At 38.4% G+C, this 72,089-nt stretch overlaps 1 protein-coding gene across 1 annotated transcript; it reads right to left on the bottom strand.

Moving 5' to 3' along the window:
* Nucleotides 1-31,173: 31,173 nt before the first annotated feature.
* On the bottom strand, nt 31,174-70,900 carry LOC126764159 (survival of motor neuron-related-splicing factor 30). Its single transcript, XM_050481953.1, has 3 exons — nt 70,748-70,900; nt 70,177-70,592; nt 31,174-31,506 (listed from the first exon to the last, which is right to left on the bottom strand). Exons 1-3 carry the CDS (start codon nt 70,787-70,789, stop codon nt 31,236-31,238), a joined length of 729 nt encoding a protein of 242 aa, XP_050337910.1. The 5' UTR covers nt 70,790-70,900; the 3' UTR covers nt 31,174-31,235.
* Between the last annotated feature and the right edge of the window lie 1,189 nt (nt 70,901-72,089).

Here is a 72,089-nt window from a genome sequence, read left to right as displayed (position 1 = left end):
TTTTACGCAAAACTTTGTTTCCTTGCTCTTTTGTATTTAAGATGCAAACTACACTCACTATCCACCAAGTTATCCACTGTTAAATTGATTAAAAATTCATTTTTAAGACTTCTTAAACTTCACTTCTTCAATGCACCTGCACGCTGCGCAAAATTTTTGCAAAATATTTGTTTAAGTATCAGCTGAGTATCTGCAAAAAAACATCAGGGTTGCAATATTGCCGCAGTTATTTGCTTGCTCGAACATCCCCTATATGTATGTAAACAAAGAAAAGGTTTATTACTGTATATACCAGAGATAAAGAGATGTCCAACTCCTCTCTCACTGGAAGTGAGAGAACAATTTCTAAACGTCAAACCACCTAAATTTTGACAGTTGACTGGATTGGGGAAGTTTTGACGTTTAGCAATTGGAAACGAGCGATGGCCAGATTGAAATCTTACCAAAAAAATATGTAAGCGGAGGAATTTGTTGCCGCTGTTCAAGATCGCTAATTAAAATTTAAAACAATGAAAATCAAAGAAAATCCGAAATTTAAATATATTTCATCAAACGTTTTGTAATTTGATGCATAATACAATTAATTTTCAATTACAAATGATTAACAACATTTGATAATTGAGAACTAACAAGCTTAATTCACCTTATTAAGTGTTGAATGATCAAAAGTGAGTTGTTTTAATACATTAAATCATAAAAAAGGATTTAAGTAGTTTCGTCATATATTAAATGTCCAAAATATAATAATTTGCAATCGTAATAAATGTTGGGTGTTTTAATTTAAAATGCCCAAAAATTCTTATTTTGTTCGATCTGGCCATAATGGAAAATGTTATAAAAAACGCTTATTTTGAGGCGCTCTCACACTGGAATAAGTTGGGCATCCCATTATCCCTGGTATATACTGAGCTACTAAAAGCGGGAACGATCCCCGTACCTATAGCTGACTTTTGACAGAAAATATCAATCAATGTGTGAGATTCTGTGTATCAAAAATAAGTTGAATCGGGTCAACATTTCTCTGAGCTCTCATATACCCAGTATAAAGATTTTCGAACTTCCATGTAACCTTATACTGGATATATTGGCCAATATTTGAGTTATCTCAATGAAAATTACATAACGTGTTTTGCTTACAATAGTGTATCTTTCTGCCTAAAATAAATCATCGAAAACTTGTCCTAGCCCCCATATAACTATTACCAGGATTTTCGAACATCCGACTGACTTTGCTCTATATGATTGGTGATTGTATGTGAAATACTGTCATGCAACACCGGAACATTTTTTTAGTATGTGGCCACTTTCCAAAGTAAAGAGAACTTTAAAAAATGTATTTTATTCAAAACAGTCTCCTTCTGCTTCAATACAACTATTTGCACTGTCCAAAAGCATGTCGAACGAGTGTTTTTGCTCGTTGGCCGGTATGTCCGCCAGTAAGCCGGTGCAAGCCTTTTGAATAGCCTCTACGTCTGCATTTCGCTTTCCTCTCATGGGTAAACGCATTTTTCCGAAAAGGAAGAAGTCGCACGGTGCCATATCAAGTGAATACGGGGAATGGTCAAAATGTGATTTTTGGTAAAATAACCGGTCCTTCGAATGTTGGATTCTGCGCGATTTTTGGTCGTCAGTCAATTTGTGCGGAATAAACCGTGCACACACCTTTCGTAAGCCCAAATGTTCGGTCCTAATGCGATAAATCGATGTTTTGGAGATGTTCAATTCCATTTCCATGAATTTCAATGATGATTTCGGCTGATTTTTGATGAATTCACGCAAAGTTTCGATGGAATTTCCGGTGATCACGGATTTTGATTGGCCCACATGTTGGCCCAAAATTGAATAAAAGGATTCAAGCTTGTTAGCACTCATTAATTAAATAAATTTATTTAATTTTCATTGTTTAATATTTTTTATAAGTGGTCTTGAACGATGCAATAAATCCCTCCGTTTAAAATTTTTTTGATAAAATTTCAATCTGGCCATCGCTCGTTTCCAATTGCTAAACGTCGAAACCTCCTGAACTCGATGAACTGTCACTATGCAAAACGTTTCATGAAATATATTTAAATTTGGCATTTTCTTTGATTTTCATTGTTTTAAATTTTTATTAGCGATGGCAACAAAATCCTCTGTTCACATATATTTTTGGTATAATTTCAATCTGGCCGCTCCAGTCATTCCAATTGCAAAACGTCAAAACCTACCCAATCCAGTCAACTGTCAAAGTTCGGTAGGTGAGCAGTTCTCATATTTCCAGTGAAAAGAGAGTTTGGGATATCTTTATCTCTGGACGAAATGGTCTCACTAAGTCGGGGTGTAGCAATATATTTAGCTTTTTTTATTATTCTACATATTAAGTAATATAGGATAGGAAATATGCAAAACTCACGTTTATAAGAACAAATTCAATCCAGAGATAAAGAGATGTTTAACTCCAATTAGCAATTGCTAAACGTCAAAACCACCTAAACTTTGACAGTTGATCGAGTTCAGGAGGTTTTGACGTTTAGCAATTGGAAACGAGCGATGGCCAGATTGAAATCTTACCAAAAAAATATGTAAACGGAGGGATTTGTTGCATCGTTCAAGACCACTTATAAAAATGAAAATTAAATAAATTTGTAAAATTTAAAGATATTTGATGAAACGTTTTGTAATTTGAAGCATCATAGTTTTATTTTCAATGAAAAATGATTAAAAACGTTTAATGATTGAGAGCTAACAAGCTTAAATCCAATTATTGGGCATTGAAAGGACAAAAGTCAGTTGTTATAATATTCTTTCAAAAGATTTAAATAGTTTCTCCATATAATAAATAACCGCTATATAGTAATTTTTATTCATACTAAATGTTGGGTGTTTGAATTTAAATGCCCAAAAATTGTAATTTTGTTCAATCTGGCCATAATGGAAAATGTTATAAAAAACGCTAATTTTGAGGCGCTCTTACACTGGAATAAGTTTAACAACCCTTTATTAATGCTGCAGACAGCAACGAGGTAACATAGGTAGTCGGTATGTTGATGTTTTTTTATGCCCTAGTATATTTTTGCCCCATTTGAAATGTATAACATAAATAAAATGTTATAATTTCAGATTCCTTTGGTGGGGTAAATTGGGAGTTGACTACTTTTACTAGCAAACTAGTTAGCGGAAATTTTAAGATAAAGTTGAAATTGTGAAGAATTATCTCTCTCAATACCCTCATATTTCTCAAAGTATTTATGGAAGGTATTATAGTGCCTCCTAAAATTATATGCCCGGGTCCCCTTTACACACATATTACACAATAAACATTGCATATTACCAAAGGCGTCGGAAATCATAAAGCAATATTTGTCATTCATTTTGAACAAACACATATAGGTACGCGCATAAATAGTATCATAAAACAATCAAGCGGCGCACGATGTTGCTTCGCTGTTATTTGTTAATCAGGAATAATGGGATGCCCAACTTATTCCAGTGTGAGAGCGCCTCAAAATAAGCGTTTTTTATAACATTTTCCATTGTGGCCAGATCGAACGAAATAAGAACTTTTGGGCATTTAATTAAAATGCCCAATTGCACTTTCCACACCACCCAGGAGGTATGCAAAACGGCGCGTTACCGAAGTTAGTTTTGGGTGCTCGGTTCCCCTTTAGGCCTATATCACCCATTAAAAATTTATTTACATAAAGTAAAAAAACGATAACAATTCATTATATAACGAAAAAAAAAAAACAAAACGATAAATGTATACATATAACGATAAAAACAAAACAATAACAATTCATGTAAAAAAATATATAAAAATATCACAGAATAATAAATAACATATATACATATATACAAATGCCTACATTTAAATCCCAAATTCTAATTTTTGTTAAAAAAAATTGCTTTCTAATTTTAGAGCCTCTTTATCCTACCTGTTTAAAAAATTTTTACTTTTTTATATTCTATCGTAAGTTTGAGTTCGCATATTGTAACCACTAAAAAATAAAAAGAAATTGAAACCTATAGGTGTGAAACACACACAATTTTATTTTTAAAATAAGGGACAGAAAGGTCTTTATTTAAAAATTTAGTTAAGAAATATATTCTAATTCTAAAAAAGAGGGCTATAACTATTTTTGGGTCACAATTATCACAACACAAAAAGGGCCTAACATCTTTCATTTTATTAAAAAGAATATCTCCTATTCCTATTTTATGACAATTACTGTCGAATTCTTCTAAAAATTTGGTTTCCAAAATTTTTACAAATGCAATAAAATCCTCAGGCGGCTTCACTAAATTGCATTTGTCTATTTGATTTTGATGCATGAAGATGAATTCGTCCGAAGGAATTTCATCTCCTAAATATGGTAAAGGCAGGGAACATGTGTGCAGTTTGAAAATTTTTAAATAAAAAATAGCCGCAAAAGTAGCTAAACGCATTTTCTTTCAAAAAATTAATTTCTAAACTACTATCTAATGTTATTGATCTAACGAGGGAGTGTTCAGGCCGTGGTAGACCTTGAAAATCCTGCCAAGAAAGGTCATTCAATAGTAAATCATTACACACATTACGTAGAACATTATTACTATGTTCCGAAATTACTGTAGCATCAGGTTCTAAAGGCAGCTCACAGTTTCCTTTAGTTACGACGTTTACGTAACGTAAGCCCCACGATTTCCTAAACAAACTAGAGAACATATAGGGCGTTACTCTAGTACCTCCTCTGCTTCGAATCTGCCCAAAAAAATGTTCTAAACTGTCCTGACATAGTCGTCTCGTCTTTAAGTACGGAAAACCTGAGTGTGACAAAAATCGCCACAATCGTCTTAAACTGTTAATATTTACCACCCACCCCTTTATAAAACTAAAATTATTGCTTGTGTTGCTTTCTACGACCCGAATAGTTTTTAAAACTTGTTCTGCTTCATTTAAAAACTCTAACTGTTCAGGGGAACCTACAAACACTTTTTAGTGGGTACAATAGCCTCAACGAAACTGCTATTTAAAATATCAAATAATTTATTAAAAAACGAAACGAATTCCGCGGTATTAATAAAGCTCCTACTATTCGAGCTTAAGGCTCCCGAGCTGTATAGGGACAACATACCAGAAGCGACCGTATTACTCAATACTTGAGACGCGAATTTAACCTTCATTTTTTGGAAGGTATTTGGATAAATATGAGCATCGGTTAACTTATGCGCACACCGATAACTCGACTTAGAGTCGGTTTCATAAAAATGAACAATATCCGACCAACTTACCCGTCTATTTTTAAAGAAAACCGTATTTTTTAAATTTTGTAAACAGTTACGACTACTTTTTATCAAATGGGGGCTATCGTAAAAAAAATACACTTCCTTGCCATTAACATTAAAAAAAGGCCGTGACGCTGAAACACCTAAAAAATTAGCGAAATTCTGAAAATTGGTGCCCTGGTCGCAAACAAAATGGCAAGGAATTAGTCCTATATGTTGCAGTTGGGTAATGGCTTCAAGAATGTATTTCTTGAGGACATCCCCTTTGCAGGAACCTTTTACGAAAAAATAAGCCAATGGGTGGGACCAAGGCTCTCCACCTATACCTTGCACCATTATAGTCATTGCAGTAGTTGCTAATCTAGAAGTGCGATTTTCATCGCCATAATCCTCAATACCTATCACCCTATCGAATTTCCTATCATACTGCAAATGACATTTCAGTGACATTTCATCACATGAAACCGACACGAACTTTTGTTCGGAAGTGAATCCCCTACTCCTAATCTCTAACGATTTTATGCTACTTTGGGTGCAACCTGGGAAACGGGGCCAGTCTGTAACAAAGTTTTCCAAAGTACTTTCGGATGGAAAATCTAATTGGTGCTTTAAGTGCCGATAAGCAACTGGCGATAGAAAAAATACACCCAAAGCTATCGTTTTCAAAAAATTGTCATATCGCCGACCATGGGTACGGCGATTACTATTTATAAAATTACTCCTAATGCAAGCACCTAACTGAGGAGGAACTTTGCTACAAACTAAAGAAAGAGGGTCTGACTGTTCCCTAAATGAGCTATTCCTTAGCTGTTCCCTACATCTTTCTAACTCTGCTGCCATTTCAACTAACTGGGCCTTTAAACTCCTATTTTCCTGCTCTTTTTCATCTAATTTTATTTTCAAAACAACGGCCCCCGAACGCAATCGCTTTTCAAGGCGCATTTTCGCCAAAAAATGCCGCTCACAAGCAAAAATATGTTTACGTGTTTCATCGGAAACACCTAAACGGTTGAGCCAACATTTACGCCTATTTAAAAGAAAAAGAAGGAATATAAAAACATGAAATAACTACATATATTACATATAGTGCAAAAATACCAAACATATGAACTTATCTATTCAAATTAACCGGTATATTCGTTACATTTATTTATTTAAAAATTTAAATTTCAAAATATCGAAATTTATCGAAACTTTTTCTTACACTTTTTTTCCGACTTAATTGAATTTAATTATTTAAATTATATAATTAAATATTATTTAAATAGTGCTATCAAATTTACATTTATATATTTAAGAAATTAAATTTCAAAATATCGAAATGTATCGATAATTGTATTACACTTCTTCTGTTTTTTAAAAATATTGTAACACCGGATTTTTATTATTTATTGCACTATATCACTTTTTGCACTATTTATAGTCTATTAAAATGACTTACCGTTCGAGATCCGATCCCTCGTTGGGAAATCTAAATACTGTATTTCCCTCGCTGCAGCCCACAATGCACTTTTTCCACATTGGTGTTTTCGGCATTTTCGCTGTAAATTAATATGGGATTTATATATAATTATGTACGCAAATTACTTTTATGGTACTTACGTTTATATTTGCTGATTATATTTATTATAATTTATACTCGTATATGTATTTAAACAATTGCCATTCATTTCATTCACACCTGTTCTTCACTACTTCACTTTTTACTAATTCTTTTTTCTGCGAAGAAACGATGGCCGTTACGAATTCCTCCATTCTAATATTATTTTGGCGGGATTTCAATCCGGTCGTCTCTTTTCTACCAATTGCGAAACGTCAAAACCTACCCGATCCAGTCAACTGTCAAAGTTCGGTAGGTGAGCGGCTCTCACATTTCCAGTGACAGGAGAGTCGGGCATCCCATTATTCCTGTTGTTAATCAACTGACTGCAAATGTTCTTTGTCCCATGGTAGCCACTTTACGCTCGCGGTTACCAATACATCCATACATTTCATTTGCCCATCTCTGATTTAGACCATTGATTACAAATCTACATGTGTACTTGAACAATCCTGTACCATGCAGCATAAACAATATGCAATATACAGGGTTTTTCAATAAGAGTGATATGATATCTTAATAAAAAACACTACACTTTCCACTAAATTAGGTCGTACGCCATGAATAGAAGTTAACGCATGTGAGGAAAGTTCTCTGAAACGATTATTTTATATATGGCTCAAGTAGCTCACGACTTCCGGTCTTAGACCAAGTATCCTCTGGGTAGCCAAAAAACATCCGTTTGAAGACGAGCTAGAGTGAGGTGGCTAACCATCCCTACTCTAGGTTGTGAACTGGATTGGGACCAGCCACGTAAAAAGACACCTCCAATGAAAAGATCAAAAAAGCCACCGCTGTTGTATACTTAGCTATAACCACGTAAGAGGTGTCTATACTAATTAAGAAGGAGAAGAATGTCTCGCAATAATTCGGTTGTTGCATGTGCTGTGTATGAAGCGATGGTACCAAACTGTCAATTTAGGTGAATGTAATGGATTTTCATCGCACCAGAAACGACAGTTTTCTTTATTTAGCACTCAAATGAAACTGAGCTTTATCAGAGAAAATGATTTTCTTAATTATTTATTATTATTAAAATTTATTAATTTCTAAATATCTTTCCATAATCAAATTGTAAACATTACTAAATACAATGCAAAAAATTTTAGGTCATAGGCGGTAATGCAAACGGCGCAAATCGCACGCACACGTGTGTCGTGTATGGTCACTTTAATGCAACCTGTTTGAAAAAGAAAATGTGCAGCAAAGTCGAAAGTTGAAAAAAGCTGGGGTCGAATCGTTACATCCTTGAACGTATCTCTCGTCACATAAAAGCCTATATCTCCTATTATGACGTACGTGATCGTAGCGCTTCTATCGTGATCTGGCATGATGACATTCGTGAACGAGTATATAAACGTATCCGTTCGTTCGAATCGTCGTTCGAACGCGAACTACCAATCGTAATAGACAAATTTATGGAAATGTCTGCAACATTTTTTAAAATTTTAAGTGTTCTATAATTTTTAGTAATAAAGAACATAAACAAGAAAGCAATGAATGGAATATTTCATTACAAATTAAAAAAAAAAAAACATATATGAACAAAATTTTTGTATTTTAGTTGACAATAAAAATAAAATTATTTACAAGGTTTAGGACATATACATTTTTTAATTAAATGTATGAAAGAATACTTTATTTGATCTCTTATCGTTTGGTCGATTGCGGTGGAGCGGTTCGCTACCTCGGTGTCCATTTCTTGTGTGTGATAAGAATCGCAATTTTGAGGGTCGCAACTTGTAAATTTTATACAGATGTTATGTAATGCCTCACAAACGTTAGCAAATCTTCCACCTTTGTGGGATGATACCTTCCTCTCTTGCCATATCCTAAAATTCTCCACCGTGTTTTTAAGATTCCGATGCTTTGTTCAACGATACATCTACAAAGAAAATTTTGTTAATGAGGATTCATATTTTTTTTTATACCTACGCTATTGCTACGATCTCTTAGCTATCTCCGCACTTTTTTTTTATGCCCATCACTTCACTAGAGCTCAAATAAAAAAAAAAAGTTGGATTCATTTAGTTAGTTTATTGAAAATTTCGCAACAGTTTTGACAGTTCCACATCTATTGTGACCTAAAAATACGATCCAAAGCAATGTGGAATTTAAAAACTATTATGAATTGAAAATACATTACGATCCGTTTGCAATCGTATGTCATAATGCCAATCACCGCATACGATCGACGTATCACGTAATTTTCTTTCGCATGTTTGCCGATCCGTGCACGGATGTAACGATTCGACCCCTGCTCCGTCACAGCTGTTACGCAAAAACGTGAAAAACTCGTATCAAAGAAATATTGGTTGCAGAATTCAATTCGTCAATTTTAACTGTTTATTTAATTCAATTCAGATATCATTAATAAATATTAATTATAATCAAAGAGATCCCGGCTAGCATGTGGTTGTAAGTAGTGATTTTTATAAATTTGTGTGATTTGTATTTGATACAAATTGTGTTTTTTTTTAATTCAATATATTAATCAACGAGGTACTTTGAAGTTGCTAGTGAGAGTCCGGCTGGTCATGGAAGGAAATTTTTCAGCAGGACGAAATAGAAAGTCATCTCTGTGGGGACAAATTCTTCGCGAGATGCAGAAAGTTCAGCCGGACTTTAATCAAACAAGGGAACGGATTTCCCGAAAGTTTCTGAATTTATTAGCAAGGAGCAAGCACGTTACGACGACGTAATAGAGCTCGATCAGAAAAAAGTCGAAATTGAACAAGAACGCATTAAAACTATTGATTTGAAAAATATTTTACAAAAGAATAATTAAATTTTGCATTTAACGTTAAAATAATAATCTCTATACTTGCGACATTAATACTAATATATATTTTAATTAAAACTCTTGAACGACTTGAAAACTTTTTTTCAAAACTGTAACTAGATTTTACATTTCGATGTGCAGTTTCGAATAGGTCATGCAGCAGCATCAGCTGTGCAAACTGCGCAAATTTGCCAGAAATTTCAGCATTACCGAAAAAGCCTCAAGGCTTATTCTAAATAGCTGCAACAACACTTAGAAATCGGATCATCCCTCCTGGAAAACATAAACTTATATTTAGTTATATAAGATAGTTAACTTGAAATATGAAAATGAAATCAGAATGAAATATTTCTCACTAAACGACGTGCACTGTGGGATGGAATTTCAAGCTCCTTACGTACAGCTGCAACCGAAACCATTGGTTTTCGGAAAATGCAAAAGAACAGCTGGTACGATGAAGAGTGCCGTGTCGCAGCGGAGAGAAAACAGACTCGCAACGTTACGATCCACCACAACACGTGCGGGATGGGATATATGTATACCGAGAGTTGAAGAGGGAAGCGAGACGCATTTACAGACAAAAAAAGAAAGCGGCCGAAATATTCCACTTGATTCTTTTACTTTCCACTAGACAAATCAAGAAGCACTTAATATAATGGGATTAAACTTTGCACGAATAATGCCTTTAGTGTATGCCACTTTATGACAAAAAATCCAACCAAAACTGTTCACGACCCTAGGTACCGATTAAGTACCTATAACCAATATAAATTCAGATAAAATCCTTTTCCTACAATGGTAATTCTGTGTATCCAAAATGGGTGGAATCGGGTCAATACTTCCTTGAGTTTCTATATACTTAATATGCAAATTTTTGAACTTTCTGGTGACTTTATGATGGATATGTCGGCCAATATTTGACTTATCTCAATGAAAAATTCAGAACGTATTTCACTCATAATAGTGTATCATTGTGTCTTAAATGAATATAATTGGGCGAAAACTTCACCTAGCCCCCATATGACTATTACCAGAGTTTTTGAACATCTGGCTGATTTTGTATAATGACAACGTATACTGATTTTGGTTTTTCTAACAAATCTTATGCCGAATAAATTCGCAGGTCAGTGGATAAGTTATGTATGGTGTATGTATATATAAATTGCTTACATTCAAATCCTCTGGTTGACGTTTTAAATCGTAAGGCTTTGATTCCAGCAACGCTTTCTTACTTATTAAATATTATTTTCGGTTGGCTTGGAAATCACAAATGTTTTTTATGTAATCTTTACATTCATGTCTTTCAATTATGATTTGATATTTTTAAATGTTTATTGGAGATTTTGTTATGTAAATATAATCGTAAATATCTTTCTCTGCACTGTGAATTGTTGCCAAATCTGATCTACTGAATAAATTTAAGCGTCATGAAACGTACATAGGTATTTGCTTATTATTGACAATTTTTCACCCTCGTGGTAAAATATTGACTGAATTTTTTAAATAACATTTTAAGTTTATCAATTTTTTCTGAATTCAAGTCATATGTTATTAGTTTATCTTTAATGTATTGTAGATCTGGTTTTATAAATTTAATATCTATTTTCTGTGAACTGAAATTAAGTATTTTTTTCATTAGTTTGATTTTGTGTTTCATCATTTGGATTAGAGAAATCTAATATACATGTAGCATTTTTGGTAATTAACTCTTGCCTGATGAAGTCAATTATTGCTTGTAGCGGATTTAAAATATGACTACCAATTATGCTACCGACATTGGAATTCTACTACCTGCTCCGGGAATCGATAAGAAGTTTAATTGGCATTGACTGAATTTTAACTTTTATATAGGGAATTCTTATGGATTCCTTATGAAAATTTGCTTGTACTTCACCTTGAATATTGTCCATATGTGTTCCATTGCAGTTGTTCGGTTTGTAGTAGTTGTGTGTCTAGTAATGAAAGATGACGTGCGAACTTTGAATTTGTCCGCGAATTATTGATATATGGTGGTCTAGTATTAGAATTCTGTTCAAAGTTTTTACCAATATTGTTGATATTATCGTTCCTAACTACTAAATTTTCAATATGAAAATTTATTTTTATTTTTCTTATTAATGGAATTAAAATTAAAAACAAAAATTGGTTTAAATAAGCTTATAAGTAAATTAATTGGATTCCTGGTTTGAATCTCCAATTTAGGATTAGAATCATGTTTTCATTAGCTTTACATGCAAACCAATTGTTTTCCTGAATCTGGGATTTCAGATTTAATCTAGTTAAAATTTGGTAAGGTATTCATATAAGTCACTAATATAAGTCCTTATTTCTGCAGTTTGAATTCTGTTTGTAATATTTTATGAAAGTTTATTTATATTAAAGGTACTTTTTGTTACCTTCAAGGCGAATAAATGTATCAGCAGAATTTGCAATAACACGCAGTTCGTCAAAATACTAACCGAATAGGAAAAGTCCTATTCTTTCACTTAAAATCAGGAATAATGGGATGCCCGACTCTCCTGTCACTGGAAATGTGAGAGCCGCTCACCTACCGAACTTTGACAGTTGACTGGATTGGGTAGGTTTTGACGTTTCGCAATTGGAAGAAAAGAGACGACCGGATTGAAATCCCGCCAAAATAATATTAGAATGGAGGAATTCGTAACGGCCATCGTTTCTTCGCAGAAAAAAGAATTAGTAAAAAGTGAAGTAGTGAAGAACAGGTGTGAATGAAGTGAATGGCAATTGTTTAAATACATATACGAGTATAAATTATAATAAATATAATCAGCAAATATAAACGTAAGTACCATAAAAGTAATTTGCGTACATAATTATATATAAATCCCATATTAATTTACAGCGAAAATGCCGAAAACACCAATGTGGAAAAAGTGCATTGTGGGCTGCAGCGAGGGAAATACAGTATTTAGATTTCCCAACGAGGGATCGGATCTCGAACGGTAAGTCATTTTAATAGACTATAAATAGTGCAAAAAGTGATATAGTGCAATAAATAATAAAAATCCGGTGTTACAATATTTTTAAAAAACAGAAGAAGTGTAATATAATTATCGATACATTTCGATATTTTGAAATTTAATTTCTTAAATATATATGTAAATGTAACGTTAACACGGGTTCGTTTAAATATTTACAATGTAAATTTGATAGCACTATTTAAATAATATTTAATTATATAATTTAAATAATTAAATTCAATTAAGTCGAAAAAAAAGTGTAAGAAAAAGTTTCGATAAATTTCGATATTTTGAAATTTAAATTTTTAAATAATTAAATGTAACGAATATACCGGTTAATTTGAATAGATAAGTTTATATGTTTGGTATTTTTGCACTATATGTAATATATGTAGTTATTTCATGTTTTTATATTCCTTCTTTTTCTTTTAAATAGGCGTAAATGTTGGCTCAACCGTTTAGGTGTTTCCGATGAAACACGTAAACATATTTTTGCTTGTGAGCGGCATTTTTCGGCGAAAATGCGCCTTGAAAAGCGATTGCGTTCGGGGGCCGTTCCCGATATAAATTTAAAAGTTGAGCCTACATTTAACGTCCCAAATTCTGATATAAAAAATACAATTTTATTGGGTTTTGAAGATTTTGCTGCCCAAGTTGAAGAAGCTGTCTCAAATGCACAAAATGCATCGAGGCAGCTTTTTCCAATTATTGAAAGTAATATAGAAGATGAAATTTTAGAGCCTCTTCCATTTTTGGAGGAGGATATATCTCTTAATTTTGATAAGGCCGCGCAAACAGGTAGGGGTCTGACAGCAGGTACGGAAAGGAAGAAGAAATTGAGGGAAGAGAATAGGGTTTTGAAAATAAAATTAGATGAAAAAGTGCAGGAAAATAGGAGTTTAAAGGCCCAGTTAGTTGAAATGGCCGCAGAGTTAGAAAGATGTAGGGAACAGCTAAGGAATAGCTCATTTAGGGAACAGTCAGACCCTCTTTCTTTAGTTTGTAGCAAAGTTCCTCCTCAGTTAGGTGCTTGCATTAGGAGTAGTTTTATAAATAGTAATCGCCGTACCCATGGTCGGCGATATGACAATTTTTTGAAAACGATAGCTTTGGGTGTATTTTTTCTATCGCCAGTTGCTTATCGGCACTTAAAGCACCAATTAGATTTTCCATCCGAAAGTACTTTGGAAAACTTTGTTACAGACTGGCCCCGTTTCCCAGGTTGCACCCAAAGTAGCATAAAATCGTTAGAGATTAAGAGTAGGGGATTCACTTCCGAACAAAAGTTCGTGTCGGTTTCATGTGATGAAATGTCACTGAAATGTCATTTGCAGTATGATAGGAAATTCGATAGGGTGATAGGTATTGAGGATTATGGCGATGAAAATCGCACTTCTAGATTAGCAACTACTGCAATGACTATAATGGTGCAAGGTATAGGTGGAGAGCCTTGGTCCCACCCATTGGCTTATTTTTTCGTAAAAGGTTCCTGCAAAGGGGATGTCCTCAAGAAATACATTCTTGAAGCCATTACCCAACTGCAACATATAGGACTAATTCCTTGCCATTTTGTTTGCGACCAGGGCACCAATTTTCAGAATTTCGCTAATTTTTTAGGTGTTTCAGCGTCACGGCCTTTTTTTAATGTTAATGGCAAGGAAGTGTATTTTTTTTACGATAGCCCCCATTTGATAAAAAGTAGTCGTAACTGTTTACAAAATTTAAAAAATACGGTTTTCTTTAAAAATAGACGGGTAAGTTGGTCGGATATTGTTCATTTTTATGAAACCGACTCTAAGTCGAGTTATCGGTGTGCGCATAAATTAACCGATGCTCATATTTATCCAAATACCTTCCAAAAAATGAAGGTTAAATTCGCGTCTCAAGTATTGAGTAATACGGTCGCTTCTGGTATGTTGTCCCTATATAGCTCGGGAGCCTTAAGCTCGAATAGTAGGAGCTTTATTAACACCGCGGAATTCGTTTCGTTTTTTAATAAATTATTTGATATTTTAAATAGCAGTTTCGTTGAGGCTGTTGTACCCACTAAAAAAGTGTTTGTAGGTTCCCCTGAACAATTAGAGTTTTTAAATGAGGCAGAACAAGTTTTAAAAACTATTCGGGTCGTAGACGAATTAGAAAGCAACACAACCAATAATTTTAGTTTTATAAAGGGGTGGGTGTTAAATATTAACAGTTTAAGACGATTGTGGCGATTTTTGTCACACTCAGGTTTTCCGTACTTGAAGACGAGACGACTATGTCAGGACAGTTTAGAACATTTTTTTGGTCAGATTCGAAGCAGAGGAGGTACTAGAGTAACGCCCTATATGTTCTCTAGTTTGTTTAGGAAATCGTGGGGCTTACGTTACGTAAACGTCGTAACAAAAGGAAACTGTGAGCTGCCTTTGGAACCTGATGCTACAGTAATTTCGGAACATAGTAATAATGTTCTACGTAATGTGTGTAATGATTCACTATTGAATGACCTTTCTTGGCAGGATTTTCAAGGTCTACCACGGCCTGAACACTCCCTCGTTAGATCAATAACATTAGATAGTAGTTTAGAAATTAATTTTTTGAAAGAAAATGCATTTAGCTACTTTTGCGGCTATTTTTATTTAAAAATTTTCAAACTGCACACATGTTCCCTGCCTTTACCATATTTAGGAGATGAAATTCCTTCGGACGAATTCATCTTCATGCATCAAAATCAAATAGACAAATGCAATTTAGTGAAGCCGCCTGAGAATTTTATTGCATTTGTAAAAATTTTGGAAACCAGATTTTTAGAAGAATTCGACAGTAATTGTCATAAAATAGGAATAGGAGATATTCTTTTTAATAAAATGGAAGATGTTAGGCCCTTTTTGTGTTGTGATAATTGTGACCCAAAAATAGTTATAGCCCTTTTTATTAGAATTAGAATATATTTCTTAACTAAATTTTTAAATAAAGACCTTTCTGTCCCTAATTTTAAAAATAAAATTTTGTGTGTTTCACACCAATAGGTTTCAATTTTTTTTTATTTTTTAGTGGTTACAATATGCGAACTCAAACTTACGATAGAAAATAAAAAAGTAGAAATTTTGTAATCAGTTAGGATAAAGAGGCTCTAAAATAAGAAAGCAATTTTTTTTAAGGAAAATTAGAATTTGGGATATAAATGTAGGCATTTGTATATATGTATATATGTTATTTATTATTCTGTGATATTTTTATATATTTTTTACATGAATTGTTATTGTTTTGTTTTTATCGTTATATGTATACATTTATCGTTTTGTTACTTTATGTAAATAAATTTTTAATGGGTGATATAGGCCTAAAGGGGAACCGAGCACCCAAAACTAACTTCGGTAACGCGCCGTTTTGCATACCTCCTGGGTGGTGTGGAAAGTGCAATTGGGCATTTTAATTAAATGCCCAAAAATTCTTATTTCGTTCGATCTGGCCACAATGGAAAATGTTATAAAAAACGCTTATTTTGAGGCGCTCTCACACTGGAATAAGTTGGGCATCCCATTATTCCTGCTTAAAATTCTAGCACATCGGCTAAGAGGGCTAAACTGTGATGCGAGTTACGTCGACGTCGATACCAACCACTATCTTTATGTCTGATATGAATGCAACTGGAGTCCATAAGGACTGCAATAACGAAATAATACCAACGTCAACGATACCGACCTACCACAAACTACATACTTAAAGTCAATTGGTCAACTTAAAATATTTCCCTTTTTTGTTATCGCAACAACGTTGCGATCACACGAAATATCCATATCATATTTCGAACCAAACTGGGGCACTTACATTAGATCACATTGCATTTCTGTTGCACATTTCATTATTTTATATGTTCAAACGAATATTGCAGCCAAAGACAAAAAGCAATCACAATAAACAGAGCAACGTAAACATTTAAGGGAATACAATTGATGTAATGTGAGAAGTAGGCCACTTGACAAATATTGTTGCAACTACAAGTGGTCGCGCCAATATAACTATAAAGGAAAAGATAAAGAAAGAAAATATTGTATTACAAAGTAAGACCTAGCTTAAGTAAAATTTCTAAATAAATTGGCAGTAGAAATTTGACTGTTAAAACGAAAAGTCGTGAAGTTTAACATTAATAACTAACATCGAACTAAAGTTCGGTGTATACATATATAGTTTTATAAGTTAAACCAAAGTTTAACAAAAATTATAAAACTTAGTTATTGAACTCGGGTTCAATAACCACAACTTTGAGTTAATGATTTTGATTGTTCTAAAATTTCTTTTTAGTTTTTCGTGTATAATTTGTTTTCTTACTTGTGGTTAATTTATGTATTAAAAATCAAATTTTATGGTTTTATTATTTTTATTAACATTATTTTTAAGTCTTAAAATGGAAATATTTTGGCTTTTTTTATTATATTATTAAATTATCAAAAAACATATTTTTCCAACGCAGCTTCTGTAGCGGACCTTTTTCTTTTTGTGTTTTTATAACTGGTGATCCAAGCAAAGGTACTTTTTTCAATAGCCTCTTTTTGACAGATCTCCCATGAGTCGTTTCCAGCTGCCATGTTATTTTCGTTCAGTATTGTTGGCATTTCACCATGGACCTACGTTTACAAATAGTTCACTTATTTTACGAAAATACCATTCGCAAAACTATCACCTGTCTTGAGACCCAGGATTGTTTATTATATAATATTCGATCGAATAGAAAACATGACAACCGAAGCTGACAGTTTGTACGAAGACCGTGGAGCAGCACCACAAACGGACGTATGGAACGACTTGGCGCATTTTACGTCGAGATCTTAAATTGAAAGTGTACAAAATGCAGAATCGACCTTCCCAAGCCACATTGTTTCGCTTTATGGGCTCCTGAAAAGTTCCAAGATTCGACTTTTCGATGAGGCCAATTTCTGGCTCAATGGGTATGTAAACAAGCAAAATTACTGCTCTTCATCCTGAAAAAATAACAGTTTAGCGTGGTTTGTAGACCGGTCTTCAAAATGATGCCGGTGAGAACGTAACCGCTAATGGCGAGCGTTTAAAAATATATGTTCTTAGAAATGATTTTCAAAAATATACATAGTATACTTCTTCTCAGTGCTGTCTGAACTGAACTGGAAAAACTGATACAATCCGCTAATCCAAATTGTAGTGGTGATCTCTATTCTAAAAGTGCAACGTTACTGGGGTACGCAAATGCTATTGACACCGTAGGCCTTAACAACAGAGCCGTCAGCACTGCCTGTTCCAGCCTAGAAAAAGATGGTGTGGTACCAAGGGCAACACAAAGTACTAAGAGGCCACTTACAAAGAATTCTCGCGTCTTGGGAACTTCGTCACAGGCAACACCTATATATTTCAATAAATTAATGACTTTGTACTTTTCGAAACCAGCATACATTCCACCTTTAATCTAAGCTTGGAGATCAACTACAGGATAACTATGGCCAACAGGGGTTACTTTGGAACCGGTAGGCAATCGAAAAACAGATCTCTCAGCGAACAAAAATAACGCTCCATAAGTCACTCATTATCCTCGTACTAATGTATGGCATAGAAACATGGACGGTGACAAACTGAGATGAAAAAGTTCTTGGAACAGGCGAGAGAACTGTTCTTCACAAGATCATTGGAGCTGTCCGTGTGGGTACTTGAATATCGAAGTAGATGGAAGCACAAACTGCTTTTTCTTGATAACGACATGGATATAGTTAAGCGCATAAAAATCTAACTAATAAACTGATTAGGCCATGTCCGGATGATGCTCCAGCGGCAAACTCCTTTGACTTGACACCCCAGACCGGGTAGACAGGGGCAAGGGCGCCCACGCATTCAACGGAAGAATCAACTGCATTGCATATTCTTATCCTGTCTATCTAGATTATTTGAAAAAGTGTTACTGTCTCCCGGAGGATGGAGTCATGTGTAGAAGTTCACGCAAGTGAGGAAAGTTCTCTGATCGCCATTCACTTGGAAGTGGCCAGAAACGATTCTTTTACACATGGCTCAAGCAGCTCACAACTTCCGGTCTTTGACCAAGTATCCTCTGGATAGCCTAAGAACATCCGTTCGAAGGCGAGCTAAAGTGATAAGGCGAAACATCCCTTACATAGGGTTGTGCGCTGGGTTTGGGACCCGCCACGTAAAAAGCAAAAAATTAAAGATTACCAACTGCATTGGATGAGAGTCCTCCCTATTGATGACGACCATGGCAAACGAAATAAGGACTACGATATAAGGGCATGCACCTGGAATGTCCGGACCCTTAATTGGGAAGGTGCCGCTGCCCAGCTGGTTGATGTCCTCGCGGAAATAAGGGCTGACATCACCTCCGTCCAAGAAATGCGATGGACGGGACGAGGACAGAGACGAGTAGGTCCTTGAGACATTTACTACAGTGGCCATATAAAGGAGCGCAAGTTTGGTGTTGGATTCGTGGTAGGAGAGAGACTCCGTCGCCGAGTACTAGCCACAATCCGCATCAAGGCGAGGTTCTTCAACATATCGCTGATTTGCGCCCACGCCCCGACGGAAGAGAAGGACGATGTGACCAAAGATGCCTTCTATGAGCGGTTGGAGCGCACTTATGAGAGGTGCCCCCGCCACGATGTCAAAATCGTGCTTGGCGACTTTAAGGCCAGGGTGGGCAAAGAAGGTATCTTTGGCACTACAGTCGGTAAATTCAGCCCCCACGATGAAACATCCCCAAATGGGTTGAGGCTGATCGACTTCGCCGGGGCCCGAAATATGGTTATCTGTGGTACTAGATTCCAGTAAAAGAAGATACATTAAGCTACCTGGCTGTCTCCGGATCGAGAAGCCACCAACCAGATCGATCATGTTGTGATAGATGGAAGACACGTCTCCAGTGTTCTAGACGTGCGTACGCTCCGAGGTCCTAACATCGACTCGGACCACTATTTTGTTGCAGCCAAGATTCGCACCCGCAAACACCCGCAAAAAACGCACGTCAACAAACACAAGGAAGGTTCGACGTCGAGAAGCTGCAATCAACAACAGACAGCCCAACGTTTTGCACTCCTGCTCTCTGAGAGCACGCGTCAACAACTCGGTATAAGGGAACTGTGGGACGGAATTTCAACGTACAGCTGCAACCGAAACCGTTGGTTTTCGGAAAGTGCAAAAGAACAGCTGGTACGACGAGGAGTGCCGTGTCGCAGCGGAGAGAAAACATGCTGGCTACCTCGCAACGTTACGGTCGACCACAACACGTGCGGGATGGGATAGATACCGAGAGTTGAAGAGGGAAGCGAGACGCATTTTCAGACAGAAAAAAAGAGGCCGAAATGCGTGAGTGCGAAGAGCTTGATAAGCTGGCCGACAGGGGTAATGCTCGAAAATTCTACGAAAAAATGCGGCGGCTTACAGAAGGTTTCAAAACCGGAGCATACTCTTGTACTCTTGTTGTAAAGGTGATCTAGTCACCGATGCCCAGAGCATACTTAAATTATGGAGGGAACACTTCTCCAGCCCGCTGAATGGCAGTGAACGCACAACGCGAGGAGAAGGCGAACCCGATTCCCCAATCGATGACGATGGAGCAGACGTTCCATTGCCCGACCATGAAGAAGTTCGAATAGCAATTACCCGCCTGAAGAACAACAAAGCGGCGGGGGCCGATGGATTACCGGCGGCGAAGAACTGATAAGGAGCATGCATCAGCTTCTTTGCAAAATATGGTCGGACGAAAGCATGCCCAACGATTGGAATTTAAGTGTGCTCTGCCCAATCCACAAAAAACGAGACCCCATAATCTGCGCCAACTACCTTGGGATAAGCCTCCTGAACATCGCATATAAGGTTCTATCGTGCGTATTGTGTGAAAGATTAAAGCCCACCGTCAACAAACTGATTGGACCTTATCAGTGTGGCTTTAGACATGGCAAATCAAAAACCGACCAGATATTCACCATGCGCCAAATCTTGGAAAAGACCCGTGAAAGGAGAATCGACACACACCACCTCTTCGTCAAGTTCAAAGCTGCTTTCGACAGCACGAAAAGGAGCTGCCTTTATGCCGCGATGTCTGAAATTGATATCTCCGCAAAACTAATACTGCTGTGAAAACTGACGTTGAGCAACACCAAAAGCTCCGTCAGGATCGGCAAGGACCTCTCCGAGCTGTTCGATACCAAACGAGGTTTCAGATAAGGCGACTCCCTATCGTGCGATTTCTTCAACCTGCTTCTGGAGAAAATAGTTCGAGCTGCAGAACCTAATCGAGCAGGTACAATCTTTTATTAGAGTGTACAGCTGCTGGCGTATGCCGATGATATTGATATCATCGGCCTCAACACCCGCGCCGTTAGTTCTGCTTTCTCTAGGCTGGACAAGGAAGCACAGAAAATGGGTCTGGCAGTGAACGAGGGCAAGACGAAATATCTCCTGTCATCAAACAAACAGTCGTCGCACTCGCGACTTGGCTCTCACGTCACTGTTGACAGTCATAACTTTGAAGTTGTAGATAATTTCGTCTATTTAGGAACCATTATTAACACCACCAATAATGTCAGCCTGGAAATCCAAAGTCTCTCTCGACGAACAAACCAAACTCCATAAGTCGCTCATAATTCCCGTCCTGCTATATGGTGCAGAGGCTTGGACGTTGGCAGCAACGATGAGTCGACGTTACGAGTTTTCGAGAGAAAAGTTCTGCGAAAGATTTATGGTCCTTTGCGCATTGGCTACGGCGAATATCGCATTCAATGGAACGATGAGCTGTACGAGATATACGACGACATTGACATAGTTCAGCGAATTTAAAGACAGTGGCTACGCTGGCTTGGTCATGTTGTCCGGATGGACGAAAACACTCCAGCTCTGAAAGTATTCGACGCAGTTCCCGCCGGGGGAAGCAGAGGAAGAGGAAGACCTCCACTCCGTTGGAAGGCCCAAGTGGAGAAGGACCTGGCTTCGCTTGGAATATCCAATTGGCGCCACGTAGCGAAAAGAAGAAACGACTGGCGCGTTGTTGTTAACTCGGCTATAATCGCGTAAGCGGTGTCTTCGCCAATTAAGAAGAAGTTACCGTCTCCCGTCATCCAAGAAAATAATATAACTCCCATGTACCATTTCCACGAACTAATGGGTTTTAATAAAAGCGCTACGAAAGATTTTAAATAAAACAAAAACGGTTTGGGATATCAATGAATTTTCTTATTCCTGTGAAAGTACACTCGATGTCATTATATATGGAACTCATTTTCTCTTGCATGGCCACTACAGGCACACTTGCAGAAGTCCAGACATTGAACTCAACGACGGTTTTCAAGCATAAGTCGGCCGATACTGCTGCGATTTCATATTTGTTATTCGTACGAAGCTCATCAACCGGCATAGACCATAGAGTTGACGTAGCCACACAAGAAATAGTCTAAAGGCATCAAAACGCACGACCGAACCGGCCAATTGACTGAGCTATTTCGTGAGATAGCACGTTCACCAAACAGGGGTCGAATCGTTACATCCGTGCACGGATCGGCAAACATACGAAAGAAAATTACGTGATACGTCGATCGTATGCGGTGATTGGCATTATGACATACGATTGCAAACGGATCGTAATGTATTTTCAATTCATAATAGTTTTTAAATTCCACATTGCTTTGGATCGTATTTTTAGGTCACAATAGATGTGGAACTGTCAAAACTGTTGCGAAATTTTCAATAAACTAACTAAATGAATCCAACTTTTTTTTTTTATTTGAGCTCTAGTGAAGTGATGGGCATAAAAAAAAAGTGCGGAGATAGCTAAGAGATCGTAGCAATAGCGTAGGTATAAAAAAAATATGAATCCTCATTAACAAAATTTTCTTTGTAGATGTATCGTTGAACAAAGCATCGGAATCTTAAAAACACGGTGGAGAATTTTAGGATATGGCAAGAGAGGAAGGTATCATCCCACAAAGGTGGAAGATTTGCTAACGTTTGTGAGGCATTACATAACATCTGTATAAAATTTACAAGTTGCGACCCTCAAAATTGCGATTCTTATCACACACAAGAAATGGACACCGGGGTAGCGAACCGCTTCACCGCAATCGACCAAACGATAAGAGATCAAATAAAGTATTCTTTCATACATTTAATTAAAAAATATATATATCCTTAACCTTGTAAATAATTTTATTTTTATTGTCAACTAAAATAAAAACATTTTGTTCATATAAATATTTTTTTTTTTATTTTTAATGAGATATTCCATTCATTGCTTTCTTGTTTATGTTCTTTATTACTAAAAATTATAAAACACTTAAAATTTTAAAAAATGTTGCTCACATTTCCATAAATTTGTCTATTACGATTAGTAGTTCGCGTTCGAACGACGATCGTTCACGTATGTCATCATGCCAGATCACGATAGAAACGTTACGATCACGTTCGTCATATTAGGAAATACAGGCTTTTACGTGACGAGTGATATGTTCACGGATGTACCGATTCGACCCCTGGTTTTCAATAAATCATATTGTGACATTCGCCGTGTGGCTTGGGCGTAGGCGACTCTCCTTCACAGTAACATGCCGAATCAACACGAAAGAAGTACAGCCCAATAACGTCGCCAACCAAAATATTCACCAAACTCTAACTTTTTCGGGATGCAATGGTTACTCATGGAATACGTGTAGATTGCTGTCTGACCGAAAAAATTTTGCTTACTGTCGAAGCAATTTGGCTATAGATGAAATCAAATTGTTGCACAGACAATTCACGAAAATACGACGACTCTGGTGGCCAAGCTGCTGCAGTTCTTGCGCAATTTGATGTTGTAAGGATGTAGGCCAAGATCTTAAAGTTGAGGTCTCTGACTCCGAATATCGTCAGTAAATGTGTATAATTTTGACTCATTGTTGGATCGTATATTTCTCCACGATGAAATGGCAAACCTTTACTAAAGAGAAATTACAAAAGAGCGGGAAAAAATAATGCGTCGTTTGCTGTACCTATCGGTCTACTTTTGTAGCGATCCTATTGAAAAACCTGTTCAATTACTAATGAAAGTGTTCAACAATATTCCTTAATGCAGCTCAGGCATTCGATAAGGTGAAGGTTTATATAAGAAAAATGTAAATTAAAATAAATTAAAACATTATTCATCTTCGAATTGCGTAAAATATTGGAGCCTTATGTGAAAAATATGAAGTTTACTTTTTAAGTAGCTAATTTCATATCCGGTAAATTGCCAATAAGGGGTTGGAGAGTGTTTTAGGCCCAATTCTATATATCTTATAAGCAGCACACATTCTAACTAGTAATAATATATTCACAACGACGTTTTCTGATGACACTGTAATAATATCCCGTAATAATTGTCTCAAAAGAGCTTTAAGGGTACCAGAGGAGCATTTAGCTTTGGTCGAAGCATGGCATTCCAACTGGCTAATAAATGTAAATGAACAAAAGTATAAGCATGTAAAATTTTAAGTAAGACCAAAAATGTTTCAGCTAATTAGAATGAATAATGTCTTACACACCACAAATTACATATTTTATATAGGCATTCATTTTGGCTCACATGGAAAAAACTCAGCTTGTGGGCTGTGCAATTAAATTGGGTTTTAAATAAAAATTCGAAACTTAGCTTTCACAACAAAGTTCTGCTATACAATATGGTAATAAAACCGATTTGGATGTTTGGCATCGAAATGTGGGGTACGACTAACATTGTGCCATACAAAGGTTCCAGTCAAAAATCCTGAGAGGTATAACAGGTTCACCACTGTACGTTCGTAATGAAAACATTCACAAAGAGCTTGGTATTCGCATTGTAAAGAAAGAAGTAGTAGAGGACAGCAGAAACAAATATTAGCATAAACTCCGTAATCATACAAATCCATAAGTTATTGCCTTGCTACATTATTATATTGAAACCCGCTTAAAAAGAAAAGACCAACCAGCCTTCTAAAGAGCAACGTATCACCAAACCGGCTCAATTAGAACCTTGAGGTTGTTAAGTTTTAAGTAGATTTAAGATTTTATTTAATAGTCTTTGAAAAACGGATTCTTCAAATGAAGATATATGGATGGTGTTGTGGAATCTGATAGTTGTCGGAATCAGAATTGAAACCGATCAAAAAAAGCAGTAGGTGTCATGAATTCAGACATTATTGGTTTGATATTCGAAACAGAATTTGTATCGGTTTTGGGTGTCACGGAAACCAATTTTATCGGTTTTGCTCTCAGAAACAAAGCAAGAAGATATTCGCACACAGATTTGAAATGCAAGTTTCTTAAATTCATGTTATTTTATTGTTACGAATTAATTTATCTTTATTTTTATAGGAGAAAACATAAGAATAAAACGCGAAATGTCTTAATTATTAAGTTTTGAAAAAAAATGCGGATATTTAAGGAGGAGCCTGCTTTAGAGGCTTAAAAAATCTATTTTTTTTTTTTTTGGGAGGGAAAGAAATAATTGATTAAAGCGAAATTTCTAGAGTTTATAGTTATATCGGGTGATTTTTTTGAGGTTAGGATTTTCATGCATTAGTATTTGACAGATCACGTGGGATTTCAGACATGGTGTCAAAGAGAAAGATGCTCAGTATGCTTTGACATTTCATCATGAATAGACTTACTAACGAGCAACGCTTGCAAATCATTGAATTTTATTACCAAAATCAGTGTTCGGTTCGAAATGTGTTTCGCGCTTTACGTCCGATTTATGGTCTACATAATCGACCAAGTGAGCAAACAATTAATGCGATTGTGACCAAGTTTCGCACTCAGTTTACTTTATTGGACATTAAACCAACCACACGAATGCGTACAGTGCGTACAGAAGAGAATATTGCGTCTGTTTCTGAGAGTGTGGCTGAAGACCGTGAAATGTCGATTCGTCGCCGTTCGCAGCAATTGGGTTTGTGTTATTCGACCACATGGAAGATTTTACGCAAAGATCTTGGTGTAAAACCGTATAAAATACAGCTCGTGCAAGAACTGAAGCCGAACGATCTGCCACAACGTCGAATTTTCAGTGAATGGGCCCTAGAAAAGTTGGCAGAAAATCCGCTTTTTTATCGACAAATTTTGTTCAGCGATGAGGCTCATTTCTGGTTGAATGGCTACGTAAATAAGCAAAATTGCCGCATTTGGGGTGAAGAGCAACCAGAAGCCGTTCAAGAACTGCCCATGCATCCCGAAAAATGCACTGTTTGGTGTGGTTTGTACGCTGGTGGAATCATTGGACCGTATTTTTCAAAGATGCTGTTGGACGCAACGTTACGGTGAATGGCGATCGCTATCGTTCGATGCTAACAAACTTTTTGTTGCCAAAAATGGAAGAACTGAACTTGGTTGACATGTGGTTTCAACAAGATGGCGCTACATGCCACACAGCTCGCGATTCTATGGCCATTTTGAGGGAAAACTTCGGAGAACAATTCATCTCAAGAAATGGACCCGTAAGTTGGCCACCAAGATCATGCGATTTAACGCCTTTAGACTATTTTTTGTGGGGCTACGTCAAGTCTAAAGTCTACAGAAATAAGCCAGCAACTATTCCAGCTTTGGAAGACAACATTTCCGAAGAAATTCGGGCTATTCCGGCCGAAATGCTCGAAAAAGTTGCCCAAAATTGGACTTTCCGAATGGACCACCTAAGACGCAGCCGCGGTCAACATTTAAATGAAATTATCTTCAAAAAGTAAATGTCATGAACCAATCTAACGTTTCAAATAAAGAACCGATGAGATTTTGCAAATTTTATGCGTGTTTTTTTTAAAAAAGTTATCAAGCTCTTAAAAAATCACCCGATATATTTAAACATCATCCGAAAATTTTTTGGATACGAATTCTTTGATATTCTGCCTTAGGGAAGCAGTTGCCCTATGCCTCTCGCATGTGCATTTGTCGGACGGCGGGCAGTATGTAGGTCGCAATTTCTATCGGAAACAAAAAATTCAAAAGAGATTCATATTTGTTAATAACTTTGTTCAAGTTAAACTACGAAAATTTCGCAAAATAAGTGTTAAATTCTAAAAAATTTTAAAATTTGAAGAAACAAGTGGTTTTTGACCAAAAAAATTTTACGTATGTATGTTCAAACTTAACATTTCTTACCTTTTTTTGTTTAAATATAAGATAATTTAATGCCAAAGATAATAAACTTTGCCCCAATTCCATACGTTTAGTTTTTTCTATCCTGTCCGCCAATTAAGAAAAATCGTAAGAATGAAAACCGAGAAATCGCGCGTCAAAGTTTTCGCTTTCTGCCCAAGCGCTCATATATGTATATATGTACATATCTACCAGTCCTCGGTCACTATTTCCCTTCTAGCTTCGACAATATTTCAAATTCCCATATATAACATTGGGGGTATATTCTTATATAATTTTTAAAGAGATTTAAGCAAAAAAAATTCCTCCCTTAAAGAAGATTTACAAAACGTATTAAACGTAACTCAACACCCAAATGCGTCTTTATTCAGTCGATAAATGTTGTCTCTTAAAATCTTTCTTTAATTCGGAACTCATTAAAACCTTTAATAGGATTGCTTCCAAATGTATTCATTTGCAAGTTTTGTCACATTAGTAAACAGCTGATTCGAATATTGGTTTTGCGTATGTTCGAAAAGACGAAAATCCAATCAGATTCTGTGACACCATTGAAAATCAGAATTGGTTTGCAATTCTGACAGCTAAGCAATTCTGTCTTGGATTCCACAACACCCCTGATTATTATATTCTTTTCGGCAAGAGATATGTTCATAATATTTATTAGAAAGTGGGGCTATGCCCCCTTTTTAAAACTGTTCAGCCCACTTACTACTACCGAACGAAAACCAAAATGGTGACAGCAGAGAAGCCAGAGGAAACCCAACCGAGAACGGAGATAAACTCTTTCCTCACGGACGCGGTGTTCATCCGATTATGGATCTGTCTTCAGTCCCGAGCACTTGTTTTTTTTCCAGGATACATCAGTATCTGCTTTAATTTCCATTGGTTCCTTTTCGAGAAGACTCATAGTTTTACTGTGTCGAAGGGTTTTAGAAGTTTAATTTGAATTGCAAACTTAAAATTGGTCTAAACCTGTAATGTGATAATGTTTCGTACCATTTTCCATCTTTATGAAAATACCTGAGGTATGCACTTCAAATTGATTTCCGTTATTTTGTTTTTGTCTCTCGGTCCTAAAAAAATACTTAAATACATTTTTATAAATTTCTGCAACTCTTTTCTTTTAGCCACTGAATACATTCTGTCGAGTGAGTGAGTTAACCCTGGTCGAGACCAACGGTCTGATACACTTAGTCGAGACCAATGGTGATTGGCTAGACCTAGGCTAGTTTACATACATTTGTATGGAAATACGTGTTGTATTTACGCTCATATTAGTACAATATACAGGCAGGTTCTGGAATTCACTTCCGAGTGAATATCTACATTTTTGAAATTTCTTACCTCTCGATTTGGTTGAAATCAAATTGACTGCCTTGTTCACGCTTGGCGGGGCAATAGCGTTCACAAAAAATGTAACATTTTGAGAAAAATTACATTTTTTCTTAACCTTTTAAAACGCTCCAGCTAAAGTACTTGACCTAGGTGGGTCTAATAAATTGCACCGGTTAGGTAATTTAAATGAGCTTTCAGGAAATGTATAATTCGCAGCCAAGGTCCCACCGGGGTCGTGGCAATAGGCGAAAATGGGTTTTCACCATGTCCAACCTTTTGTTTTACTACAGTTGGGATCAAAACCATTTTGCGAGTTAGTTCATCCCTGGGGCTTTCAGGAAAGCCTTCAACCTCCCCTCTATCTCTACCCGGAGCGTGGCAATAGCGTTCACAAAAATGTAACATTTTGAGAAAAATTAACTTTTTTCTTAACCTTTAAAACGCGACCTTGATAACATACAAACCAATTTGGACATGTAACGAACATGAAAACAGATAAATCAACCGTGCGAAGTGATAGAAACATACCAAAGTTCATATATTTTCATACAAAATATATGGGGTCTAGCCAAGCACCATTGGTGCACTAAGGTGTAATATTATAATATCCTTTTTTCGTCCTTTTCGATACGACTTCCTTGAATTTTTTGCATGTTGCACGCAGCTTCGATTAGCTCTTCTTCTTCTACTCTAGAAAGTTCCTATCCTTTGAAAGCTCAAAAAGGTATAGCAAACCTCTTTGGTGGACATCGGAGGTAATTGAGAACAGATTCTTCGATAAACGTCCTAGTTAGAGAAAGCGAAAAGAGCGTAGTGGAGAATGCTCTGTGGAAGGAAAAATGTCTGTAATGAGTCCTCAATGTTTAGGCATATTCTGGCAAAAAGCTAACTCTATCATGCCGCGGAAGGAGTGATACTGAGGAACTTCGGGAGGGCTGCACAACCTTTTTAGTTCCTCTGGACGAACGCCATCACACCTGGGTGTTGAATTCATACAAACCTTTCAAGTCCCCGCAGCAGACGGTCAAGGCATCATACAGCTAACAGACCCCCATCCATGCGAACCGCGTTCGATTAGGCCATGTACCTAAGTGCTGGGGGCTAGTTATAGTAACGTTTATACCAAAGTCCGATATGAGCAGTCACCTCATTTCTAAGGATGGACGGCTGTGATTAAAACAAAGACATTTCGCCTTCCGTTCGTTCGAAATGTCATTCGAATTAAAAATGCCAATCGCAATAGACAAATTTATGGAAATGTGAGCAAATTTTTTTAAATTTTATCTTTTTTTTTATAATTTTTAGTAATAAAGAATATATGTAAACAAGAAACCAATGAATGGAATATCTCATTAAAAATTAAAAAAAAAAATTATTTATATGAACATTTTGTATTTGTGTTTACAATAAAAATAAAATTATTTACAAGGTTAAGGACATGTATATTTTGGAATTAAATATATTAAAGAATACTTTATTTGGTCTCTTATCGTTTGGTCGATTGCGGTGAGGCGGTTCGCTACGCCGGTGTCTGTTTCTTGTGTGTGATCAGAATCGCAATTTTGAAGGTCAAAACTTATTTTAATTTTTATGCGGATATTATGCAATGCCACACATACGTTAGTAAATCTTTCACTTTTGTGGGATGATACCTTGCTCTCTTGCCGTATTATAAAATTATCCACCGTCTTTTTAAGATTCCTATGCTTTTTTTCAACGATACATCTTCAACGAAAATTTTGTTAATGAGGACTCATAGTTTGTTTTTTTTTATACCTACGCTATTGCTACGATCTCTTTGCTATCTCCGCACTATTTTTTTATACCCATCACTTTCACTAGAGCTCAAATAAAAAGACAAAATTGGATCCATTTTAATATTTAATTGGCTTTTGTTAGTTTATTGAAAATTTTGAAACAGTTTTGACGGTTCCACATCTATTGTGACCTAAAACTATTGTGAATTGAAAATACATTTATTTCACGTAATTTTCTTTCGTATGTTTGCCAATCGGTGCACGGATGTAACGATTCGACCCCAGATTACTATAGAAGCGTTACGATCACATATGTCATATTTCGAAATACAGCTATTTACGTGACGAGTGATACGTTCACGGATGTTAAGCGATAAGTTTTAGATTAAGTTTGGTATGATTGGAGCAACTCTCTGCTCCAATTGTCGTACCAGAATCACTCGGCAACTGTTAGCTTCACTCTGTCCACTGTCAGACCGCCGCACAAGTGCAAGCACATGCTCCACGCATGTGTAGTGTGTCCCACGTCCCATGCAAATGTCTGCCTCCGGAACACCCTACAGGCGTCGCTAATCAGCACCGCCTCTGTGGGTTCTACCACTGTAACAATCACCACCATGCCACTCCCTCACTTCCAGGATTACCCGCGGCATAATAACCTTTACAACTTAACTGCATCGGATTACATAGTGTGATCAACAAGATAGTTGCATTAACGAGTCGAAATGGCGTATCGATAGCTGCTGTCTGAGAAACCAAGCTTAACGGTCGAAATTTCTGGGTTATTCAGATTTCATTGTAAGACCACTTTAAGTCTTCCAACCTCTTCAGTGCTAAGAGAAAACCACTGTCAAGGCTTTGTCCAATCAGAAAGGATATGGGGTGCGGTCGGGTTAGGTAATAATTACAACAGTACAGCATATTTGCTAATACTCTGCTCTGTTAATATGCAGGCAAAAATTTAAAGGCAACATTTTTGCATAAATTGCGCTTAAAAATTCACGTTAAACGTCATACTTTGATAAATTTGCCACTGCTGTCGTGATTACCGTCTCAAACGACATTGAAAAATACGCCGTCCAGGTGCCGAATGAAATCGACATACTATCTCTATCCAATTCAAACCAACTTACCTAACACCTCTTTCCTTATTGTCTGGCACCGTCGAAACTGTCCATTTCCTGGACCTACAGTAAAGACACTTGGATGGAAATTGATTTTGCGCTTTCACCAAAACAGGGTTTAAATATTTGTTACAACAACAACATCTGCAAAAAATATGAACACCGACTTTTTAGGAAAGACTGACATAAGAACAATTCCTACTACAACAACGACACATAGCAATACATGTTGTTATTATTTCTTATAATCATACAATCTTACTAAAAACATGATCAAAACTTATTTATTTTTATTTGCATGATCATCATCTCAACAAATTAAACTTAGAAACCTTTACGATATTTCTCCCCAACCGTATAGTCGGTCATTCCTTTTCCCGAAACACCACAAGTTCCAATGCCGACGCGCCCTGTGACAGTATCAGGAGACGCAAATATACTCTTGACTTTCATTCCTGGCTTCTTCAGATTCTTACTTGTGAAATTAAGCCATTTCTTTTTGTCATATTCTCGCTCTTCCTCTAATTCCTTGAACCTTTGCAATTTTTTTTGTTTTCGTTTTTTCAAATATTCCTTTTGGTTAGGATGATGCCGTCTGAAAATAAATATTTTAATTAACAAAATTAAATTATTGTACCACAGAGAGGTTAATATAGGAAAATATGTAAGGAATAATTAACATTAATTATTCGAGACAAAATGTGTTTTTGAAGGAAATATTTTTAAAAGGTTTTGGCTTTAATTTTCGTACATGTTTACACAAAATTTCGGAAGAAAATCGACGAAATTTTTATTTTTTGCTATTGTTCCTACTGGATGGAAATCAGAGTTTATAAAAAAAATTACGATAAATACTTATAGATTTAATGATTAAAATGAAAAACAAATAACCGTAAACACAAATACATAGCTCCAAGAGGATCCCAAACAAGTCTTTGGGTACCAGAAATTTTTAACATAACTAATTATAAAAAACTGTATAAAGATCACGTGATTTTTAATTTTTCATAAAATGTGTTCAATATTTATATATTTAGTAATATGGATTGTGAACTATTTATTATTTATTTTACTTAATTTCAAAAGAATAAAAAACCATCGCGATCAAGAGATATTGAATGTAGCAGTCGCCATAATTGGATTAACCCATTATATTTCGTACAACGCTTTACAATAGTATAAACTCATTAGCTTAGAATATCAAACAATAGAACTTGCAACACTGCTATCGGGATTGGCATCTCGAAAACACCCTATATCTCGAAGACCTGGGTAAAATTATATTAAGATAGGTTGAATAGTCCAGTTTTGCGAAAAACGCGTTTAAAGTTTTGAGTGACTATATAGCTGACCTCAAGTGGGCAACTTTTTAAAGCTGTATCTCCAAAACTATTACTCGGATCAAATTGAGAATTAAAGAATAATATTCTATAGATGTTTTCGAAATAAATAAAACAATAGAGTGTTGAAGCCGTGAAATACATTGCTTAAGTGTTATATTGAGACATCTTGATGAAACTAAATATAAATATCCCTTGGCACCCAAAGGTAATTGGTATTGAGAATGGTCAGAATCAGAGCAAGACCCCGCCCTCCTCTAACAGGTTTAATGTAGATACCACCTAAATTAAATTTTCTCAAAACAGTTGTAGCCGAGTTAACTACAGCGTGCCAATGGTTTCTTCTTTTCGCAATGTGGCGCCAATTGGAGATTCTAAGCGAAGCTTAGTCATTTTCCCCTGATCTTTCCAGCGGAGGGGAGGTCTTCCCCTTCCTCTGCTTCCCCCGGCGGGTACTGCGTCGAATACTATCAGAGCTGGAGGTTTTCGGTCCATTCGGACGACATGACCTAGCCAGCGTAGCCGCGATATTCGACGTGGCCAACACGCAAGGACCATAAATCTTTCGCAGAACTTTTCTCTCGAAAACTCGCAACGTCGACTCATCAGTTGTTGTCATCGTCCAGGCCTCTGCACCATATAGCAGGACGGGAATTATGAGTGACTTATAGAGTTTGGTTTTTGTTCGTCGAGGACTTTGCTTCTCAATTGCCTACTCTGTCCGATCTAGCACCTGTTAGCAGGAGTTATTCTGAGTTGGATTTCCAGGCTGACATTGTTGGTGGTGTTTACGCTGGTTTCAAGATAGACGGAATCATCTACGACTTTGAAGTTATGACTATCAGCAGTGACAGCAGGACTACGAATTAAGGGCATGCACCTGGAATGTCCGGTCACTTAATTGGGAAGGTGCCGCTGCCCAGCTGGTTGATGTCCTCGTGAAAATAAACGCCGACATCACCGCCGTTCAAAAAATGCGATGGACGGGACAAGGACAGAGACGAGTAGGTCCTTGTGGCATTTACTACAGTGGCCATATAAAGGAGCGCAAGTTTGGTGTGGGATTCGTGGTGGGAGAGAGACTCCGTCACCGAGTACTATCATTCAACCCGGTGAATGAACGTCTAGCCACAATCCACATCAAAGCGAGGTTTTTCAACATATTGCTTATTTGCGCCCACGCCCCGACGGAAGAGAAGGACGATGTGACCAAAGATGCCTTTTATGAGCGCTTGGAGCGCACCTATGAGAGCTGCCCCGCCACGATGTCAAAATCGTGCTTGGCGACTTTAAGGCCAGGGTGGGCAAAGAAGATATCTTTGGCACTACGGTCGGTAAATTCAGCCTCCACGATGAAACATCCCCAAATGGGTTGAGGCTGATCGACTTCGCCGGGGCCCGAAATATGGTTATCTGTAGTACTAGATTCGAGCACAAGAAAATACATCAAGCTAAATGGCTGTCTCCGGATCGAAAAACTACCAACCAGATCGATCATGTTGTGATAGATGGAAGACACGTCTCCAGTGTTCTAGACGTGCGTACGCTCCGAGGTCCTAACATCGACTCGGACCACTATCTTGTTGCAGCCAAGATTCACACCCGCCTCTGTGCAGCAAAAAACGCACGTCAACAAACACAAGGAAGGTTCGACGTCGAAAAGCTGCATTCACAACAGACAGCCGAACAATTTTCTACTCGGCTTGCACTCCTGCTCTCTGAGAGCACTCGTCAACAACTCGATATAAGGGAATTGTGGGACGGCATTTCAAATTCCTTACGTACAGCTGCAACCGAAGCCATTGGTTTTCGGAAAGTGCAAAAGAACAACTGGTACGACGAGGAGTGCCGTGTCGCAGCGGAGAGAAAACATGCTGGCTACCTCGCAACGTTACGGTCGACCACAACACGTGCGGGATGGGATAGATACCGGGAGATGAAGCGGGAAGCGAGACGCATTTTCAGACAGAAAAAGAAGGAGGCCGAAATGCGTGAGTACGAAAAGTTTGATAAGCTGGCCGACAGGGGTAATGCTCGAAAATTCTACGAAAAAATTCGGCGGCTTACAGAAGGTTTCAAAACCGGAGCATACTCTTGTAGAACCCCCAAAGGTGATCTAGTGACCGATACCCAGAGCATACTTATATTATGGAGGGAACACTTCTCCAGCCTGCTGAATGGCAATGAACGCACAACACCAGGAGAAGGAGAACCCAATTCCCCAATCGATGACGATGGAACAGACATTCCATTGCCTGACCATAAGAAGTTCGAATGGCAATTACCCGTCTGAAGAAACACAAAGCGGCGGTGGCCGATAGATTACTGGCCGAGCTATTCAAACACGACTGCGAAGAACTGATAGGGAGCATGCATCAGCTTCTTTGTAAAATATGGTCGGACGAAAGCATGCCCAACCATTGGAATTTAACTGTGCTATGACCAATCTATAAAATAGGAGACCCCACAATCTGCGTCAACTATAGTGGGATTAGCCTCCTCAACAGCGCATATAAAGTTCTATCGACAACAAACTGATTGGACCTTATCAGTGTGGCTTTAGACCTGGAAAATCAACAACCGACCAGACATTCACCATGCGCCAAATCTTGGAAAAGAACCGTGAAAGGAGAATCGACACACACCATCTCTTCGTCGATTTCAGAGCTACTTTCGACAGCACGAAAAGGAGCTGCTTTTATGCCGCGATGTCTGAATTTGGTATCCTCGCAAAACTAATACGGCTGTGTAAACTGACGTTGAGCAACACGAAAAGCTCCCTCAGGATCGGGAAGGACCTCTCCGAGCCGGTCGATACCAAACGAGGTTTCAGACAAGGCGACTCCCTATCGTGCGACTTCTTCAACTTGCTTCTGGAGAAAATAGTTCGAGCTGCAGAACTAAATAGAGAAGGTACCATCTTCTTTAAGAGTGTACAGTTGCTAGCGTATGCCGATGATATTGATATCATCGGCCTCAACACCCGCTCCGTTAGTTGATTTCTCCAGGCTGGACAAGCAAGCACAGAAAATGGGTCTGGCAGTGAACGAGGGCAAGACGAATTATCTCCTTGGCTCTCACGTCACTGTTGACAGTCATAACTTTGAAGTTGTAGATAATTTCGTCTATTTAGGAACCAGTATTAACACCACCAATAATGTCAGCCTGGAAATCCAACGCAGGATTGCTCTTGCCAACAGGTGCTACTTCGGACTGAGTAGGCAATTGAAAAGTAAAGTCCTCTCTCGACGAACAAAAGTCAAACTCTATAAGTCGCTCATAATCCCCGTCCTGCTATATGGAGCAGAGGCTTGGACGATGACAACAACTGATGAGTCGACGTTGCGAGTTTTCGAGAGAAAAGTTCTGCGAAAGATTTATGGGCCTTTGCGTGTTGGCCGCGGCGAATATCGCATTCGATGGAACGATGAGCTGTACGAGATATACGACGACATTGACATAGTTCAGCGAATTAAAAAAACAGCGGCTACGCTGGCTAGGTCATGTCGTCCGGATGGACGAAAACACTCCAAATTAACACTTACCGATCCAAACGGGGTTAGATCGCCGAAAGAACAGCCCTTGGTCGGATGAAATCCGAGTCAATTCCGGTGCGTAGAACCGGCTGTCGTATGTCCTGCATGCAACGAGTCTCCGCATGATACTGACCACCTCTTTGCATGCCCCACAAACCCCACCCATCTAACACCTTTCTCCCTTTGGTCCGACCCCGTCGAAACAGCACGTTTCTTGGGCCTACCGTTAGATGACATCGACGACAACACAAATGACATTTACCATCCCAACGGGGATTAGATTTCCGTTAAAACAACAACAACGAAAACACTCCAGCTCTGAAAGTACTCGACGCAGTACCCGCCGGGGGAAGCATTCCATTCAATTTTTATATATTTTTACTTTCAAACCAATTCTTGGCAAGGACCTGTGTAAAATTATCTACACTGCCATGCGTAATGTTGGAATATTTACTACAGCAAGAGACTAATATATGTACCAACATACCTTTTAATTTTAGTCACATAACATAACTCCGTTCCATTAGTTTGTGTCTCTTACAAATTTGTTTCATCATACAATTTTTGTTTTTCTGTAAAAAACTTGGTCAAATAATTAGTCCTTTTTGCTCACATGATCGGATTATAGAAAGTTGAATCGATTGATTCAAAAATAAAATTTTCAAAGATTTCAATCAATGAAAATAAGTTTTTAGAGTGATAACCGAAAACCAATTGTAAATAATCCAAAATTATCAAAATATATACAGAAAATACATGAGTAAAAGAAAAAAACTTGTCCGGAAAGTAACAGGACTGACTCAATTTAAAAAAATGTATTGAACCAAACGTCACAGTTCTTTAAAAACTTTCAAAATAGGTCAAGCAAGCATTGAAGGCGTCATGACGGTTTGTCCAGGAGGAACAAATTCTTGGTGGAAGATGTCTTTGATGTCGAAAAAGACAATGAGAATCCTTTTCATTTTGGATTTGCTAATTTTTCCGGTTTTCATCAGCGACCTCTTCCCGGCCCTCCAAAAAGCCTTGGTGCCACCAAAACACACTATTTCTTTCTAAAACAACATTTGGGTAAGCTTGCTTGATTATATCAAACGTCTTTCTCGCAGATTTACCGAGTTTCACATATAATTTAATCGCGTACCTCTGCTCTAACGAACGCTGCATTTTGGTTTGCACCACTCACAGAAACACGTCGCGCGAAAATGTTTGTCCTTAGCTAGGAACGCCCTCTACCGAATCCAGTCGGTGCGCGCACGCTCCGAAGTACAGTCGCGACGGGAGAAAATCAGTCTTATTACTTTCCGGACAAACCCTGTATGGATGCAAACACTTCTACCGTTGTGAATAAAACACGCTTTCTTATTTTCATAGGAATGATTCACATATTGGCCGATATATGCTGTACAAAGCCACCTTGAAGTTCCCTAACGTGTTTTTTTATTCAAGTTCATCTGATTAGATGAAGAACATCACCAAAAATGGCCATAAGGTCCAGGATTCGTGACAAAAGTAATCCCATAGCTTTACCTGAAGCAGCGTAAGCACATTTTTAATTACACCGTTTAACTTGGTATAGATCTTATTATTTTAAATCATTTACAGATTCAGGAAGCGGTTTAGACTGACTAAAGACGCATTTACATTCATCCTATTGGAAATAGAATTTAACGGGCATTTATCAACCGCAGTACCACCAATTCTTCAACTAGCGGCCACTTTGTCTCTTTTGGCGAGTGGAGGCTATCAACACTCAGTTGGAAAGTTCCAGGAGGTATGTTTGTCGACTAAATAGAGATGCTAAACATAAATATACAAATGTTTAGTTATGGGATGTATTGATGGTACACATTTTGGCCTTCAAAAACCAACTGTGAATGAACATACTATATGTTTTTCAACAGAAAAGGATACCACAATCTTAATTCAATGATAGTAAGTCGCATATACACATGTATGTACTCATAAATACATAGCCTATGCATTTATATATTTGGATTTGTAGACCACATACTAACGAATATGTAAAGGTCTGTCACAAAAGAAACAGAACTTTTTAAATGTAACTGTTTCTGGTGGCGCCACCTATTGGTGGGTATATGAAATAAAATGTTTGATCTCTTGTTGACATTTCGTAAAAATTTTAAGGCAATTGGATAACTATAATCGATGTTATCAATCAAAAAGTAACAGCAGCTTTTGGTCGTCGGTCGTAAAATGCAAAGAGCAAATATTAAATTTTGTTTTAAACTTGGGAAAACGTTTACTGAAACATTTCAAATAATGAAAAAAGTTTATGGTGGTCAGTGCCTATCCCGTAGTAATGTGCATGAGTGGTTTAAGCGATTCCAAGAAGGTCGTGAGGACCTCTGTGACGATCAGAAGTCGGTCGTCTTCAGAAGTCAAAAATAATTGGAAAACTTCATTTGCCCATGAAAGGACATTGGTTTCAGAACATTTCAGCTATCCAAAATGACCTTAAACACTCATTTGAAATGCTAATTGACCGGACTAAACGCTGTATCGAAGCACAAGGAAACTACTTTGAATAAAAAAATATAACTTTTGAAAAATATAAATTTTTTGTTGTTTTTTTTTAACAGTCCTGTTTCTTTTGCGACATACCTTGTATGTATGTTCTTATGTACATATATTTGCAGATTTGTGATTACGAACATCGAATTTTAGCTATTGTTTAAAAATATGGTGGAGCCGCTCACGATTCCTTTGTATGGTAGCATTCTGCACAGAGGAGATTTTTGGAGGAAGCATATAATTGAAAGTCTGGCTTTTGGGTAATATGTATATGCACTTAAACATCTACAAAATATATCTACAGACATATCTACGTATTTTCTCAATTAACAGGAGATTCTGGATATCCTTTGGAACCATGGTGTTTGACACCATTTAGAAACCCCGAACTTGGCTCGTGCCAAGCACGGTTTAATGAAATCCATGCAAAAGCACGCTGTATTGTTCAACGAACCATTGGTATACTGAAAGGCCGGTGGAAAATTCTCAAGTAATGATAAAAGAAGTCTGTATAGTTCTGAAAAGATGGCAAAGTTCGGCAATGTATGTGTAGCCTTGCATAACATCTGCATACAATTTAAAAATTCAACATATTGCAGATATTTTGTAAATGAAAACAATGATACAGAAATATATACCGGAAATGAGACTCAATTAACTAAAATTGTTCATAAAATTAGAGATCATATTATGTTGTCTTTAGATAATAATTGAATTAAACGTTCCAAGAACATGTGAATTCATATTTCGTTTTAATAAATGTATCTTCAATAAAGAACTTGGAATTAAGATATCGTATATATTGGTATTTATTTCTGAATGTTTCTCTTTAAAATATTAAGTTCATGTGTTTTAATCTGCAACTCCACAGCTTTTATTTTCATATCTGCGGTATGTGCCTCTTCTTTTATTTGGACAGATCTCTCCTTTAGAGCAATTAGTTTCTCAATATTTTTATTTATTTGCGCTTGCGTTACTTCATATGCGCGTAAATTGCATTTTAAAAGAGAAAGCTTTCACTTTCGATCGCTTCGCTTCGCATAGATGATTTTGTCGCACTGCGGTTGGTGGATGGTGTCTGATCTTCTTCTTCCTTGCTATTAACAATCATCTCTACCAACTCATTTAATCCTTCTTCGGGCTGTACATTTCCAAAAGATTTAACTACGGTCAACCCTTCTACAGCAACATCTATCCCCGTAGCTTGAAAAAGTTGCTCTCCTGCTACAGTTAATAGCTTTTCCTCGTACGGACCACAACCAGTACTTTGTTTCGAGGCCTTATTGAAAGAAATTTTTTTTATGTTGTGCTTTTGATCAGCAAATACCTATTTTTGTACTTTATTAATATTTCATTTATCTTACTTTTCGCCAAGATTTAGCATCTTTCATCGGTGGCCCGGCAGCGTTAAGTTTTAACGTAAATGCCTCCCATAGCTTGTTTGCTGTAACATTGACTTGCTCACTGTTAACGATTAATAATAAGTTCACTTCATTTAAATGATTTATACTGCGCAATTGGGCATCACCATTATCCAGGTACACGATGCCCTATCTGGCATCATCATGATCAGGTGACTCATTTTCCTTTCGGCATTTCTACCGTTGTTTTAGTCAGACCATTGTGCAGTATACAAAAACAACTAGAAGCACGATTATCAGGTGATGCGCTTTAGCTTGGCACATCATACGATTATACTGTTCTTTGGTCAGACCATTGTCCCGTATGCAATAACACATTATTATTTTCGCCAGTTCGCTTCCATACTATTTTGCTATATAAGCTTGAGTTAAGCCTAACATTGTTCTCAGTTGTCGGTCAAATGGATTGGATGGTACTTGGAGAGTACCAACTACAGGTGAAATAAATTTATATTGAAGTTGAATCGTGGTTTTATTACAGTGCAGACATATACGTCATACGGGTTAATTTGAGCGTTTAGTGCAATCCTAAACATTTTTGGTGCCTCCTGTGAGGACTGTGTATATCGTTTAAATTGCGGGTAATATGTCAGCATTAATCTTGCGTACATCAGCACGCACATCTATTTTGCGCATCTGGACGCAAGTTCAAGCACAGAACTACCATCCAGACTGTGTTGAAAGTGAACAGCTCTTGGGTAGTGCCAGACAACATTTCTCTCGTTTTATGGACAACCATTTTGCCCTCGTGTCCAGCGCATATGGAGGCGAGATGGCGGAGCATGATGATTTGCTCGCTTCAACGGAGGAGATTTTCAACAACATTTGCATCAAATTAAAACGTAAAATGTCAGCGATTAGCGAACTTCCCAACCAGGGATGCAGCCATGCACCAGACATGCGTCTGGATACCATCTCCATTCCAAGCTTTGACGGACCAATTCCAATTCCAATTGACGGACCGTCCAATTGGTTAGCGTTTTAGGATATGTTTGAGACGCTGGTTCACAACAGAAGTGACTTGCAGCCCACTTATAAACTGGGAAAATTGAGACAATATGTAAAGGCGGAAAATGTTCCATTAGTCGGTGGCTTGTACACAGGTGGGTATGAAGAAGTTTGGGCTGAACTGAAACAACGTTACGACAATCCCCGTACTCTTTCGGAAGAACATGTTCAGCATCTTCTAGACTTACCAACCCACCCATCTGAATCTCGAGCTACGCTACTTAATTTTTTGGATAGTGTACGTAACTCCTTCAGAGCGCTTGAATTGATGAATGTGCCTGTAAGACGGTGGGATGCTATAGCCGTACCTCTGCTACTACCGAAACTACCGATTGTTATTCGAACCGAGTGGGGAATGAGCCTAAAATCCAATGCAATTCCGAAAATGGAAGAAGTGATAATGTTCGTGGAACGGTGTGCAGCTAACCTACCGACATCGTCGCCAATTACTTCACATATTTCAAGCGGACGCACATCCAGTCGTGTCGTGAAGGCGCATCTGACTATGAACTCCGGAAAAGTTCTTAATCCGTTGGTAGCATCTGACAAAGCAACGAATTGCTCATCTTATAAAGAGTTTCATCGCATTACGAAATGTCAAAAGTTTCGTAACCTTCAACTTGAGGGATGCTGGGACTTGGTGAAGCAGGCATCATAATGTTTCAATTGCCTCAAGGCCGGTCATCGTAATCGCGACCGTCCACCTGGTTTATGTCTCAACTGCCAATAGAAACTCTTCTATGTAGAAGGCCCCAGCAGAGGAGCGTTGAAGGTACTTCCGCCAGATTTACTCCTGGAGCGTCGGCTACAGCGCCAATGGTGGCTCCAAAGGTACTTCCTCGACAGCAATGACCATGGAGCGACGTCCAGTCATTTCTCTTACAGAGTGACCGGACTATTCTTTTAGCCACGGCAAACGTGCTTCTTGCTGACTGTAAGGGATACTTAAAGGAATGTCGAGCACTTTGCGATATTGGTTCCTAGGTGAGCTTCGTTTGCCAATCATTAGTAACTATTTTGAATCTTCCTAGAAGTCCGTGCGAGTTTAAAGTCGAGGGTATTGATCAAAGCCTTTCAACCCGTACCAAAGATGTTGTCAGAGTTAGTATGCAGTCTCAGGTGGACGAGAAGTTCCAGATCAGCTTCGATGGGTACATCATTGATTCAATCATGTCTATGAGTCCTTCTACTAATATAGACATCAGGACCAGCCATCATTTAAGGGATTTTTTTTAGCTGATGCGGCATTCGGTATACCAGGTCCCGTAGAACTACTGATTTACGCAGATATTTGGCCTGCTCTCGTATTAAACGATGTTGTTGTCGGTTCTCATAACGAACCATGTGCATTACACCCCCGTCTGAGATGGATAGTGCTAGGTCCAGTAGCATCGAACTAGTCGAATTCAACCCATATACCATTTCGATCTGATGCCCCTCCACTTGTAAATTCACATTCGGCGGCACTTCGGCAATTTTTAAAACTAGAGCCAACATTGGCAAACGACTATATACTGAGGGAGAAATACGTGGAATTCATGAGGGAATACATTAATTTGGGACATATGGAGGCAATCGATGCTCCTCCAGTTGACATGGGAAGCTGTTATTACATCCCTCACCATGCTGTTTTGACTAAATTCAGAGTAGTGTTTAACGCATCATCTAAAACAACGAACGGAGTATCTCTTAACGATACGCAAATAAGTGGACCTTAGCTACAGGACAACCTGTTTGACATACTTCATCGATTTTGGCGGTATTCGGTAGCTCTCACAGCCCATATCAAAAAAATGTTCCGACAGGTAATGGTGGATTCTAGGAATCGAAAATGGCAACAGATCCTTTGGAGGGAGTGCCCTAATGAACTCTTGCAAACAGTCCTTTCAATGCTACTAGGTCATTGAGACAGTGTGCATACGATAATTCGAAAGTGATCGCTGACGTCAGCCGGGCAGCCGCCGCACGTGACAGCATTCTTCATAGCTTTTATGTTGATGATTATTTGGAAAGTGTCCACACGACAGAACTGGCCATCTATCGTGCACGGGACGTTGATGCCATTCTTCAACAAGGTAAATTTGAGTTAGATAAATGGAACTCCAACTGCGTCCAGACTCTGGAAGGAATCAGTGGCTCTAAGGCGTCAGCATCGGAGATAAATTTTACCGATTCCAGCACAACGGTATTGGGCCTTCACTGGAATCCTATTTCTGATACGTTATTCTTCAAGGTAAAGGTATATAACTTTGACACAATTCCTATTAAACGGATTGTTTTGAGTGATATTGCAAGGTTGTATGATCCACTGTCTGTCTTCGAGAGACTTGGATGAAATACCGGAACAATCCACAGGCTCTCGGAAGGATCAAAATAAAATGATGGCTGAGGATCAAAGAACATTCTGTATCGACACTACATGGGTTCAGCGATGCAAGTACCAAAGCTTACGCCACAGTTATTTACCTACGAAACACCAGCGCTGACGGAGGATCACATACATTTCTGATTACCGCAAAAACAAGAGTTGCTCCACTGAATGAAACGACTATCCCCCGCCTCGACAACTACAACTATGAACAACATACGTCGCGCCTTGCAAATGGAAGATACGGCTTACACTTTATGGAGTGACTCAACAGTTGTTCTCCATTGGATTCGGCGGCAACCCTCTTCATTGAAAAAATATGTGGAAAATAGGATAACTTTTATACAATCAAAATCGGACATAAACGTAAAGGTCTGTCACAAAAGAAACAGAACTTTTTAAATGTAACTGTTTCTGGTGGCGCCACCTATTGGTGGGTATATGAAATAAAATGTTTGATCTCTTGTTGACATTTCGTAAAAATTTTAAGGCAATTGGATAACTATAATCGATGTTATCAATCAAAAAGTAACAGCAGCTTTTGGTCGTCGGTCGTAAAATGCAAAGAGCAAATATTAAATTTTGTTTTAAACTTGGGAAAACGTTTACTGAAACATTTCAAATAATGAAAAAAGTTTATGGTGGTCAGTGCCTATCCCGTAGTAATGTGCATGAGTGGTTTAAGCGATTCCAAGAAGGTCGTGAGGACCTCTGTGACGATCAGAAGTCGGTCGTCTTCAGAAGTCAAAAATAATTGGAAAACTTCATTTGCCCATGAAAGGACATTGGTTTCAGAACATTTCAGCTATCCAAAATGACCTTAAACACTCATTTGAAATGCTAATTGACCGGACTAAACGCTGTATCGAAGCACAAGGAAACTACTTTGAATAAAAAAATATAACTTTTGAAAAATATAAATTTTTTGTTGTTTTTTTTAACAGTCCTGTTTCTTTTGCGACATACCTTGTATGTATGTTCTTATGTACATATATTTGCAGATTTGTGATTACGAACATCGAATTTTAGCTATTGTTTAAAAATATGGTGGAGCCGCTCACGATTCCTTTGTATGGTAGCATTCTGCACAGAGGAGATTTTTGGAGGAAGCATATAATTGAAAGTCTTGCTTTTGGGTAATATGTATATGCACTTATACAGCTGCAAAATATATTTACAGACATATCTACGTATTTTCTCAATTAACAGGAGATTCTGGATATCCTTTGGAACCATGGTGTTTGACACCATTTAGAAACCCCGAACTTGGCTCGTGCCAAGCACGGTTTAATGAAATCCATGCAAAAGCACGCTGTATTGTTCAACGAACCATTGGTATACTGAAAGGCCGGTGGAAAATTCTCAAGTAATGATAAAAGAAGTCTGTATAGTTCTGAAAAGATGGCAAAGTTCGGCAATGTATGTGTAGCCTTGCATAACATCTGCATACAATTTAAAAATTCAACATATTGCAGATATTTTGTAAATGAAAACAATGATACAGAAATATATACCGGAAATGAGACTCAATTAACTAAAATTGTTCATAAAATTAGAGATCATATTATGTTGTCTTTAGATAATAATTGAATTAAACGTTCCAACAACATTTGAATTCATATTTTATTTTAACAAATATATTTTGAATAAAGAACTTGGAATTAACATATCTTATATAAGTACATATTGGTATTTATTTATGAATTTTTCTCTTTAAAATATCAAGCTCATGAGTTTTAATCTGCAACTCCACAGCTTTTATTTTCATATCTGCAATATGTGCCTCTTCTTTTATTTGGAGAGATCTCTCCTTTAGAGCAAGTAGTTTCTCAATATTTTTATTTATTTGCGCTTGCGTTACTTCATATGCGCGTAAATTGCATTTTAAAAGAGAAAGCTTTTCACTTTGGACAGTGGGCTTCGCTTTACATGATTTTGCCGCACTGCGACTGGTGGATGGTGTCGGATCTTCTTCTTCCTTGCTATTAACAATCATCTCTACCAACTCATTTAATCCTTCTTCGGGCTGTACATTTCCAAAAGATTTTACTACGGTCAACCCTTCTACAGCAACATCTATCCCCGTAGCTTGGAAGAGTTGCTCTTCTGCTGCAGTTAATAGCTTTTTCTCGTACGGACCACCACCAGTCCTTTGTTTCGACGCTTTGTTGAAAAAAATTTAATTTTTTATGTTGTGCTTCTGATCAGCAAATACCTATTTTTGTATTTTATTATTATTTTAATCATCTATTATTTTATTGATCTTACTTTTCGCCAAGATTTAGTATCTTTCATCGGTGGCCCGGCAGCGTTTAGTTTTAAAGTCAATGCCTCACATAGCTTATTTGCTGCAACTTTGCCTTGCCCACAATTAGGCAAAATATTTTTTGCAAAGTCCTGATGCTGTAGCATAAAGTCACTCATCAAATTTTTTTGACGCATATTTATTTTGTTTACATTGGCCCTTAAATTATTAATTATAATTATATTACATGTTAAATAAACTAAATAAATGAAAAATAACTTACATTTTGCCCCTCGGATTATTTTTAGCTGATATATTCAAATTTTTTTATTTAATTTGTGCTATAACGTTTCTCAAATTGCTAACGAATGAAATTTCGATTCTTTCGTACAAATGAGAACTCGTTATCGTATGAGAAAATTTCAAATTTCGAAAGTGCCTATTCGATAGCGAGTACAACGATCCGAAAACAAAAAAAAATCATAAATTTCGCTCGTTAACGTGTGTCGCGATTCGGGCCCAGTTTTTATTGGACGATATGATTCGTCCAATCGAATTTATATCGTTATATTAATTTCTTCTTGATTTATGTACTGGAAACTGAACGCATCAAGTGGAATTTAAAATTGTGTTGTATGGGAAGTAGGCGTGATTGTTGTCCGACTTCGTCCATTTTTAAAATGTAAGAAGAATGCCACGAATTAAATTTTGTCGAAATCGGTTGGACGGGCTTCGAGATATGGTATTTCAACAAAAAGTGGTTGGTCCCACGCCCAAATTTAATGTCTCCGGCGTATTTAGTTATTGATTTATTGCGCCGTTATATGGGGAGTGAGCAAAGCTATCCACCGATTTCATCCATTTTCACACTGTTGGTAGAAGTTCTTATAAGATTTGTACTCATTTAATTGTTATAGTTCAAGAAGGTTGAGGAAATATGTACATTAAACTTGTTAGAGGGCGGGGCCACTCCCACATTAAAAAAAAAAAAAAATTCCCACAGGTGCCCCTTGCTTCTGCGATCCTCTCTACCCAATTACAGCTTTATATTTTAATTTAGTGCTTAGTAATGGCACTTTATATGTTTTCGCTTAATTGCGATTTGTGGGAGTCAGTGGTCTGATTACGCCCATCTATGAAGTAATATTTTTTTTTACTAAGGAACGCGCATATCAAGTTTCATCAAGATATCTCAATTCTTACTCAAATTACAGCTTGCACGGACGGAGAGACAGACAGTCAACCAGATTTCAACTTTTCTCGTCCTCCTGATCATTTATATATACATATATAAGCCCATATCTATCTCGCTTAGATTTAGGTGATACCTAAAACCGTTAGGTGAACAAAACTATAACCCTACAAGACGGGGGTAACCAATTCACAAATACATTTGTAAAGATTCACCTCTTATACCAATACAATATATAACTTTTTGTCTTGAAATGGAAAACTCTATGGTAAGAGAATTTATGAAATTTTTGAATGTGTACGAATATTGACAATGAATCCGTTAAAAATTGCTGCAATTGAATCGTCATTCGAAGAAAAATTTGAAGCATCGTAAATGATTTGAAGAGTGTCAAGTAAGTAGCAAATATTTTATTAAAAAACCGAACAATTGTCATAAAAACTATTACATATATTTGATATATTATAGAAATTTTATGCAGCCACACATATTTCCAATTCTCAAATATGTACTTACATTTGTAAAGTTTCACCTCTTATACCTATACAATATGTAACTTTTTGTCTTGAAATGGAAAACTCTATTGTACGAGTAGCACCATTCATCATACGAAATTTTTGAATGTGTAAGAATATTGACAATGAATCCGTTAAAAATTGCCGCAATTGAATCATCGTAAATGATTTGAAGAGTGTCAAATAACTTGCAAATATATTATTGAAATTTTATGCAACCATACATATTTCCTCGGCAAATCTTATAACTTGCATTAGCAGTAATTGTACAATTGCGACAAAGCTTCATGGGAGCCGTTGTAGAAGCATTCAAAGAACTTAACTCAAATCTGCCACCAATAGTAACAAATTCACAGGATAATTAAGAAAAAGCTTAAAGATGTCGTTAATGGCGTTATTAAAAAATCGTGGATCGTACGAATACCATGCAACAATACGTCATATGCTGTTAGATTTGGGTGAGTCCCAGTGTGAAATACAATGCGCTATACCAAAGATGAATAAGCAAGAACAAACGCATCGCAAAGTAGAGAATAGGGTGGGTCGATTCCGGACTCTTTACGATTCGGGATTTCTAATAGTGCGGAAAAGTTGCCTTAATACTTCCTGATTCCAATGCAACTTTTTGTTTTGAGATCGGATTGCATCTTCAACCCCAACTCCGGCTATGAAATTTCGGAAATTCGCCTAAAATCGTGAAATTGTCTACCTAGCGCCTGAAATACGCATCTCATGGCAAAATGTATAAAACAAAAGTTATTTGTCACGTCATTTGCTACCGAAATGGTATATGTGATCACACACACACGCCACAGCGCAAGGTGAAAATTTTTGCAGCTCTCAGCTAACCTGTATTGATCACTCAGAACCCACCGCGTGGAGGTGGCTGCTCTTCGGGTTCCTCCCAAGCCCAACCCAACCAACCAGCAATATGTCAGGCTTGTTTTAGTCTGAATCTGTGTCAAATTTATTGATAAAATCAGATTTTGTACTAAACTTTGGCACTTGTTGCCTAGATTTCAGTGTAGAGCGTATAAAACGCTCACGAGATTGGGGGCCAATAACTTTAGAATATGCCTCTGTCACCAGTTTGACGGTTCTCTCGACTGCCACGGTGTGAGAGGGGAATTCAATAAATTTCAATACCTCTGCAGTGTCTCCCGACAGCCCTTTTATTTATGAGTTCTTCGTTAGAAACTGAACAAAGAACTGGTGGAACAGTCAAAGTAATAGTCTTCCAGTTAATCATATCGTAATAATTAATAGCTTTGAAATTCAGCTTTGGCACTTTATTACACCTAACCCTTCCATTTACAGTGTCAGACTCTGCTTCTCTGGCTTCCAGAAGACGGTCAAGGGCCAACTTTCTGACTTCTACTCGTATCCGTTCGTCAGTTATCATACTAAGGAGAATGTATTCTGGAAGAGCAAAGAAAGCATTCTGTTGAATGGATGAATCGACAACCTTGCGCAGTTTAGAAAGTAAGTATCTCGACCTTTGAATTGCAGCATAGAGATGGCGCGAGCCATCTTTGATTTAACTGTTGAATCTTATTGAGAACCACAAAGGTGAGTAAACTGTAAGTATGTACTTGACCAAAATCTTTATTTCCTTTGTTGGTTTGTCAGTAGAAATGTATAATCTCAGAATTCTATTTGCACAGGTAAGCCAGAGAGATTTGCACATGTTACCTGGATGCATCGACGCTAAATCTGAGGAACATTGACCGGAAATAACAGCTTCTGATATTTTATAGAGATAAGCTTGGTCTGTGCTAAGTTGGGTCGGATTAATAACCTCAGAAGGTAATTGGCAGGATGGAAAACTTTCCAATTTGACAACAGGCAATTTCTCACAATCAGGGAGCAGTTTACCTATGTCGCCAGAGAATGTATTTGGACTCTTTGAGACACCATCTATGTGTTCGAAAAGAGCACGAAATGGAAGTTCGTTGAAATGTAGAAGACAAACAACCCACTGTAATGGCCTACCTATTCTTTCTTCTAGTTTCCGAATGATTCCACCTTTCCAACCTGTGTTCGTGTTGGTGCCATCAGCACCGACAACTTCTAGATGTTCCACATCAACTGAATTGTCTTGTAAATGTTGCCATATAGCTTGCGTTTCATCCTCAGCTGACCCGGAAGGAGAGGTGACGTCGCCAAAGTATTGACAACCACGTTCCACTATAAGAGAAATATGTTCCTCTTTGACAGTGTCGCGGTAGTACTTTTCACCTTCGCTGACTTGTGTAAGTGTATTGTCTTTGCGGCCGTCAAAATACAGCCCATATACAGAGTCAATACTTTCGGTGTTTTGGAGCTTAACTCCAACACTTTTTTTGCCCGACTAATCTTGCATTTGTCAGTGACAAAGCTAGCCTGATCCTCTGTTATCAAACCTGCTTTTTTGGCATCCAGAAAAGCAGATGAAACAATCAAGGCCGCTGCTCTATCACTTACTCCAAATCTTTGGGCAGCTAAAGCAGTGTGTTCTAATACTAGTGTGTTTTGTTTGGTTTTAAAGGATGGAAGAGAAAATACATCATCAGAGTCGTTTTTGGAAGAATCCATATGCGACGCACCTACATTGTTGTCGTCTGTTTGAGAGTCTGGCTGATCTGAATGGTCACGTGTTCTAGCTGATACTTTTCTGGTAAGTGTTGATGTTGAATGACGTTTTGAAAGCTTTTCTTTACGTTAATTTTTCTTTGTAATCTTTTTTGTTTCAGGTAGATCAACACTTCCAATGCGACCAATTCTTCTGGTTCTCTGGTCCAAGAGAAATGGTTGTTCATTGATAGGAACTTTCCTTTCCTTTGGACAAGTGCAAGAAGAAAAACAAATGCATTTACAAGCAGCGATGTCAAATAATTTTCCGGCAAAAGAGACAAAGTCGGTCTTTTAGAGCTCAAACCTATTGGGTTCCTTAAAAACATTTGTTTAAGAGTCAGAAATTTCTTATGGTATGTGGTGAGCATTTGTACAACTCTGGTGTGTGAAACTATCGGAATATATGACTTTTTGAATGTATTTTCAACCTTTTTTGCAACTATTTCTGTAACCTCTTTACTTCTAGTTTCATAGTTGTCGCCTCGGAGTCGCCCTATACGAAATCTTTCAAACTGATAACACAAAAGAACATCCTGGTAAGTAGGTAATTGGGACTCAGAGAGATTGTACAGATATATGCCAAACACAGGACATTTCTGTCTAAATTTAAATTTAGATAAAGACATTTTGAGTTCTGTGTTCTGTTGAGAGAATATAAGTGATAGCACTCGGCGAAATCATCGACAAGAGTGAAAGAACTCGATGAAAAAATATTTATGTGGAGACCAGTCCCCGAACGTGTCGTATGGCGCAGGGAAATGAATGTAAGTGATAAAACTCGGCGAAATCACCGACAAGAGTGAAGGAACTCGATGAAAAAATATTTGTGTGGAGACCTAACCGAACGTGTCCTTTGGCGTAGGAGAATGAATGTGAGTGATAGCACTCGGCGAAATCAACGTCAAGAAGTGTGGCCGCCAGCCGATTTTCACCTTGCGCTGTGGCGTGCCGCCTTTTCGCTCGTAACGGTTCTCGGGAACGGTTCGTCCTACGGCCATGATCACAACCATTTCGGTAGCAAATGACGTGACTAATAACTTTTGTTTTATACATTTTGCCATGAGATGCGTATTTCAGGCGCTAGGTAGACAATTTCACGATTTTAGGCGAATTTCCGGTAAGTGCAATTCGATCTCAAAAGAAAAAGTTGCATTGGAATCAGGAAGTACTAAACTGGAACATTATGTTAATTCTTCGTTAATGGTCATGTATAAACAGAGAACAGTTTTTGCACTCATTTCAGTTCAAAACAAATAATGTATCACAAAATGTTGGGTGAACGAGTTTGCTGCTGTAAATGAAATGTTCCCGAAAATTGTTGTGAAAATATTTTCAAGTGTTTGCCTTTAAAAGTGGAACAATTAAAATAGTTGCTACGGGAAAGGCAGTTAGCGACGAGTGGCACGCGGGATCAGTTGTTGCAACGTCTTAGCGCATATGAGGAGTCCGACGAGGTGGACATCTAAGAAATCAACGTTACGGAGGAGTCATCCGAGATATCAACGGTGGCACAACTACGGCAGGAGATGAAGCAGTTACGCGAAATGATGGTACAGCTACTACAAGCACAAAATAACGGCATTGGTACAGCCAGTACGCAAGAGGTACAAACGGTACAAAACGCAGCTAGTAAGGATAGCGCAGTCGCAGACAACGACGGCGCTGGCGTTCAAAGTCACGCCACTGACGCTATTTCAACGAACGACGACAGCACGGTGTCAACTAACAACAACGTTACAACACGCATTCAAAGCAACGGGAATATTTCTGTGAACGGGAATATTTCAAAGAACGGGAATATGCGACACGCGTCAGTAAAAGAGATTGCAAATACCCTGTCGGAATTTTACCCAATGAATAACGCAAGCATTACGGTAGAGCAATTTATTGACTGAGTCGATGGAGTAGTGGAAGCATATATGTAGATGGGAAGAGAAATGTTTATCTCACACGACCAAGAGGAGGATAAAGCCGTTAAATGCTGCTTACAAGTAAAGGGCATTTGCGGAGGGGTTCACGAAGGCTATTACCATAGATATCACCATCGAGACGCAAGCCTATATCGCTGATGACGAGTTACTAGAACAAGACGTTTTAATAGGTCAAGATGTTATCATCAATGCAAACATTACGCTGAAAGTTGAAAATGGTCGCACAATATTCGGAAGCAGAGGAGTAGTACAGACGACTGTAATAACTGAGAGCAATTTTTCCAAACTAATGTCCAATTTCAGCCATGAAGGAGAACGAAATAAGATGTAAAGTGTTCTGGCAAGCTATACCGATGTTTTCTCCAGTGGGCTGAAAGATATTGGCAAAACTTACGTAGTTCAAGCTAACATCGAACTTGAGAGCAATCGCACCGTATTTCAAGCGTCTTATCGTATCCCAGAACAGAAACGTGATATTGTCAACAAGATGATTGAAGAATTACTTGAGCGTGAATTTATGACGAAATCGACCTCTGAATACGCAAGTCCCGTGGTTTTAGTCAAAAAGCAAAATGGAAGTGATCGGTTATGTTTCGATTACCGACGAATTCATAAGATGACAAAGAAAGAAAATTTTCCAGTCCCGAATATTGAAGAACGGCTACATGAAGCAAAACGCTTCCGATACATTTCGTCACTCGATTTGAATAGTGGGTACTATCAGATCGAAATGGCACCCGATAGTCTGAAATACACTGCTTTCATCACAACAGACGGCTTATATGAGTTCAAACGCATGCCGTTTGGTCTAAAGAATGCACCAGCTGTGTTTAATAGACACATGGCAGAAATCCAAAGACGAGTGGAGACGGGCGACATGCTGCATTATATAGATGACATCCTAATTGGCAGCAATTCCTTCGACGAAATGTATACAAAGCTTTCTCGTATACTCAAAATACTACGCACACAAACAATAACATTTTTGGGACATCAGCTAACTCCCGAACGCATCAGTCCGGGCAACGTCAAAAACAACGCTATCGTAAGTTTTCCACAGCCGAGAAATGTCACAGAAGTACGCAAGTTTTTAGGTCTCAGTGGCTACTTCCGAAATTTCGTCGCTGGTTATTCCATTATTTCTGAGCCGTTACGCAAATTGCTAAGCAACGACACCGCATTTGCACGGGGGCATCAGCAAGAGTCAGCATTCAACGAACTCAAAACCGCATTATCATCGAAACCAACCATTCGCATCGAAGCCGAACACGAACTACATACAGACGCAAGCTCTATCGGCCTTGCAAGCGTTTTGTTGCAAGCCGAGAATCGACAACTGCACCCAATCTCATACTTTAGTCGCTCCACTACAGACAACGAGAAACGTTTCCACAGCTATGAACTCGAAGCATTAGCGATTGTGGAATCATTGGAAAGATTCAAATACTACGTATACGGAAAGAAGATCAAAGTTATTACCGATTGCAGCGCTCTACGAACAACGATGGAGAAACGAGAGCTCATACCACGCATTGCCCGATGGTGGTTGAGAATTCGACATAGAAATTCAACATCGACCAGCTGCTCGTATGGCCCATGTCGATGCGTTGAACCGTGCACGAAGTAGATACCGCTGATCTCCAAGATGATTATCGACAAGGTAGATTGGTTGTTTAGTGTTCAGCTACAAGATGAGAAAATAAGAAACATCGTTAACGAAATACAGAATGAGGTGAAACCAAAATATACCGATTACGTTATTGAACTGAGTCGCTTATATCGAAAATACGACAACGAACTACTGTGGGTTGTTCCGAAGCAGTTAAGGTTCTAAATATTCCACAAATGCCACTATAAGGCAGGTCATATGAGTGTTGACAAAACAATAAAACGAATTCTAAATCTTTTCTGGTTTCCTCGAATGCGCAATTACGTAAAGAGCTACATCAACTCATGTGTGGGTTGTGCTTTAAATAAAACCCCTGGCGAACGACGTGAGGATCGATATCACTACGACAACGTTAAACCTATACTGTTTACAACAATACACATTGATCATTCGGGTCCGTTCCCAAAAAGTTCAAAACGCAACGAGCATGTGTTGGTAATTGTAGACTCATTTACCAAATTCATAATCCTACGAGCAGTCAAGAGTACCGCATCAAGCCATGTAATCTCGGTATTGCTGGAGATCACGTCTATCTGGGAATGCCGGAGCGTATCATATCCGACCGAGGAACGGCTTTCACTTTAAAAGCGTTCCAAAAGTTTTGCAACGAAAACAACGTCAAACATATTCTCAACGCAGTGCGCACGCCATGCGCTAACGGACACGCTGAACGAGCTAACCGCCTTATCCTATCCATGCTCTTGCTTTCTACTGATGACGAAAGACGATGGGACGTCAAATTACGCCAAATACAATGGAGCATTAATACTATACCGAATAAACCATTCCGTCTACTTTATGGGTACATGCCACGAGACATCCTGCAGAATCAACTTATCCAGGCACTTCAAGACGATGATGGTGACCTGATAAACGACACCGACCTATAGCAACTACGAGTCTATATCGCTCAACGAATAAACGACGTAAGAGCACAAGTCAAGAAGCTATACGGCGCAAAGCATAATCAACCGAAGACTTGCAAAGAAGGTGATATCGCATTGACTACAAACGAACAAATAAGCTCCGGTACAACACTTAAATTAGAACCACGATCCAGAGGACCGTTCGTCATCACCAAAGTCCTGCCAAATGATCGTTATGTAATTGAAGACTTACCTCATGCCGAACGAACACAACGTCATTACAAAGCCGTATTTGCATAACATCAACTTAAAATTTGGGGCATTTTACCCCCAGATGATTCAGACGACATAGACGACGAAGATGAGAGTAACATAGGCGAGTGCACCACATTGGGTCAGGAAAGCCGAATGTAAGCGATGGCAACTCTGTTGCCCAACAAGTGTCAGATAAAATGAAGCAAGTGGCAGCAATAAAAGGGACAGTCGGAAAGAAATTGTCAGCGAGTGAACAACAATAAATAGCAAGTACGCAGTGGTTTTGAGAACATTTCATAAAGTGTTATAAAGTTTCATAGAGTTTAATAAAGTTTTATATGGGAGAATGTAAGTTAACAATTAGTTAATATTTAAATTTTATATTATTAATTCACACGTATTCATATGTATACATTTATCTACTTCAACATTTCCTTATTCAAACGACATAGTTGTGTTGAAAATGTAAACCATATACAAGCTTTTTACCAAAAAAAAAAACTATTCTAGTAAATATCATACATAAATGTTGCCAAAAAATTTATTGTAAAAGAAAATTCAGATTGTACTTTATATATTAGGGTGTTTTTGTTTTAACTATTAATTTTTTTCAATCCCGTAACGAAATATCCTTGGAAAAACCCTAAAAAAAATGCCCTGAAAATTTTAGCCCTTAATATTAACAGTTCCTAACTGGACCAAGGTATGTAAAAATTTTCCATAGAAAATACACTACAATCGTGATTTTTTATCTTTAAATTCCTACAGATCAGAGATATTTTATGGCATCGCTTTGACTTCAGATGCATATTTCTCAGACCAACATCAAAATAAAAAACATTCTGTAGAATGTAATGGAACCATATTCTTTTGAGAATATGGCAGTCCATTACATTTTCCAGCACGATAATGACCCTAAACACCCTTCAAGGTTAGTGAAAAGCTGGCTTTCGGATCGAAATATTGATGTTTTGGATTGGCTTATTGCAAAGTCCTGATCTAAGCCCAATTGAAAACTTATGGGAAATTGTGAAACGAGATCTTAAGGACAAAAAACCGCAAAATAATGACGAGTTGTTTCCAATGGTTTATTAAAGTTGGAACAGCATATCAGTGCAAACATGCCAACAATTAATCCAAAGTTTACCGCGAAGGCTACACAATATTGTTAAAAATAAGGGTTATCCAACAAAATAGAATATAAGAAGAGCTGTATAATTTCAGGAGGTAGTTTATTTAAAATATTAATTTTGGGGATTAATGATAAAGTTATTTCTTTTCTCTTGAAGTTTTAAAAGACATAGTCTTATTTTTGGTTTACAAGACCAATGTTTTTATTAAACTATTAAAAATTTAATAAATTTTTCCAATTTTATATAAATATTTTTAAGTTTTTACTGTCGTTTCTAATTATATGACCAAACTGAATTTGGTGGTCCTTGTGTTTACCTCATTTTCTTAAAACTAGAATTAATGTTGTTTTTTTTTATGTTAAAATAAAAAAAAATGTGTTACTTTGTTGATTTCAATTTATAGTTTTAATGTGGCAATCTGAATTTTTAAAATAAAGTAAGAAAACTATATGCAGCAAAGTCGTTTCTAATTATAAGACCACCAGTGTACGTGGCCCCATGTTGCCTACGCAATACTGCGACACTAGCCTCTACGGCTGTACAATCTGCACATAGTTCGCGCGCCGCTCCGCACTCATCCCGAGTGGCCAACAGAGGACCTCCACGGTCCCCAGGAGCTCAAACAGGCAACATAGCTCCCACTCTGACTTGTCCCAAATCAGCAATTCTTGGTTCCTCGCACAGTCAGTTCCGTGTGTCAAACCGTCATACGTCGAAACGTCACATCAATTAAGTGCAATTCCTGCACTGGCTGGTGTCACTTCCCTACGTGTTCCGGCCTGCCCACCACGCGTGAGTGGAGTGAGTTGTACGTTGCTCCATGCTGCAGGAGTCTGCCCCCGCAACATACAACAGTGGCGTCGCCAACCAACACCCCAGTGCGACAACCGCCCCTGCGGGTTCTGCAGCTGCAACATACATCACCTACACGACACTTCCTCACCCCCAGGATCATCCACGGACACCCGCGACAAACCCGCGTTCTTCAATTTAACTGCAACGGACTCCAGAGTAAGAAGGAGGAGATAGTTGCACTTATGAATCGGGAACGCGTATCGATAGCTGCGGTCCAAGAAACCAAACTAAACAGCCGCTCAGATCTTCTGAGTTGTGCCGGTTTCAGCGTAATACGTAAAGATCGCGAGCGAGATAATGATAGTGGCCTAGCTTTGATATTGTAAAATGTCAGTGTAATTATCTCGATCGAGAAACCTCCTGATTTTGTTTTTGTGGACAACCGTACCTTCGTTAACTTTAACAAAGCTAACTGGGTCGGCTTCACAGAATTTACTGAGAGCACCTTCAATGCTACTTCCTACGGACGTATGCGTTGGCGAACGTCGATTCCGCAAGGTGATCACAGCAGCTCCGCTCGCTTCATCCCGGCTGGAAAAATACCGATGTGAGTAAGCTTTGGGCTACTGTCAAGGCTTTGTCTAACCCAAAGAGACACGACGACCAAGTTGTATTTCAATTCAATGGTCATGCCTCTTCGGACTCGAAGAAGTGGGCGACCTTCACTCACCACCTGAGCCAGCATGGATTCCGAAAAGTGCACAGCACCACCACAACACTTAGCGTCATAAACGCTCGGATAGTTCGCGGCCTCAACCAGAAACTACCCTGCGAAAGAACGATCCTCGTAGCGTTGGACCTGTCAAAAGCTTTTGACACGGTCAACCACACAACGCTACTGCAGGACATTGAAAAAACTACGCTCTCTCCAGGGTTAAAGAGGTGGACCATGAACTATCTGAGCGGTCGGCAGTCATCCGTACTATTTCGAGGCGAAACATCTAAACTGAGAAGAATTAAACAGGGGGTTCCGCAGGGTGGTGTCCTCTCCCCGCTACTGTTTAATTTCTACATCTCGAACCTCCACAACCACCAGAGGGAGTTTCCATAACCTCGTACGCTGATGACTGCACGATATTGGCGTCGTGCAATGGAATCGATGGCACGTGTTCGAAGGTAAACAGCTACCTCTCCGAACTTTCTCGTTTTCTCACTGCACGAAATCTCACACTTCCATCCACAGCGACCATATTTACAAACTGGACGAAGGAGTATAGACTTCAGCTTAATATTGCAGTCGACGGCGTCAAAAATCCGACTGTCAATAATCCTAAGATTTTAGGTGTAACTTTCGACAGTCTATGCTCCTTCTCTTCTCATACGACTGCGGTTATCGCCAAGGTACAGAGCCGCAACAAAATCCTCAAGTCGCTAGCCGGCAGCACACGGGGAAAAGACAAAGAAACATTCTTGGCAACATACAAGGCAATCGGCCGGCCGGTCCTTAATTACGCAGCTCCCATATGGTCGCCTGCACTCTGAGACGCTTATGCTCCCAGTTAAAGAGCATAATAAACTCCTCTCCAAGCAGTTCCTGCTGGGATGCTTTCGCAGAAATCATCGCTTGGAGCGGAACCGCCTTCTAGGAACATCAAAAGGTCATTCGTCGACTACGTCGTACAGTACGCCGACCGGACTTCGGACGCAACTTACTTTCGACAGGTACTGACCGCCATTCACAGCGGAGCCATCAACATCTTCACCGACTCCCTTCCCGTGAATGGCGTTCTTGGAGTCAAACCACCACCCATAGCAGACGAAGAGCTGCAGCTGCCGCGAGAAACGCGTGTGACTCTGCGGAACTTCGTTCTGGATACTGTAGCAGGTTAAACTCCTACTTATCCAGAATAGACACTACATACCGAATGTATGTCTTGCATGTAACGAGTCTCCGCATGACACTGACCACCTCTTTGCATGCACCACGAACCCTACTCATCTAACACCCTCCTCCCTTTGGTCCGACCCCGTCGAAACAGCATGTTTCTTGGGCCTTCCGTTAGATGACATCGACGACAACACAAATGACGCTTACAACCCCAACGGGGATTGAATTTCCGTTAAAACAACAACAACAACGAGGTTGCGAATAAGCCCAGCGAGAGCAGGGCTGGGCAGGCTATGCCTGCGGCGACCCCCGAATCCCAGATGAGCTAGCCTCCACGCAGGAACTCCTTGAGGGCAACTATATACGGCGGACTCGATCAGGTGGGCAATGGCCTCGTTTGAGAGATTTAAGTCTCCGGGACGGGTTTGCATCTTTCCAGCGCTGTAACAGCAGGGGCAGCAGTTTTTACTGCCATACCTGGTTCGGCTGCTGCGAAAGAGCCTCGCAATGGCGTATATCCCTGAAGTATGGAGGACAGCGAAGGTGATCTTCATACCCAAAGTAGGAAGGAAAGATTACTCATTGGCGAAATCCTTCAGGCCAATCAGTCTGACTTCTTTCCTGCTAAAAACCATGGAGAAGATCGTGGACCATGAAATAAGGTCGAAAGCGCTGAAGAGGGCACCCCTGCATGGGGCTCAGCATGCGTGCAGAACGGGCAGATCAACCAGTACTGCTCTGTACCAGCTAACCTCTGAGATAGAGAGTTCACTGGAGAATGTGGAGGTGATGTTTTGCGCTTTCTTGGACATAGAGATGACCAATACGGTCAAATACCTCGGTCTCACGCTAGACTCTACTTTGCGGTGGAAGCAGCATGTAGACCTTGGTCAAAGCAACAAAGGCATTAATGGTGTGCAATCGGCTGGCGGGTAAGTCCTGGGGCTGTAAGCCAAGGATCGTTAGGTGGTTGTACACCATGTAAGTGCGACCGATAATCACGTACGGGGCGGTGGCCTGGGCCTCAACAGCATCGCAGACTTCGGTAGGAATTAAACTATCGAAGCTACAGCGGCTAGCCTGTGTATGCATGACGGGCGCAATGCGCACCTGTCCAACGGCAGCTCTGGAGGCCCTGCTTGAACTCACACCGCTTCACTTGGTTATCGGTCAAGTAGCCAAGAGCACGCTTCTGCAAATAACGGCAGAGGGGTTTGGCAAAGGAAAGGTAATCTCGTCCCAGAGGATGGAAAAGATAAGTGGCAATATACCAATCGCCCTCCTCCCGAAGGACAGCACTACCAAAACAGTTAACTCCACTAAGAAGTTTAAGGTCACCCTCGGAAGTAAGGATGAGTGGAACGACTCCACCCTTGAGCTGCTGCTGAGGAACAGTACATTGAGGTGGTACACCGACGGCTCCAAAATGTCGGAGGGAATTGGTGCAAGGATCGCGGGTCAACGCACTAAGCTCTCCATACCTATGGGAGAGTTTCCGAGCATTTTCCAGGCGAAAATCTTTGCCATAAGTCGGTGCATAGAGATAAACCTCCACCGCAACTATCGCAATGAGCGAACAGAAAACGGCTGAACAGCCTTGCGGAAATAAACCAGGTGCACCTAATCTGGGTGCCAGGTCACAAAGGAATAGCCGGTAACGAACTGGCAGATGAGCTCGCTCGCTGCGCAGCCTCATAAAGGAGCTACTCCGCAAAGAAAAGGGAGTGGGCAGAAAAGGGCATTGGCAACGAACACACGGCATGCGGCATGCCAAGTTGCTAATGGGAGGGTACAACATGAGCAGGTTCAAAGTTGTAATTAACCTCCCCAGGAATAAACTTAGGCTACTGGTCGCATTTTATACTGGCCACTGAAAGCTAAATAGGCATTTGTATAACATGGGCCTATCTTCTTGCACTAATTGCCGGCTCTGCGACATGGAGCCTGAAAGACCGGAACACCTGCTGATCGACTGCACAGCAGTCTGTAGACGCAGGATTAAGGCCCTCGGATCCATGTTTCCGGACAGGGATTGCATCGACTCACTAGCACCCGGTAGAATATTAGACTTCACCAATATGCAATAACGCTTCTCTTCGAATGGCAGGCACCTTGTCGTGGTGCTGCATGGCGCTACTCATTCAGGCTGAAAGGGAGCACATCCGTGCGGCAACCAAGGGGCTTTGTCGCGGCACACCCTTGTGTTCCCCAGGAAAAGAATATACCAGTAGGCCCACCTAACTGGGCTAATGGTCGTGAGAAACAGAATAACTACAACTACAAAAACAACAGGCTGCAACATGCAAATTGCAGGTAAGAGCGGTTTAGGATGCAAGTTCAGCTTCTTAGACGTTTTTTCGCAGGAAGAACGTGCTCTCTTTGAGGATCACGCGCGAGATAACGATGATGTGTACTCTTGTGCGGCATTCAACGCAAAGCGTTCACTGCGGCTGTTGCAGGTGTTGCGAACCCCGTAACAACAACTCGCGAGCAACGTTAGGGAAGCCGGATGAAACTCAACATCACCGTTGATGACGAGTCGTATAAATTCATTCGGCAAAAAGGATTCCGTCAGGACTAACGATTTATTAAGGTGGTCACAGCAGCGCCTAAGAACAGCCAGGAACAAAAGATCAAGGTGGACGAGGAACCGATTCACTCCGGCATGAACTCAGCTGAACAGATTGTGACTGCCGCTGTCATTGAGGGAAAGCGGAACTAATCTCCCAGCGAGCAAGAAGGGGTGCTACTCTCCACTCAGGAGCTCGTGGTTGGTGAGAACGAGGACCTGTCTCTCATCGAGCCAATTCTGTGACCTCTAGCACCTACGTAGAAGTTGGCCAGGTGAGCCTGCACCAAACGACGGCAGCCTCGGCTATCATCCCGAGTGGTTCGACTCGGATGGCCTGGTTATTCTTCTGTTCCAGAAACCGTGGGTCTTTAGAGGAAAGGTAAAAGGCCTCAATTGAAGATATAACAAGGTAATTTGAGATCTATCTAGCCAGAGACTTGTAGTGGTTAGAAGCGATTTAGATTTCTTCTGTATTTCAGTTTCTAACGCAGGATATAGTTGCGGTACAGATGAAGGACAAGGAAGGTTCTGACTTCGTCCTTGCATCGGAGTACTTTCCTGGATAGACTGTCACAGTCCCCTTTGAAGTTGGTCGCCTTGTCGTGGCGAAGGGGCTTAAGTAAAGTGTGCATCCCAAAGGAAACGCACTCTAAACTTACGAACTAAGAGGGACACTTCATAATTGCCACAATAGTGATATGGATGAATAAACCGTAGGTTTTACGCCCATCTCCTATTGTGGAAGTATGAGGATACCCGAACCAACACCACTCTAAGCCAAAGTGTCGAGGTACCCGTGCCGAGGGCTGAATGACCAGCGGGGGGTAATAAATAGCTGTTCGCGAACGGTCCCCTCCGATGCCCGGGCGAGGTCGGAGGTATAAAAGCCTTCTCTCCGCATACCGGCTCTGCGGACGAGTGACCAACCCTTTCCGGTTTACTCGTGGGACCAAAACATGAACGACATAAATAACACAAAAACAACATCAACTACAACAACCAAATTGACGACAACAGCAACGACTAAGGACATGAACTATATGAATCCTATTACGGAATCCGAAGAAGACGAACTATTTGCCTCCAGCCAGGAGACGAGTAAGAGTACTACCGGAAATACCAATCAAAGTATACCGGTAGATACAGCAGTGAAAACTCCAGATACAAGGGAGGAAGCGTCCACCTCCAAGGCTGCCATGAGCACCAACCTAAGTGCACTGGCGGATAAAGGAGAGAGCAAAAAGAAGCGCAAGAAATCTCAGAATCAGCTGTGGAAAAACCGGTACCAGAGGGCAGTCTTCATACTAGGGAAGATAGCCAAAGGCCAGGCAGCCGGTACCCCAGTTGATAAGGCTGAAACAAAGCGCCTCAAATCTATCGTAGAGGAATATGAGAGCTACCTGAAAAGGAAGCAATCACAACCTCAAGAGAGAGCATTTCTCAGAAAAGAAATCGCTCCATCACAGAAGTACCCAGAACTCAGCCCAAAAAACCGAGGCGGAGTGACGGTGAACACAGCAGCACAACAACGGCAAGGCATTTCTGCGATGTAGCCAGGGATAGCCTACAGGTGGCCATCATAGATGGAAATTCCTCCTCTCCGAGCACAATACAGGAGAGATGGGTGGAGATCGACGTCAGATTGTCGAGTATGGTGCTAAGCTATGTACTCAACAATCCTGCGGGTCCACACCCGGAGTTTGACTCCTCTGAGACCCTCAGGGGCTACAGGGTCATCAATGCGCGGACCAGGCCTCGCTAGATTTCCTGACGGGTAATGTTGCTAAAATTAGCAACGCCTTTGTAGGACTCCAATTGAGGCTTATACCCGCCAGGGAAATTCCGAAGAGACCTCGTGCTCGCATTTGGTTACCCCCTCTAGAGGAGCCAGGCGAAAAACTCCTGAGGTGCATTAAGCTGCAGAACAAATCTATACCTGGTATAAATGAGTGGCAGCTAATCAAGGAGGAAAACTCTAATAAAGCAAGCAAGCCAATACTAGTGGCCATTTGTGATGAGTCCATTGAGGCTCTGAAGAAAACTGACTACAAAATCAGCTTCGGAATCCGCAAGGCCAGACTAAAAAACCTCCAAGGCGACAAAGCGGCTGACGAAGACGACACGGAAGAGGTCTGCATGCAACGAGTCTCCGCATGACCTGATCACCTTTTTGCATGCACCACGAACCCTACTCATCTAACACCCTCCTCCCTTTGGTTCGACCCCATCGAAACAGCATGTTTCTTGGGCCTCCCGTTAGATGACATCGACGACAACACAAATAACACTTAGCATCCCAACGGCGATTGAATTTCCGTTAAAACAACAACAACACGGAAGAGGTCGACGACGCCAGCCAGTTGTTAAGGAATGTGGGCATCGAAGAAACCCGAGATGCCCAATAACATAAGATGCGTACAGATAAACCTGCAGCACTCGAAGAGTGCTACAGCGAATCTGACAACCCTCGTGAACGAGGGGGGCATCGACATCAGCCTAGTACAGGAGCCCTGGGTCAATGAAGATACCATTAAAGGGCTAAACAGCAGCAACTATAACCTGTTTTACACACGGAACAGAGGTAAACCTAGGGCACGCATTCTTACCAATAAAAGTATAAATGCATTTCTTTGTCCTAATTACAGCACAGCAGATATCACAGTGGTTAAGGTGGAACACAACTAAGGAAAGCTTTCAATGAGAGTTTTAGAACCAAAATCTGGCAGCTATATAAAGATATTATGAAAGAATACAAAAAAACAGTCACAAAAGCTAAAAAAGACTCATGGCGATCTTTCTGCACATCGATAGAAAGTTGCAGAGAAGCCGCTAGACTGAGTAAAATGCTATCCAGAGACCATATTAATACTGCCTACATTAGGGCGGAGGGAAGTGATTGGACCTCCTCGGCAAAAGAGTCTCTGGAGGTACTAATCACAACGCACTTCCCCGGGAGTCAGCAAACACCTTCAACGAGGGTTCAACCAGAACCACCGCTGAACGCAGCAGACTATCGAAGCCAAATAGTAAACAAAAGAAAAATCAAATATGCCATAAATAGTTTTGCACTATTTAAAGCGGGAGGTCCTGACGGGATTATGCCCATAAATAAAGGCTTGAAAATATATACAAAGCTAGCATTCAACTATCTTACATCCCAAGAAGTTGGAAAAGGAGTAAAGTTGTGCTCCTTCCAAAACCAGACAGAAGAACACCCGAGAATGTCAAGGATTTCAGACCTATAAGCCTTAGTTCTTTTATGCTGAAGGTACTAGAAAGGCTAATAGATCTACACGTAAGAGGGTATATCTCCCTCTTTATACTATATTTTCTATAACGGATATTGTTACAACTAAACAAGGTACCGTTCTTTTTGTTATCCGTTTTGTCATTATCTTCACATTTATCAATTCCGCGTTTCCCATTTTTAAACTACATTTTCTATAACGGGTATTGTTACAACTAAACAAGGTACCGTTCCTTTTTTCCCGTTTTGAAATAAGTTTCATATTTATTTCATTTGAATTCCGCGATTGGATGCAGCCATATATTCAGGATACAAATTTAAAGAGCATAAAATTTAAAATATATATAAATATATATATAATTATTAAAAGTTGATTTTTAAAAAATGAGTGCAAATTCATCAGGTAAGTAACATAAATTTTAAACTGAAAAAAATATAACTTAAGGTATTTAAATTGATTGTGTCGGAGCGTCAACGAGCCGAGGTGGCATAAAGCGAGTGCGTGCAAATTCATCAGATAAGTAATATAAGTTTTAAACTGAAAAAAATATAACTTAAGGTATTTAAATAGATTGTGTCGGAGCGTCAAACAGCCAAGGTGTTATAAAGCGAACCAATGTGCTTAAAGCGGCGGAAGTGAAGTCAATGTGGAATATTGTAAAAATATTCCAAACATTTGACACAAAAGAGAAATGTATTTCCTTTGCCGAAGAACAAGGTTTGATTTTAAAAGCCAAAATTTGCCGTACGCATAAAATGCCAATGACGCTGTCGTTAAAAAAAAGTAGCAGTGTTGGGGTGTTCCGATGCCGGAAAGGGGGTTGTCGGAACCGAAGTGCGTTGGCAAGGTCGAGCGATACCTGGTTCGAAAACGTCAAAATCCCACTTCCGCAGGTATTTTATCTAATGTATGCGTATGCTTCTCATTGGTCACATGCGGAAGTGAGGAAAAACAGTTTTATCAGGGAACCAGTTTTATCTAGCGCTACAATATGTGACTGGTATAATTACTGCCGCGAAGCTGTAGTATTATACCATGTTGACCATCAGGTAGCGGTAGGTAAAATTGGTGGCCCTGGTAAAACTGTTCAAATAGACGAAAGCAAATTACAACAAAGGTAATAATAAAAATATAATTTTTTTTATGTAATTAATATATCCTTTCTTATTTTAGGGCGGAGAGTCGAGGGCCACTGGGTTCTTGGGATGGTTGAGGATGGGAGTGACGACCTTAGGCTGGAGGTATGTCCCGGCAATGTCAGGTCTGCTGATGTGCTCATACCTTTGATAGAGAAGCACGTGGCAAAAGGCAGTATTATATGTACTGATTGCTGGAGGGCATACGACTGTCTAGCCAGTCACGTGTATGAGCACCGACGCGTTAATCACAGCGACCCCGATAATCCGTTCGTTGCCGAGGACGGGACGCGAGTAATTAAACGTTTTTTTATTAAGGACAATTACAATAATAGCGAAGATTTTTCTAATTTAATTTATGAATATACTTGGAGAAAGAATATTGCAAATAATCATCACGATCCTTTTGTAAAATTATTAGATGCAATTAAATATACATATAAGCCTTAAAACTTTTTTTATTACAATGGAAAATTTATTTCAGATGGTATTTGTCTCTTGGTTTGAGTTTTTATATTAATTTTTATTCGTTTGGAAAATGTGTAATTATGGCAACACTTATTATTTGTCAACAAGGAATACTTTTGTTTTTGTGCATGGAATGAATATTGTGTAAAATATAAAATGCTTATTTTAAGCAAATAACTAAATAATTACTGGAAAAAAATATGTAGAAACAATGTAGTGAAGTGTAAGTGCATAAAAAAGGCATAATATGAATTAAATAATTACTAGAAATTGCAAGATAAAATTTGCAAAATTTTCAATTTTAAATACAAATATCTCGGAAACTATAAGTTTGCTGCGGCAACAATTATATATTTTCTTAATCTGGAGCATCAGCCCTATCCAACCATACCACTTTTAACCCTGAAATCGTATACTAAAGTTTCCCCCGAGCGAATACCCGGGGTGACTGAAGTAATATCGCGTAGTACTCCTTTCTGCGTTGGCGGCCTTCGGCCGCGCTCTAAAAAATAACCCTGGCCGAGCGAATACCCGGGGTGACTGAAGTACTATCGCGTAGTACTCCTTTCTGTGTTGGCGGCCTTCGGCCGCGCTCTAAAAAAATAACTCTGGCCGAGCGAATATCCGGGGTGACTGAAGTACTTTCGCGTAGTACTCCTTCCTGCGTTAAAAATAAAAAAAAAAATATATATACTTTTTGTTATAAAGTGGTGAAAGTTGTTATATCCTTTGGTTATTATGCACTCATATTCAAACAAAATTTAAGTTTTCGTTATAAAAATGATAAATTTTGATTATTATTTCTGTCAGCGATTTCCATTTATATTTTATATAAAGTGGTTATATTTTACGGCTATCATGCACTCATAATGAAACAAAATTTGAGTTTTGGATATAAAATAGTTATATTTTTGGTTATTATGCACTCAAACTCATATTTTAAATATAATAATACTAATATAACTACTTTATATCCAAAGCTCAAATTTTGTTTCAATATGTATGCATGATAACCGTAAAATATAACCACTTTATATCCAAAACTCATATTTAAAATATAATAATATATATATCGTCACCTAAAATACAAACCACTGTATCATAAAAAATAAATGGAAATCGCTGACAGATATAATAACCAAAAAATATAACTACTTTATATCCAAAACTCAAATTTTGTTTCAATATGAGTGCATGATAGCCGTAAAATATAACCACTTCATATAAAATATAAATGGAAATCGCTGACAGAAATAATAATCAAAATTTATCATTTTTATAACGAAAACTTAAATTTTGTTTGAATATGAGTGCATAATAACCAAAGGATATAACCACTTCACTTTATAACAAAAAGTATATATATTTTTTTTTTATTTTTAACGCAGGAAGGAGATATTACATTACAGTTATTTGGGCCCACCCTGTATATCCAAAACTCACATTTTAAATATAATAATATATGTATGTATATATCGTCACCTAATATACAAACCAATGTATCATAAAAAATAAATTGAAATCGCTGACAGATATAATAACCAAAAAATATAACTACTTTATATCCAAAACTCAAATTTTGTTTCAATATCAGTGCATGATAACCAAAAAATATAACCACTTTTTATCCAATATTCAAACAAAATTTAAGTTTTCGTTATAAAATTTATACATTTTGGTTATTATATCTGTCAGCGATTTCAATTTATTTTTTATGATACATTGGTTTGTATATTAGGTGACGATATATACATACATATATTATTATATTTAAAATGTGAGTTTTGGATATACAGGGTGGGCCCAAATAACTGTCGCGCTTTATTTTTTGTAGAAAAAGTTTATTTTTTGATATTTTGAGCAATTAAACAATTTTATTTATTATAAAGACTGTTTGCTTGCATTAGGACTGCTTAAGTTCAAATCGTTCACCTTTGATTTTTTTTTACCAGCTTCAAACGTTTCTGAAAACTATTGCAGGCGGCATGCACCATTTCATCTGGAATTTTGTCCCAAATTTTGATTAAAAGACGCTTGAATTGATCCAATCTTATGTTTTTCAAATTTTTTAATTTGTCAAGCATGTATCCCCATATATTGAAATCCAATGGATTCAGATCCGGAGAAGATGGAGCCCATTCATGAATCGGAATAAAACATGGCAAATTATCCTTGCACCAGCGCTGAACAATTCTTGCTTTATGAGCCGGAGCAGAGTCTTGCTGGAAGCAATATGGTTCGTTGCCGAAGAGCTCAGATGCATGAGGGTAAAAATGATTGACAAGCACTTCATCCAAATAATATTGTGCATTGATTTTGATACCTTTCTCAATAAAAAGGAGCGGGAGCATGCCTTTTTTGGATATGGACCCCCATACCAAGATAGACGTTGTGTTTTGATATCTCTGATCGGCTAATTTATCTGTTGCATACACGCGATCATTCTGGGGATTGTGACTTTTTTGCAATATGAATAGTTTTTCATCAGAGAACACAATATTGCAACTTGCATGCCGCTGAAGCAATAAACCACTTCTTTCCCGTCGCATTTTCTTGACGCTCCGTAAGGCCATGGATCCTCTTCTTTTTGTAAGGTTTATGTCCCAAGTCCTCTTTTAAAACATTTCGGATGGTTTTCCGGCTCACCTTCAGCCCTTTGGCTATATTACGAGCTGATCTAGCACAATTTCGCCTTATCCTTTCACGCACATTCTTCACCAGCTCAGGTGTTCTTATACTTATTTTTCGTCCAGGTTTTTTGAATATTTTAACACTTCCAGTTCACTTAAATCGAGCCACAGTGCGTTGGACAAATCTCCGGTTTACATCAATGTCTTTCAGAAATTTAACAATTACGCCTGTCGTTTTGCCTTGCAAATGTAATTTTTGCACTAAGTCTCTTTTTGCTTCCATCCCTCACAAATTTTAAGAACTACTGATCAGGTCAAAACAGTACTCAATTAATTTCACAATAAAATAACGAACACAAAAATGTAACGGTAACAAAATTCTGTACACTTACGCGAACATAACGTTGCTTCGAAAAAGTGCGACAGTTATTCGGGCCCACGCTGTAAAGTGGTTATACATACATATTTTACGGTTATCATGCACTCATACTGAAACAAAATTTGAGTTTTCGTACTGTACTGTAACCTTACACTTTATTACGTAAAAGTATTATATAATATTACTTATACATATGTATACATATATAATATTATTATATAATATTACTAATACATGTATATAATATTACCTATTTGCTTAATAAATTTAAAAAAGAAAATATCCATATGCATGAATAGAGGAATTTTTGCGAAAAAGAAGAATTTCAGCGAATTGCCTTGTCATCACATGGCAGCGCTCCATTTCTTCGTAATTTTTGGTAAACAAATGAGGTTCAAACGAGTGTAAAATGTAATTTTTAAAATAAAGATTTTTTAAATAAAAAACCTACTAAAAGTGTAAAATGTGGATTTATTTAAAAGATTATAGTGTTGTGAAATAGCTTCTTGAAATGTTCGAATTTTGCGAATTTTTGAACTTTAAGGTCGAATATCTCGTAACCTAAGCGTTTGCGGTACCTATAACCCTATATATTTTTTAATCAGGAGGACTTCCTCTTTCCAACGGTACCTTCAAATCGCGGCGCCAAAGAAATCGGAATTGTGCCGCGCACACTGCGGCAGCGTCCAGGATGATGAGAAACCATGCATTCCAGTGGGGTTCGGCGCGGAGGAGAGAATGGGGAGAGCACAGCATTGGCATTAGACAGCAGGAATGCACCACGCCAAGTTGCTCCTGGGAGGGTGCAACTGGATTATCTAGCAATTTGCAAAAGCAGGCTTAAGGCAGGCTAGGTTCCATCTACGTGGACAGGGATCACATTACCTCAGTAGACCCCCACCAGCAGGCTCTTGGAATTATTCAGGATGCTGGACCTAGGTGACCATATATAATTAAGGAGAGGGCACAATAGACCCTAAATCGCAGTGGAATACCTTATTATTAACTATCTATCTATCTTCATATTGAATTTGAGATAATTTTGCACCATTTAATACAAAACAAATGTGTAGACATGATTTAGTGAAGCTTTTGTGGATATAAAAATCAAAAATGTAAGGGCTGAGATTTAGAATAGCATTCGGGATTATAATAGGTATGTGCGTATAGAAGAGGCCCTCCTAGGGTCATCAAGAATATATAAATATATATGTATATACATAACAAAAATTGTAAAATATGAATTTGTTTAGAGTTAAATTTAAGTGAAAGTGAAAAATGTTCATGAAGTGTGTTAAACTTAGTGAAATAGCTTTTTATTGTCCATTATCTTGTAAACTAAGCGCTTGCGGTAGCTTTAACTATGTACATATATATCTTTCAAACGGTACCTTCAGATCGCAGCGCTAAAGAAAACGGAATTTTGCCTCTTCTCTAACCACACATATCCCTTTTTACCTCGAAATCGAGTGATGCTAATCTAAATCTTAGCACTATAACTATTTGCGTTATTTACCCAACTCACCTCGCCGAAGGAAAAACTTCATTTCGGGTTGTACAATCCCGTAATTCCCTTATTGTAGTAGTTGCCCTATTTTGATAAGTATCAAACACTACATTGACTTCGCCTTCGCTACTAATGTCTTCTATAATTGCATCGTAGTATTTACCATCCTCTATCCATCTCGCTTGGCATTTATCTCCCACTTTCCAGTTTTGTGGTGCTGTTACCAATTTTTCTGCCTCTATCAGAGCAGCTTCAATTTCATCGTAATATTCGGATATGTTAACTCCGGATACGGGTTCAACATATGAAGATTTTTTCTGTTCTTCAAATTGAGTTTTAATAAGATCATTAGTTAATTCAATTACTTCCACAAGCCCTTCCTTTAATTTTAACAATTCGGGATTTGCAGGATCAGTTAGCAGTCCTGCCTCAACCTGTAATTAGGAGAAAATTAGAGGATTAAGAAATATACATACATATGTATATACAGTCCTAACTAAAACATTAATTCGGACATTTTTGCAATATCAAGAAATATGTATTATTAAATTTTAAGCATTTGTATCAGCTCATAACCAAAGTGTTTTACCTGCTGCAACTGCAATTTATAATTTTGAAGATCTTCAGCCATTTCAAGAGGATATGTAGAACTTTTATGATATATAGTCAAAAACTCTTTTACTAATCCACTACTTTGGATATAACACAAATACACCGTGTATGGAACTTCAAAACAATGCCAAACATAACAATTACGAGGTACCTCGGCCGGCAATAAAAGATTTCTTAATATCTGTATTGCTAGTGATATTGCACACACGCAGAAAATTATTTGCAATGGCTGTAAAATATGTCAGAACAAAAACCCATCTATATTTGCGTGCAATGTCACGTCACCGTTGGAAAGAGGAAGTCCTCCTGATTAAAAAATATATAGGGTTATAGGTACCGCAACCGCTTAGTTTACGAGATATTCGACCTTAAAATTCAAAAATTCCCAAAATTTGAACATTTCAACAAGCTATTTTACCACATTAAACACACTTTACTGACATTTTTCACTTCAAATTAAATTAAACTATAAGCTTTTAAATAAATCCACATTTTACACTTTTAGCAGGTTTTTTATTTAAAAAATCTTTATTTTAAAAATTACCTTTTACACTCGTAGTGAACACCATGTGTGTGCTAAAAATTATGACGAAATGGAGCGCTGCCATGTGATAAAAAGGAAATTCGCTGAAATTCCTTTTTTCTAAAAAATTCCTCTATCCATTCATATGGATATGTTCTTTATTTAATTTAATAAAGAAATAAGTAATATTATGTAGTAATATTATATAACAATATTATATAATAATATTATATATATTGTCACCTAATATATAAAACAACGTATTATCAAAAATAAATGGAAACCGCTGACAGATATAACCAAAATTTAACTAGTTTATAATGAAAACTCAAATTTTGTTTCAATATCAGTGCAAGATAACCAAAAAATATAACCACTTTATAACGAAACTAAATATATATTTTTTATTTTAACGCAGAAAGGAGTACTACGCGAAAGTACTTCAGTCACCCCCGGGTATTCGCTCGACCAGGATTATTTTTTTAAAGCGCGGCCGAAGGCCGCCAACGCAGAAAGGAGTACTACGCGAAAGTACTTCAGTCACATAAATTACATATTACACATGTACATATGTAGAAAGTATTTTTTCTTATAGTTAATATAGAAAAGAATCACGCGAAAAATCAAACAAAGAAAAATTGTTAAAAATCCTACATATTTACTGTTTAAGATGTGGCAAGGCTCGTTTTCCTCATAATTGTAAACAAAATAACCTTTTGAACGATGAGTGTGCTAAGTGATTTTTAAATTAATAAATTTAGGTAAAGTATAGCAAAATAAAAGTGAAATGTGAACT

Source organism: Bactrocera neohumeralis, unplaced genomic scaffold, assembly GCF_024586455.1.
Source record: "Bactrocera neohumeralis isolate Rockhampton unplaced genomic scaffold, APGP_CSIRO_Bneo_wtdbg2-racon-allhic-juicebox.fasta_v2 cluster09, whole genome shotgun sequence".
Lineage (NCBI taxonomy): Eukaryota > Metazoa > Arthropoda > Insecta > Diptera > Tephritidae > Bactrocera > Bactrocera neohumeralis.
Note: the sequence above shows the minus strand (reverse complement) of the source record. Positions and strands in the feature narration are given on the sequence as shown.

Bases quoted from the DNA above. Each gene is read 5' to 3' on its own strand.
- LOC126764159 (XM_050481953.1), bottom strand. From the start codon at position 70,789: ATGGCTGAAGATCTTCAAAATTATAAATTGCAGTTGCAGCAG. The intron at 70,593-70,747 runs GTAAAACACTTT...TCCTAATTACAG, and splicing joins ATAAATTGCAGTTGCAGCAG to GTTGAGGCAGGACTGCTAAC. The intron at 31,507-70,176 runs GTGAGTTGGGTA...ATTTATTTTCAG, and splicing joins GAAGTTTTTCCTTCGGCGAG to ACGGCATCATCCTAACCAAA.